At 37.5% G+C, this 72,089-nt stretch overlaps 4 protein-coding genes across 4 annotated transcripts in view; all 4 read left to right on the plus strand.

The window, feature by feature from the left end:
• The first annotated feature begins 20,268 nt into the window (after positions 1-20,268).
• On the plus strand, positions 20,269-30,582 carry rmi2 (RecQ mediated genome instability 2). Its single transcript, XM_006637231.3, has 3 exons — positions 20,269-20,574; positions 24,890-25,044; positions 30,291-30,582. The coding sequence occupies exons 1-2, from the start codon at positions 20,274-20,276 to the stop codon at positions 25,036-25,038; spliced, it is 450 nt and encodes a 149-aa protein (XP_006637294.1). The 5' UTR covers positions 20,269-20,273; the 3' UTR covers positions 25,039-25,044; positions 30,291-30,582.
• Positions 30,583-38,094: 7,512 nt separating this feature from the next.
• Positions 38,095-52,435, plus strand: litaf (lipopolysaccharide-induced TNF factor). Its single transcript, XM_006637232.3, has 4 exons — positions 38,095-38,357; positions 43,732-43,939; positions 44,720-44,876; positions 48,561-52,435. Exons 2-4 carry the CDS (start codon positions 43,744-43,746, stop codon positions 48,667-48,669), a joined length of 462 nt encoding a protein of 153 aa, XP_006637295.1. The 5' UTR covers positions 38,095-38,357; positions 43,732-43,743; the 3' UTR covers positions 48,670-52,435.
• A 4,419-nt stretch (positions 52,436-56,854) lies between these two features.
• Positions 56,855-66,799, plus strand: grifin (galectin-related inter-fiber protein). Its single transcript, XM_006637105.3, has 5 exons — positions 56,855-57,056; positions 57,869-57,950; positions 63,791-63,870; positions 65,840-66,002; positions 66,331-66,799. The coding sequence occupies exons 2-5, from the start codon at positions 57,939-57,941 to the stop codon at positions 66,493-66,495; spliced, it is 420 nt and encodes a 139-aa protein (XP_006637168.1). The 5' UTR covers positions 56,855-57,056; positions 57,869-57,938; the 3' UTR covers positions 66,496-66,799.
• Positions 66,800-68,465: 1,666 nt separating this feature from the next.
• Positions 68,466-72,089, plus strand: part of LOC102683263 (QRFP-like peptide receptor) — a 6,460-nt gene continuing 2,836 nt past the window's right edge. The window contains 4 exon segments of the mRNA XM_069181054.1: positions 68,466-68,490; positions 71,582-71,767; positions 71,770-71,935; positions 71,937-72,089. The exon segment at positions 71,937-72,089 is cut by the window's right edge and continues 356 nt beyond it. Coding sequence (XP_069037155.1) covers positions 68,466-68,490; positions 71,582-71,767; positions 71,770-71,935; positions 71,937-72,089 — 530 coding nt within the window.

Below are 72,089 nucleotides of genomic sequence, written 5' to 3' on the forward strand. Positions count from 1 at the left end.
CTCTCTGCACCATTCTTCAAAATTAGTCAAAACGTCATTTTCAGCTCAGAGAAATGCGTTTCTGCAATCTTGAGCATCCTACTGTCACTACTCTGTCCAGAAGTGCACTCTGAGCCAACTCTGTACACCAGTCTTAAGATTTCGACAAAACGTCATTTTCAGCTCAGGGAAATGCGTTTCTGGAATCTTGGCCATCCCACTGTAACTGCTCTGTCTAGAAGTGCGCTCTGAGCCAGCTCTCTAAACCACACCTTAGACTTCCTCAAAACGTCATTTTCAGCTCAGAGAAACGCGTTTCTACAATTTTGGGCATCCCCCTGTGAATGCTCTGTCCAGAAGGGCACTCTGAGCCAGGTCTCTTCACCACTCTTCAGACTTTGTCAAAACGTCGTTTTCAGCTCTGAGAAACGCTTTTCTGCAGTTTTTAGCATCCCACTGTGACTGCTCTGGCCAGAAGTCCGTTCTGATGCAGCTTTTACACCAGTCTTCAGACTTTGTCAAAACTTCATTTTTAGCTCAGAGAAACGCATTTCTGCGACCTTGGACATCCCACTTTGACTGCTCTGTCCAGAAGTGCCGCACTGAGCCAGCTCTTCACACCATTCTTCGGACTTTGTCAAAACGTCATTTTCAGCTCAGAGAAACACGTTCCTGATACCTTGGACATCCCACTGTGACGGCTTTGGCCAGAAGTGCTCTTTGAGCCAGCTCTCTGCACCAGTCTTAAGACTTAGTCAAAAAGTCGTTTTCAGCTAAGAGAAATGCATTTCTGCAATCTTGAGCATCCCTTTGTCACTGCTCTGGCCAGAAGTGCACTCTGAGCCAGCTCTCTACACCAGTCTTCAGACATTGTCAAAAAGTTGTTTTCAGCTCAGATGAATGCGTTTCTGCAATCTTGAGCATCCCACCGTGACTGTACTGTCCATAAGTGCACTCTGAGCAAACTCTCTACAACAGACCTTAGACTTTGTCAAAATGTCATTTTCAGCTCAGAGAAACGCGATTCTGCAGTCTTGAGCATCCCACCGTTCCTGCTCTATCCAGAAGTGCGCTCTGAGCCAGATCTCTTGAACAGACCTAAGACATTGTCAAAACATGATTTTCAGGTCAGAGAAAAGCGTTTCTGCAAGCTTGGGCTTCCCACTGTGACTGCTCAGGCCAGAGTGCACTCTGAGCCAGTGCTCTACACCAGTCTTCAGACTTTGTCAAAATGTCGTTTTCAGCTAAGAGAAATGTGTTTCTGCCATCTTGAGCATCCCACTGACTCTGCTCTGTCTACAAGTGCCTTAGACTTTATCATTACGTCGTTTTCAGGTCACAGAAACGCGTTTCTGCGAATTGGATATCACACTGTGACTGCCCTGTCCAAAAGTGCGTTCTGAACCAGCTCTGCTCCAGTCTTCAGACTTTTTCTAAACGTCATTTTCAGCTCAGAGAAACGCGTTCCTGCAACCTTGGACATCCCACTGTGACTGCTCTATCCAGAACTGCGCTCTGACCCAACTCTTTACACCAGTCTTCAGACTTTGTCAAAACGTCATTTTCAGCTCAGAGAAACGAGTTCCTGAAATCTTGTACATCCCACTGTGACTGCTCTGGCCAGAAGTGCACTCTGATGAAACACTCTACACCAGACCTTAGACTTTGTCAAAACGTCATTTTCAACACAGAGAAACATGTTTCTGCGACTTTGGACATCCTACTGTCACTGCTTGTCCAGAAGTTCACTCTGATCCAGCTCTCCACACCAGACCTTAGACTTTGTCAAAACTTCGTTTTCAGCACAGAGAAACACATTCTGCAATTTTGAGTATCCCACTGTGACTTCTCTGGCCAGAGGTGCGCACTGAGCCAGCTCTTCACACCAGTCTTCAGACTTTGTCAAAACATCATTTTCAGCTCAGAGAAATGCGTTCCTGAAACCTTGGACATCCAACTGTGACTGCTCTGTCCAGAAGTGCTTTCTGAGCCAGCTCTCTGCACCAGTCTTCAGACTTTGTCAAAACGTTGTTTTCAGCTCAGAAAAATGCTTTTGTGTAATCTTGGCAGTCCACTGTGACTGCTCTGGCTAGAAGTGCACACTGTGCCAGCTCTCAGCACCAGTCTTCAGACTTTGTCATAACGTTGTTTTCAGCTCAGAGAAACGCGTTCCTGCAACCTTGGACATCCCACTATGACTGCTCTGGCCAGAGTGCACTGTCTGCCAGCTTTCAGCCCCAGTCTTCAGACTTTGACAAAATGTCGTTTTCAGCTAAAAGAAATGCGTTTTAGCAATCTTGTGCATCCCACTCTGACAGCTCCGGCCAGAAGTGCACTCTGAGCCAGCTCTCTGCACCAGTTCTCAGACTTTATCAAAATGTTGTTTTCAGCTAAAAGAAACGCGTTTGAGCAACCTTGGGCATCCCACTGTGACTGCTCTGTCCAGAAGTGCGCTCTGAGCCAGATCTCTAGAACAGACCTTAGACTTTGTCAAGATGTCATTTTCAGGTCAGAGAAAAGCGTTTCTGCAAGCTTGGGCATCCCACTGTCACTGCTCTGTCCAGAGTGAGCTCTGAGCCAGTGCTCTACACCAGTCTTCTGACTTTGTCAAAACGTAGTTTTCAGCTAAGAGAAATGTGTTTCTGCAGCATCCCAATTTGACTGCTCTGTCCAGAAGTGCGCTCTGAGCCAGCTCTATGCACCATTCTTAAAACTTGGTCAAAACTTAGTTTTCAGGTCAGAGAAAAGCGTTTCTGCAATCTTGGACATCCCAATGTGACTGCTCTGTCTAGAAGTGCGCTCTGAGCCAGCTCTTTATTCCAGTCTTCAGACTTTGTCATATCGACGTTTTCAGCTCAGAGAAACGTTTCTGTGACCTTTGACATCCCACTGTGAGTACTCTGTCCAGAAGTGCACTCTGAGCCAGCTCTCTACATTCTTCAGACTTTGTCAAGACGTCATTTTCAGCTCAGAGAAACGCGTTTCTGCTATCTTGGGCATCCCACTGTGACTGCTCTGGCCAGAAGTGCGCTCTGAGCCAGCTCTCTACACCAGTCTTCAGACTTTGTCATAACGTCATTTTCAGTTCAACTAAATGCGTTTTTTCAACCTTTTCCATGGAGCTATAACTTCTGAGGCCAGAACTGCATACTGAGTCAAAAATTATATATCTTATATCTTATTATATAACAAATATATCTTGTTCAGAAGGTGACAATATGTCATTGTCAGCTCAAATAAACGTGTTTGTGCACAGTTCTAAATCCAACTGTAACTAGTGTTAACAGAACTTAAAACTTGTCATCTATTATCAAAGAAGTTCAGAATGCTACAAAACGTCATTTTCAGTTCAAATCAACACGTTTTTGCAACCTGTTCCATAAAACTGTAACTTCTATTGCCAGAACTGCATACTGAGTCACATATTAGCAACAGTGTTCAGAAGGTGACAAAACATCATTTTCAGCTCAAATAAACGAGTTTGTGGAACCCTTTCCATCCAACTGTAACTATTGTGGTCAGAAATTCAAACTGAGTCAGATATTCACAACAATGTTCAGAATGCTCCAAAACGTCATTTTCAGCTCAAATACACGCTTTTGTGCACCGTTTTACATACAAATGTAACTAGTGTTACCAGAATTTCTTACACTGTCATCTATTATCAGAGATATTCAGAATGCTACAACACGTCATTTTCAGCTCAAATAAACGCGTTTGTGCATAGTTCTAAATCCAACTGTAACAGTTGTTACTAGAACTTCATACACTGTCATCTATTATCAAAGATATTCAGAAGGTGACAAAACGTCACTTTCAGCTCAAATACACAAGTAATTGTAACCTTTTTCATCCAGCTGTAACTACTGTGGCCAGAACTGCATACTGAGTCAAATATTAGCAACAATGTTCATAAGTCTACAAAACGTCATTTTCAGATAAAAAAAATGTTCCTGTGCACGCTTATACATCCTACTGTAACTAGCTTTCCAGAACTGCACATAGAGTCAGCTATTATCAATGATGTTCAGAATGCTCCAAAACGTCATTTTCAGCTCAAATACACGTGTTTTTGCAACCTTTTCCACCCAGCTGTAACTACTGTGGCCAGAACTGCATACTGAGTCAAATGTTAGCAACAATGTTTAGAAGGTGACAAAAGTCATTTTCAGCTCAAATAAACGCGTTTGTACACATTTCTAAAGCCAACTGTAACAGTTGTTAACAGAACTTCAGACACTGTCATCTATTATCAAAGATGTTCATAATGCTACAAAACATCATTTTCAGGATGCACCGTTTTCCATCCAATTGTAACTAGTGTTACCAGAACTTCATACAGAGTTAGCTAATATCAACAATGTTCAGAATGTACAACAAAAATACAATTTTCAGCTCAAATAAATGCTCCTGAGCACCATTTTACATCCAACTGTAACTAGTTTTACCAGAATTTCATACAGAGTCAGCTATTCTCAAAGACGCTCCAAAATGTAATTTTCAGCTCAAATAAATGCTCCTCTGCACAGTTCTACATCCAACTGTTACAGTTTTTACCAGAACTTCATACAGTCATCTATTATCAATGATGTTCAAAATTCTACAAAGTGTCATTTTCAGCTAAAAAAAACGCTCCTTTGCATAGTTTTACATCCAATTGTAACTAGTTTTCCAGATCTTCATACAGTGTCATCTATTATCAAAGATGTTCAGAACGCTACAAAATGAAATTTTCAGCTCAAGAATATGCGTTTTTGCAACCTTTTCCACCCAGTTGTAACTAATGAGGCCAGAATTGCATACTGAGTCATATATTAGCAACAATGTTCAGAAGGTGACAGCTAAAAAAAACGCTCTTGTACATGGTTTTACATCCAACTGTAAGTAGTGTTAAGAGAACATACCGAGCCAGCTATTATCACCATTGTTCAGAATGCAACATTGCAATCTTTTCCATCCAGCTGTAACTACTGTGGCCAGAACTGCAGACTGAGTCAAATATAAGCAACAATGCTCAGAAGGTGACAGAACGGCATTTTCAGCTCAAATATATGAGTTTGTGCAACCGTTTCCATCAAACTGTAACTAATGTGGTCAGAAATTCATACTGAGTCAGCTATTATCAATGATAATTCCCCATAATGACGGCCTTACAGCCCTCAAGCACACTCTGGACAAACGCACAGTGCTTGATCCACCCACCCACACCCTGGTACACCTTGCAGAATTTGTCCTCACACTGAGCGCATTCTCTTTCAATAATCTTTTTTACCAACAGGTGAGTGGAGTTGCCATGGGGACCAGAATGGGACCCAGCTATGCCAATATCTTTGTCAGCTGGGCTTCTTCGCTTTGTCGGGACGCTTCTTTGCTTCCTTCACTGGCTATGTCCCTGACCTCTACAAGTGATATATTGATGACTGCGTTGGAGCCGCCACATGCTCCAATGATCAGCTTGAGTGCTTCCTGCACCATTTAACCAACTTCCACCCGTCCCTCAAATATACAGTTAACATATCTTCCACTGCTCTTCCATTTCTAGACATCAAATTCTCCATCAACTACCCCCGACTCTCCACTTCTGTTTACTACAGACCCACAGATTCACACATCTATCTCTTGTATAGCTCATTTAATCCCAAACACACTAAAAAGTCGCTCCCTTTTTCACAGTTCCTTCGGCTACGACGATTATGCAGCGACAACATCAACTTCGAGAACCAAGCCCTCAAAACGTACTCCTTTTTCATCAACAGAGGATACCCCAGCAGTGTTATTGACAGGGCCCTTGCCCAAGCCAAAAACACCCCTTGGAACATCAACCCATTCAGGAACTGTGACAACCGCATTCCTTTGGTGCTTCCCTACCACCCTAACACACTTCCTATCCCCAGGACTATTAATGACAACTTTTCCATCCTACAGGATGATCCCTCCATTAAGGTCCTCTTTTCTGACCATCCCATCAACTCATATTGCCGAGCACCTAATCTGCACGACCTTCTTGTTCACAGCTCCCTTGACCGCCCTTAGCAACCATCCACACCAGGCCCTTTCCCTTGCAACGGAGCTCGCTGTTTCACCTGCAAGTATACATCGAACAACACACTGATTCAAGGCCCCTCAGGACAATTCTGCATCACCCAGAGGTCATCTTGTACCTCCAGCAACCTTATTTACTGTATCTCTTGCAGTAAATGCCCAGTCATCTACATTGGAGAAACAGGAAGGAGACTCGGAGACCACATCAGAGAACATGTCAGGGCTGTGAAGATTAAAGATCTCTCCAAGCCCATTGTTTCTCATTTCACCTCTGATGGCCACGACCACTCTAATCTCTCCGTCTGTGTTCTCAAAGACGGTTTTCCGAACTCATACATCAGAAAGACCACCGAAACTAAAATTATTCTGCAGCTAGTATCATACATTCTCCCTTCCCTTAACGACAGACTACTGTTCTTTTAAATTTTCTTCATTCATTGGAAGTTTCATTTCACACCTCTCTGCACCCATTCTGACTTCACACCTCTTGATTGGCCTCTCTTTCTGTCCCCTGCTCCCGCCTCTCACTCCTTCTCCCTCCCAACCTTTGTTCTCCCGCTACTTTACCTTTGCCTACTGCCCTGTCTCTCTCACACCTGAAGAAGGCTCCACGGCCGAAACGTTGTGTTCTCTTTCTTCTTTTTTTCAGCATGGAATAAACCTATAACTTGTTCCTATTATCAACAATGTTCAGAATGTTACAAAAAGTCATATTCAGCTCAAATACACACTTTTGTGCACCATTTTACATACAAATGTAACAAGTGTCATTTTCAGCTCAAATAAACCTTCCTGTGTACTGTAACGTTACCATAGCCAAAATGTAAATGTAGTGGCTCTCTGAAGGCACCAGTTCTGTAGGGTTTGGGCATTTACTGGAACAATTATTAATTGTAGCAGTAAATCACAAAGTTGATTCTTTTGATGGCTTTAGAATCCAACCATGTGACATAACTCAAACAACGCACACACACGTACTAATACACGAGGATACATTTATTAATACATAGAATATGCATGTAAACCTAACAGATCTTATCGAGAGGGTTATCAGAATACAAAAGGTATATATTCAATCAGTTGCAAAGTGTTACACATATCAAGAGGACATACGTTCAGTATATCATTCATTTAGACCGTTTCATAAATGAACTTGGTTATAACTTCTACATTAGATACTCAAAACAAGTACATAACTCTTAGGAATTAAATTGATATCAACTGGTCTGGATAACAATTGAATTCTCGAGCTGTAATGCATTGAAGTTGAATACTCATCCAATCTCTGGGGATTCAGATCTCCTGCGGACACAAAGAAACAGTTGCAGGCTGTTGTTGTCCAATCCGCGATCTCTGGCTTGGTGCCAGGCTGTGCTGTGCGGTTTGCGACGGTGTGCTGCTGATACTCACTGTTGGCTTTAACTAGCAAAGTTTGTGCACAGGAGAAAAGATGACTGTGGGTCCGAGCAAGTCAGGAAGAGGACCGGTTCGTTCCTGATGAAGAGCTAGTTCTGAATAGTGATTCAGCTGTCCACAGTTCCGACCTGTTCACGAGGCCTGCTGCTGGTGCTAACCTCGGGTGGATCCTCTGGTTACTCTCTGGCAACCTCCGCTCTAGACTCTTAGAACAAAGGAAAGTTCTGGCACTCGGACACACTGGCCGTTCCGTGGTTGTCCGGGCTGAGTCTCAGGATGGTCAGGAGGCGCGCTGCGAGAATGTCCTGCCCTTGGGAGCCTTCTGCTCCTGGGCCGTCCTGCCCTGGAATTCTCCTTTGAATTCCCTTTAGAATAGTTCACAGAATTCTCCACAGAATCCCTTCTGAATCTTACTGAATCTCCCAGGCTCTCTGTGTTGCCTGTTTTTACCTGGAGGAACTTCAGCTCGTTGACTGGCTGAAAGTTCCATGGGCATCAGAGTCCAACGTGGGTTACTCGGCCCTACCAGTTCCTGATTGGTTGATCAAGGTGAGATATGAGTCACTTACTCCTGACACTTAGGAATGCAGTCCAGATGTCCAACTGGCACTCCCTAGACAGATAGGCACCAATGGATGACCATTGATCATGATAGTTAGGCTTAGCTAAGTGCATCCCCCTTTGGGAGCTGTCCTTTATCAAAGGAACCTTAAATCAGCCTGCATGAATAGTTTCTCTGTGGCTGCACCACAGAAATGAACAGAGAGATGAGGCCTAATTTGGGAAATTAATTCTGCCTTATTGCCTTAATTCTGCCTTATTAATAAGCCTCGCCGCTACAGTACCATTCTACATCCAACTGCAACAGTTGTTACCAGAACTTCATACAGAGTCATCTGTTATCAACGATGTTGAGAATACTACAAAACTTCATTTTCAGCTCAAAAAAAGCTCCTGTGCACGCTTTTACATCCAACTGTAACTAGTGTTACAAGAACTTCATACAGAGCCAGCTATTATCAACAATGTTCAGCATGCGACAAATCATAATTTTTGTCTCAAGAAAATGCTCTTGTGCACGGTTTTACATCCAACTTTAACTAGTGTTACCAGAACTTCATAACGAGTCAGCTTTTATCAACAATGTTGAGAATGCTACAAAACATCAATTTCAGCTCAACTAAATGCTCCTGGTCAGTGTTTATTGAGTCAGCTATTATCAACAATGTTCAGTATGACATCAAATAGAGGTCTTCTAACTCCGCTTAAAATTCAGTTAAAACTGGTAAGATTTATTCTTAAATACCAGTAGATATAGAAACCAAAACCCAACAGAAACGTTTAACCATCTTCTAGTCTGTATCTGTTGCCAGTTTTTTTTTTCAGTCTATGCCCAGGTGAGGTAGGTAAGGTGGAGGTACACTATTAATATGTTCAATATTTTCATAATTGCATTTTAAAATTGATTATTTTGATTTAGAGCTTTGGGGAGAAGGAATACAAACATACAGTAAAAGTACAGATTTTGTGTCTACTGTGCTTGCAGCTTGTTGTGTAATGGAAACTGGTAGCAACTGTTAGGAATCCCTGGTGGGAAGATACACGGATCCTGTGCAGACGCAGGCACGGGTGATAGATGAGGCAGGCGAACAAACCAAAACGAGAGGCAAGGTCGTAGTCAAAAGGCGAAAGGCAAGTCGTAATCCAGGAAGTTCTCCGGTACCAGACAGTCCGAGGCGAGAGGCAAGGTGCAAAGTCGAAAAGGCAGAAGGGGAATCCAAAATCCAGAATAAACGAGGTACGGGGAAACACGCCAGGTAGAGCGAGGTACGGGGAAACACGCCAGGTAGAGCTCTCAAAGAGAGCTCAATACCGAGCAGTGGGAAGCAGGTGAAGATGGTTTAAATAGCAGTGCGCACCGCACGTGCGGCGACGTTTGTTAATAATCACCCGCTGCTGGGGCTGATTAGCTCACTTACGATTTGGTCTTGACTGCCTGGTGGTCGTGACAGCAACTTTAAAATACTTGTCATCATTAATTATTCAGACACACACAAATTAGTGTCAGAATTCCAATTAAAAAGCGTTCATCCAAAGTGACAAGGCATGATATGCTGTGATAAATGACATGGTCTTTTTCTTTTCTTTTTAGAAACTATTCATCTTGGAACATAAAAACTCTGGAAAACCTTGGTATACTTTCATTGTACCTATCAAGTGACTTCTGGTGCCCAATTTAAATAGTGAGTTCTCAACAATGTTTAGTAAAATAGTAAATATTTATGAATTCATGTTGGGCACAGGTCTTTATCCAAAGTGACTTTCTGGTAAAATAATTCTGTACAAAGACAGAGATTACTTTCAAAACGTGTGTTAGGCAACCTTTAATAGTGTGGGTTGCAGCTATTTTGATATCAGGAATTGTTTGTCCTAGGCATAGTGGAACATTAGATTCCTTCTCGGGCACATCTGTGTCTAAGCAAAATGTCCTGGAACAAAAAATTACCCATTGGTTTTTCTCTCCTCATAATGCTTCATATCTTATTCACAACCCTAATGAGTACCATGTTTGCTACACACAAAGGCAAGACCCTATGTTCTTGCAAGTCTTGGACAGCTCAACTTGACTGTACTGATTGATGCCTCTTGCCCAAGGGAACAAGGTGTTTACTACTTGGCAGAGAATACAAGCATGTCAGTCAGTCTATAGCCGTATGTTCTGGTATATAATCATACAGTCTACATATTCTCTCAGCCTCTTCGTATGTACAGTACTTATATAGTGCTCCCAGTGTTATAGACTGATAGTTATGTTTCAATTCAGACAACTCTTATCCCAGCAGTTAATAAGAAAATTAAGAACAGGCTTACTTAGGGATGTGCAGCAGCAGGGTACTTCCTAAAGAGTGGTGGACAAGCAAGAACAAACTTGTCAAAAACACAAAACCCGACAAACCTGTGTCACAATCACATATCCTTTCAATAAAAAGCTAAAAGAACTTAATTAACTACAAGAAAATGGGCAGTGGGCAAGGTGGGCAAGGTGCAGTGAAAGAACTCCTCTCATTTATAAGTTGTAATTTTTTATTTTCTTTGTAACAGCCAGATCTACAGAAATTTCTCAAACATTTTATTCCACAGCAGAGAAAGAACAAAACAAACACAAAAACACTGAGTGATTTATTTAAACCAATATAGCTAAAAGAGGGACCAGTAAGTAGTAACAGCAGTGCAAAATAAATTTCTTATGGGGTAATTTCATGACAATTTGTTTCAAGCTAGTATACAATTAAAAAGAAGATTCTTAATAATTCACCAAGTGCATACACTGTTCTGTTCTGTGTTTCCCAAGGAGAAAATGAATAGTATTAATTTCCATGATTCATTTATATTAAAGACATGAAAAAATAGAATCTAGTTTTTCTTTACTAGTTTAATGTAATAGTGTTTACTGGTTGTTTTGTAGTTAAGCAGAATAGTGTGAAAGAGTAAGTGATGTTACTGCATATCACTATGCACTAAGTATGCTGTGAGGTAAGTGGGAAACAAATTTGTAATTGTCACGCCCGACATCCCTCCCTAGAGGGCGCTCCACTGCTCTCATTATTGTTTGTGTCATTTAGCTCTCCAGGTGTACCCTTTTAGTGTTATTATTTAAAGACCAGCTCCTCCAGTCCTCGGGGCTCATCATTAGGGTAAGATGTCGCGAGGCCCGCCTAGCACCAGGAAACCCTACGTCCGTCTCCTGAGGGCATCCCCGACACCTCCCGCTTCCTGAGCCCGGGGTCTGGAGGATCTCGCCCCGTCACCCTTGGACCTCCGTGTTTCGTTAGTCTGTGTGTTCCCCTCTCCCGGGGATTTTAACTTTGTCACGTCCCAGGATGGATTTCCAGTTGATGGACTTTCGGACCATGCTATGACCTGCCCTTGGACCCGTTTGGATTTGGATGCCGTTTTGTCTTCCCCGTACACTGTCTCACGGACTGTCACTATTATTTTGTGCACTATTAAACCCCTGTGTGTTCCTTTTTACCACGCCTCCTGTTTTCTCCAGCTCTTACCGCATCGCATAGGGTCTTCTACAAGATCTGACACGGATTCCAGTCCGTGTTCGTTACAGTAATCACTTTAAGGAGGGCTCTTATCTAAGGCACTCCCAAAGGTACCATACTGCTATTATGTGATCAGTATAAGGTTAATATAATGTAATTAAAACTAAATTAATCTACATGATTAAAAAGAAGGGTTCTAAGGGATAGATTTAATTAAAATATATGCCACGATACAATATACCACAACAAGAAAGTAAATCTGTAACAGTAAAAGTCTTCAATCTGATTTTCTCAATCTCACCATGCAGTTTAGTTTTGAGGCCACTATCACCAGCCAAGTGAACAGGCTTGGCTCAAAAGAAAAAAAACTCCCACAAGCAGTCTTCAAATGCAAACAAAACTGGATGTATTGCCAAAAAATAGGGATAACAAAAAAAAAAAGCCCTCACAGGAGTACTCTCCACACCTTTTCTCCTAGGCACCCTCCTCCATACTGAGCTCTCCCAGTCCCTTTTATAGCCCCTCCTATCCCAGGGCCCTTCTCTCTTAAAGGGACTTGTTCATATCTGGTGGACAATTTTTAAACAAAGTACAAATCAAGAGTAACTTGTAAAGTTTAACAAAGTCATGCAACAGCTTTTATACCTTTAAACCAAACAAATAATCATACATGAGTTATTTATAGATGGCCTACTAGTAACCTTTCCCTTTAAGATCAGCACTGCTTGTACTGCTGATGTGGCAGTGTGGGGAACTACAAACAGAAAGGTGACTGGTGGCCATGTTGTCCAACACAACACAATACTCCAACGGGGAACAACAAAAAGGGTAAGTATCATTCACACTTCATTCGTATCATATACATCATATACACAGTAGAGGGCAGAATTGGAGTATTTCACATTCAGAAAGAAAAAATAACAAGCACTCTGTCACAGCCACATTAGACAACTCTGTTTTCTGTGCTGTTTTAAAGGCTGCACTGCTGACAACATTACTCTGGCCACAATAAATGATGGGGCTTTCCCAGTTGGATATGACTTGACGCAGTTCGACCTCTGTCTTGGTGTCAGTATTGCGAGGGACGACCTTGCAGCCTTGACTGGAAAAGTCGATGATGAAAATGGCCAAATGATCATTATGGCCAAACTAAATGAGGTTCAATCAAGATAATATACATATAAATGTTCCTATAATACTTTTGTTAAAAAACTGAATAGCCCAAAATGTGTGGAGTCATTATATTGAACAACCATCTTTTGATTTTACTGAGAACACTTTCATCAATTAAATTTAGAAGATAATAATTTCTTACGCTTATTTAGCACTTTTTTGGATACTCCACTCGAAGCACTTTAGAGTAATGGGATTCCCCTCCACCACCACCAATGTGCAGCACCCACCTGCATGATGTGACAGCAGCCTTAGTGCACCAGTAAGCTCACCACACATCAGCTATTAGTTGGGAGGAGAACAATGTGATGAAGCCAATTCATAGATGGCGATTATTAGGAGTCCATGATTGGTAAAGGCCAGTGAGAAATTCAGCCAGGAAAAAGAAGCATTTAGCAAGGTCTGTAGATATGTTGTCAGACATATCAAGGTCATCTCTTGTGATGTTTCTGTGAGTTTAATCTCCCCAGAAAATATTTAAGTGGTCTGTCGATATGTTGTTATTCAGGTATACCCCTCTGTGGCTCCTGAGGACCAGGTTCAACTGTTTGGGCCAACTTTCCATCAGGCCTCTTTGAATGAAATCAGCAGATGGACAATCACCAAATTAGACACTCTTGCTGCACTGGTGGATTCTACTAATGGAGCCTGGGATTCCACAAAGGTGGGCCTTCTATTGAAAAAACTCTTACCTCTGTATTTTCTGTGGTAAATATTGTTATTTACAAACCCCAATATACTTAAGACTTCTTAAAATGAATGCTTAGCATATTCATTTCTTCACCAAAACAATTTTATTATGTGGTAGTAATGGAAAAAAAGCAATGGCAAGTTGTGTACCTTTCTTTATGGACACCAGTTTTGAGTGTGGAGCTTCTTTTGAGATTGAAGAATAGACCAAACACGCAAATATTATTCCAGAAAATGTAACACTTTCTTTTCTCATCTCTTCACAGGCTAAGGCCATTATCACAAAATACTTAGCTTCAGGTAATAACAGCCTGGGCAGTGCAGAACTGAATTCCATCGGTGGGACAAATCTGTGCTCACTTGACATTAGTGTGCTTGAAACCATTGCCACAGACAGCCTGAGGTGAGACCATCCTTATTTATGGCGGACGCTGCACAATTAAACATGACTGGGTCATGGCCAAAAGCCTGAGAACATTCTAGTAACTGTTGTTCTTCATTTCCCCAGAAATGCAGATGTTTTGAATACTTCTGTGTTACGTCCATGTTTGTGTCTGTATGTTTTTTTTTCCCACTTCCTGTATTCAGCTCCCCCCCCCCCCCCCCCCCCCGATTGGTTCATTACTACACCATCTTTGCCGTTGTGACGTCATCTTCAAGCAACTCTCCACCAATCAGAACTCAATTTATATCCATATCTAACATGGAGGTTTTCAGAATAAAAGGGTCTTTTGCTTGACTTCAGTTCTGCTCGGCTCAGCTCCGTTTCGCTTTGTGTGTGTTTCCATATAGCTTCAGCTTTGTTGGTTTTTGTTAGTCTCCGTGTACTTTCATTTGTTTGTGTTAACCTGTATTTCGCGATTAGCTTGCCCAAACTTATTATATCAACCTCTGTGCTATTTTGTACCCTATTTCTTGTGTCTACTCTCGTTTTCCCTTATTTGTATTCGTAGTTCACTTGTGTATTTGTTTGAACTTTTGTGTACAGGGTTAGTTTAGGTTGTCGGTGACATTCTACACTTGTACTGTAGTTCATCTTTGTATTAGTAATACTAGTTTAGGACGGGTGAGTGCCTTTTGTCTTGTATGGTTTAGGTAGGGCATTAGAGGATGCCGAAGACCGAGTGTTTGGGGTTTTGTTTAGGTAGATAGGTCAGCTTTCCCTCACTTGATTAGCCAGCTCCATTTTGTTTATTTTTTTTCTTTGGCACCACTCTAGTTCCTTTTCCCAGTGTGTTATTGTGTCATATATTATGTACCAGTCACTTATTCTCTTTAAAATAAATCCCTTTTGCACCAAACCTTGTTGGCATGCTTCCCTCACCAGAAACCCACCTGCATCCAAAACCATCTGAAATGTTACACCCCTTTACCCCTAGACACCTGGGGTTGTAACAGTCTGCGTGCTCTGCTGAACAGAAGAGAAAACTCTGTTACAGCTTAAACCACTTTCAGTACTCAGAAAAGTAACACTTTGATGTACTACATGCTCATCAGTCCTTATCTGGCTGAGTCCACATTGGCATAACCTCATTGTTGTGGTTATTTGGATAGACTGAATTTTTTGGGGCACAGTCTTTGCCCAAGTCCTAATTGATCAACTTCATTATAAATGTTAGGGCCAAAATTGCATTTAAACACTTAAAACCTATAAGTAGAACTATTCTACCATTTGCCCCACAGTTTTTCAGTAAGATGTTACAGTTTTATTTAAAAAAAACGATATTGTAAAGGTGTGTAACATGCTTCAGATGCAGTTAATAAATAACTTTTCATACAGCTTGAAGAATAGCAGAGTAGAAGTGTAAACTACCATTTTTTATGTTCATAAACTATGTTATGAACTTTCTGTAGAATTAATTCACTTTATTAATTTTATATATATGCAATGCTTCAAATAATTTGTTTTCTTTTATAGGAGGTGCCCCTCTAGACCAGTGGTTCTCAAACTTTTTGGACCAAGTACCACCCCTGATTAAACCAAAGCATCCAAGTACCACCTACAAGTCATCTTCTCATAGGTACCCCAGAAAATCTCAATGACCAACATGAGTGCATGTGGGCGCACACACTCACATACACATATAATAAATATTATAATAAACTTAATTTGATATAGCGCCTTTAAAGGTGGCTTCTCAAAGCGCTTTACAGAAAAAAAACAGGAACAATAACAAATAAAAATAAACAATAAAAAAGCACCATTTCAGTGACAGGAGTGAGCCTGTTTAGTCGAGCAAAGCAGATGTGAATTAATTTTTCGAGCCTTGATACAATTCACAACAGAGTCTAACAGATTTTAAATCGTCAGGCATTTTCTTGACGGCCAAGGCCTCGCGGTGGATGTTGCAATGCGTCCATTCATTTCTGAAGCAACCTCTCTAATTCGTGCAACTACACCGCTGTGTCGGCTTGTCATTGCTCTAGCACCATCTGTACAAACTCCGACGCATTTTATCTAGTCGATGCCATTCTCTTCGATAAATCATTCAGAAGCTGAAATATGTGCTCTCCTGTAGTTCCTGTTGGTAGCGGCTTACAGAACAGAAAGTCCTCATGGGACGTACCCTCAAACTCATATCTAACGTAAACAATCAAATTGGCCAAATCGACTACAGATTCATCTAATTGCAGTGAAAAGCATCTGCTCATCTTAACACGCTCTATCGGCGTACTTTTGATATCATCCGTCATTTCAATAATTCTATGAGTAACTGTCTTTCGGAGGGGGCAGCAGGTCCCCTGTTTAGCAGCTGCTTTATCAGCTTTTACTCCACACATAATACGTGTCAGCTCTTTTGTCAATGGTAAATAAGGTTCTTCAAAAATAGTGTTGGGCTTACCTGCTTTAGCAATCCGCAAGCTTGCATTTTTCCCCGTTTCAGGAGTCTGTCTCAGAAGTTAAAAGACGTTTTTATTTCATGCGCGTGGGATCGAAACACAGAGCCGCTCAGTGTATTTTTCTCAAATTAACCTAGAACAGTTCTTAAATATTTTTTGTTATCTATCACGCTTTCCTGTGCTCACAAGATAACCAGCGTTCGTAGCACGCATTTCTATGCATTCCTGTGTTTACAACATTGGTATTGTTCCAAAATCACGCACATTCTCCTACCTCCCTATTTGCTGGAGATAGCTTTTTTTTAATACAATTGGTCACTCACGTTCCTAGCAGGAACTCCTATAGAGTGGTATAGAATTACACTGTAGCTCTGTGGCCACTCAAGTATTAGCGCGCGCTGTATCGTAGTACGTAGGCTGCGTATTCGACAAGTACTAAAATAGAAAATATGAAAACCTGTCCCGATTTTTCAGCGCACACAACAAAGTTCCAGGGTCATATGGAGTACCAGCTGGCGGTGCTCCGCGTACCACTCCTGGTACACGTACCACAGTTTGAGAACCACTGCTCTAGACGATATAAGGATAATGTCTGAATAGAACCTCAACATGGACATTCACACTTTTAATAGACTTGATAAAAACGGTATTTTGGTTAACAGAGATATGAGATTTATATGATCATTTTTTATATGTATTTGTATATTCAATGTATATTAAATATTAAGATTATTAAGATTTTAAACCATCATTATTTATTCTATCTGGAATACCACATTTAATTCCCCTTTAACAAAAATCAAGTAATACATAGCTATTTAACATCATTAGGAGAAGCAAACAGGTGTCTTTTGTAAACACTGTAGAATTGATGAGAAAGTCCCAAACTTTAAATATAACTGATGCTTTTTCTTCCCTTTTTTGTGCGCTGACTGAAAAACTTATATTATACCCTTTTTATAATCATTGCAGTGAATGCTTATTAGGCAAAATCAGCCTTTTGTACTTATTTGTAGTTATTTTCTCAAAGGATCTACTTCAGGGTCATAGCATTGTGATTCATTTATGAGATTTTTTGCAGAGTATTTTATCCAATGTGTCAGAGTAAACATTTTGAAATCACGCATTATTAATGGTTTTATCTAGCTTTAAAAATTTGATTAAAAAAACTTTTAAAAAACAATACAAATGGAAGTACCACTCAATTCTGGTATTGGCAGCAATGTCAGGACTTAAGTAGAACTTAAGGAGAAGACTAATTTAAATAATTAAGGGTCTAAATGGGAGACTTATTGAAGGATTAAAGATGCAGTAGAAGATCTTCGACTGTGGTAGTTGGGCTCAGGGACATTCACAAATGAAATACTCCAAACTCCTGGTGGTAATTCAAGGTCTACGATGGGCTCCCACTCCAGCTCCCAGAGATCCCCACACCTGTAATAACCAAACCTTTACTGGGCCTAATAATTCTACTCCAATCTTTGGTGTTTTCTTTTAAAGGAGAAAAAAAAATGAAGCAGCTTTATTTTTATAATCCTATATTATATAGTTATGTTATATTTTATATATATAGTAGTTGACTAATTAGCACTTTTAATCAACTATGGGAGAAATTACATTGTTTTCCTTCTCTGTATTTAGCTGCAGGGGCACCAGTCCAGAACTCTCGTCAACTATTTCAGATTCTGCTCTTCGGGGTAACAGCCATAACCTCGCACATTCTTTTGTGATTTAAGGCCTAATGTATTAAGGAAATATACTCAGTAATAGATTAATAAATAATTTGAGAATAATGTGTATATAATTCAGGTGGCTATATAGTTCAGGTGCCATCACCCAGACAGCATCTTGTACCTCCAGCAACCTTATTTACTGTATCTCTTGCAGTAAATGCCCAGCCATCTACATTGGAGAAACAGGAAGGAGACTCAGAGACCGCTTCAGAGAACATGTCTTTAGGTTTTTGGGAATTCACATCTCTAAAGATCTAACCTGGACTGTGAACACTGACTCTATCATGAAGAAGGCTCAGCAGCGCCTTTATTTCTTGAGGTGCCTCAAGCGATGGGGGATGCCAATACATGTGTTGGTGAACTTCTACCGCTGCACTATCGAGAGCGTCCTCACCAACGGTATGGCAACACCTCTTCGCGAGAAAGAAAGGCACTGCAGAGAATGGTCAATATGGCCCAGAAGATCATTGGCTGCGGTCTCACCGAGATTAAACAGCTCTATGAAGACCGCTGCCGTGGTAGAATTCTGGCCATCACAGAGGACAGTCACCACCCAGGGCATGAGCTCTTCACCCCACTGCCCTCAGGCAAGAGATATAAGAGCATACGGACACTTACCACTAGATTCTTCAATAGCTTCTATCCACAAGCAGTGAGACTGGCGAACACATTTAGCCATCCCCCTCGGACCACACCCACACCATCACCATCTACCTCATTGTAATTTATTTATTGTACGTCTCCAGTCATTGTTTACACGTCTGTATTGTTTACATTCAAACTGCCTGCATGTTTACTTGCACGTTGTCTATTGTTTGTTTGTACATTGTCTTGATGCACTGTTTGCACTTTGTTTTGTTTTTTTACACTTGTTTTACAATTGAGAGACTTTCTGTAAGTAAGAATTCCATTGTACCAGTACCGGTTACATATGGCAATAAAGTTCAAGTTCAAGTTCAAGTTCAAGTTCAAGTCAGGGCTGTGAAGATTAAAGATCTCTCCAAGCCCATTGTTTCTTATTTCACCTCTGACGTCCACGACCACTCTAATCTCTCCGTCTGTGTTCTCAAAGATGGTTTTCCGAACTCAAACATCAGAAAGACCACCAAAACCAAACTTATCCTGCAGCTACGATCACACATTCCCCCTTCTCTTAACGACAGACTACTCTTCTTTTAAATTTTCTCCATTCATTGGAGGTTTCATTTCACACCTCTCTACACCTATTCTGACTTCACACCTCTTGACTGGCCTCTCTTCCTGTCCCCTGCTCCCGCCTCTCACTCCTCCTACCTCCCAGCCTTTGTTCTCCCTCTACATTACCTTTGCCTACTGCCTTGTCTCTCTCACACCTGAAGAAGGCTCCACGTCCAAAACGTTGTGTTTTCTCTTTTCTTTTTTTCAGCATGGAATAAACCTATTACTTGTTCTAATGTATATATATACTTCTTATTTTCCATGTGTTGTTTGGAACTGACTGGTTAAATATAAATTTAAAGGGCTAAATTTTTTTTGATCAAATGCAGTGCTCTTTTTAGGGTATTTTAATTTTTTTCCAAGTTTGATCTCATTTTAGTTTAATTGTTATGTGGAATTATTTCATTCCCAAATAATTTACATATGTGCATTAATATTTCCTCTTTCTGTTAATATATGTTTTAAAAATCTAGTAATACATTTATTAATATGATATTGAAAATAAATATTTTCAATACTAAATATTACTGTGGAACTAATACTGTTCAGCTTTTATCGCCAAAAACTACAATGAAGTGATTGAACTATAACTGTTTGTGTTGTTAATAATAACAAAAATCTTTTGATTTATTTGATGTATACTGTATGTCATATTGATTTTGATTAATTGTTTGTAATTGAATACATTGAGAACAATCCACAAATTGAAGTTTGAGAACACCAATCTTGGGTCAGTGATGCTAATTTTGTAACTACTAATTTCCTTGTTAAAAGCTGAAATTAAAAATATATTTTGAAACAAATGTCTCAGATGAAGGTGTGATTTGTTTGAATAATTCTGAGCACTAGTGTAATGCCAATACAACAACCATATTACTACTTCCTCCCGTGTTAACTTTGTGAAGGGACTTGATTTTAAGTTTAATTATTATTTATTGCTTTAGTTTGAAGGAAAGTAAATGACTATCACACAGTTGTATGACGTTACTGCTCTTAAATTGAAAACCTTAAAACAGTTGTCCTTGGAATTGAGATTGCCCGACTCAGATTGCCAGGGTGAAGATGTCCTCCAGGCCAGTAGGGGTCAGCAATAAATTCGATTAAGACGTTGTAGTCTATCATAGTTTAACTATATCGGTGTGATAACAGCATGGACCAATGTCGGAGGATAGACGCTGGAGCAGTTCAGAGTTCTCCGGTTAAAGTTCTATCCAGCCAACTTAGGGAAGCGCGCATGATCCCGGGTCGAAGCGGCAGGACTGTGTTTGCCGTGAAGAGACAAGGGGTTGGGACTGCTACTCCACTGCTTATCTCCGTGGTGTGGATGCAAGGAACAGTGCTGGCGGTGCAGCAGACTGGGTGTATTTCTGTAACGCTGCTGGACGAGACGGGGACCTTCACTGTCACTGGAGTGGACAGCGTTCCCAAAGGAAGACCTTGTCCTGTCCAAGGTACGGCACTAAGTAAAGTAAACACAGTACTTCACATTGCACATTGAAATATAATTGCTTTGAACTATCATATAAAAAGTTTCTGATCATGATTTGTTTAAGAAAAAAAAACGTTCTTTAGCAGATCCTCTGAAAAGCACAACCGAAGGCATTGTACTCGGACCTTAAATCTATCGTATTTACCTTTGTTCTTGACGGTAAATACAAAAAATACTAACTCAAAAAATGAACAAGTCTTGAGTCCATTATCTTTCTCACTGGGATTGGTGGATTTTGACAATAATGTATCATAAGCATAGAATTTAAATAAAGAATAATTGTGATCACCATGTAAAAAAGGTACAGCTTCTCTGAATTTAGTCCAAAGAGGAAAAACAAGATGCATGCCCTGTCTTAAAGATGCATTTTGACAAGTTATAACCTTTTTAGTTTCAACAGGGAAGACAACTACAAGGGATCTGATCCAGTTAATGATCCTCATTTGGTTCAGCTAATGGAATTTTTCTGTATCAACTGTGACACGAGAATCGGAGATTAGACGTGGGAACTCCTTTGATGTGTATTTAAATCTCAAAATGAGAAAGACATTTTTACACAAAGGCTGGTGGAATAGGAGTAGAAAAAGAACTATTAGTTATGCAGTGAAAATAATTACAACAGAGGTTTGTGAAGTATGGTATTTAATAAATGTTTTCCCATTAAACAACCATCTTGAAATGTGTTAGCTAAAATCTTTAGTTCTAAATCCCATCTTTACAGAAAATTCACAATATTTTTTAACATTTAATAGTTCTCATTTAATGTTGATTATAAGAAGAAATGCAGCATTTTAGGTTCAGAACTGCATAATCTTGAATATTTTGAAATTCCAATTCTTAATGGGTTGATAATAATAATAACAAACTTTATTTTATATAGTGCCTTTAAAGGTGGCTTCTCAAAGTGCTTTACAGGATGACAATAACCATAAATAAGAAGACTACAACAATAAATAAGAAAATTTCACAAGATAGGACACAATTATAATTACAACAATAACAATAGAGGAGACCGTGGAAGATGGTATTAAGAAGAGCAGAGGGGTGAAGAATGGAACCAGTTAAGTAAAGGCTTTTCTGAAGAAGAAGGTTTTGAGTCTGGATTTGAAGGAGTTTAGAGAAGGTGACTCTCTAATATCCTTGGGCAAAGAGTTCCAGAGCTTGGGGGCATAGCAGGAGAAGGCCCTGTCGCCCATACAATGTAGACGGGCTTGGGGGACAGTAAGGAGGGCAGAATTTAAAGAGCGGAGGTTGCGAGGTGGGGAGTAGGGAGATAAAAGTTCAGACAGGTATTGAGGTGCCAAGCCATGTAAAGCCTTGTAGGTGAGCATGAGGATTTTAAAGTCTACGTGGAATTTGACCGGAAGCCAGTGCAAGGACTCCAGGATAGGAGTAATATGAACACTTGCACTAGACCTGGTCAGGATTCTAGCTGCTGAATTTTGGACATACTTCAGCTTGTTCAGAGTGGATTTAGATACCCCAGGGAGTAGAGCATTGCAGTAGTCAATTCGAGAGAATACAAATATGTTGATCAGCTTTTCAGCCACAGTTAATGATAGCATAGGGCGTAGTCTTGCGATATTTCTAAGGTGAAAAAAGATGTTTTGACAGTATGCTGTACATGTGGGTCAAATGTTAAGCCAGAATCGAATATAACCCCAAGGTTTTTCAATTTTGATTGAAGCTCAAGTACAGAGCCATCTACAGACAGGGTTATAGGACTGGCTTTACGAAGTTGATGGGGGGTACCAATAAGCATGACTTCAGGCTTGTCACAGTTAAGATGAAGGAAGTTTTGAGTCATCCAAATTTTTATGTCAGAGATGCAATTAGATAGAATAGAGACAGCCACATCAGTGTCGGGTTTGGTATGGATGTATATTTGAGTATCGTCAGCGTAAAAATGAAAGCTGAGGCCATGTGATCTTAAAAGCTGACCAAGTGGGAACATGTAAATGCTGAAGAGCAAGGGGCCCAGTATTGAGCCCTGGGGGACACCAGACTTGACAAGACCAATTTCAGACCTGTACCCATTGAGAGAGACAAAGTGACAGCGATCAGTGAGGTAAGACTTAAACCATTTGAGGGCAGTGTCAAAGACTCCAAACATAGTCTCGAGACGAGAAAGTAAGATGTTATGGTCAACAGTGTCAAAGGCAGCACTGAGATCAAGAAGGATGAGTATGGAAAGAGAACCAGAATCAGAAGCTATTAGGAGATCGTTGGTGACTTTGACTAGGGCGGTTTCTGTGCTGTGAAGTTGACGGAAGCCAGATTGGAGAGGTTCGAAAAGGTTGTTTGTCATGAGGTGGTTATGTAACTGAAGTGTGACAGCATGTTCTAGAATTTTAGAGAGAAAGGGTAAGTTGGAGATGGGGCGAAAGTTGTTAAGATTGTCGAGAGCCATGTTAGGCTTCTTTGGCACTGGGGTAATAGCAGCAGTTTTGATGACCGTTGGTACAATGCCGGTGCTCAAGGATTCATGTATTATATTGAGGACAATGGGAATTGATAGATTTGTAATAACAGTTTTGTCCCAGCCTTTAAGAAACAATGATAGGCTGATGTTTCAACACGAGATACAAGTACAGTAGGCTCTATGAATTGAAAATTATGGGAAAACCCCAAAATACAGATTGCAGTTAATTTAAAAGGGCTACAATGCTGCAAGATACTTCTCACTAGGAGTGTTTGAGTGACATGGTTTTATTGTGTAACCTGGTAGGCAGACTGCACTCCATCAGTTTTCTCAAGGGCTATGATAATGCAAGTCATTAATTCGTCTAGCTACATCATAGTAGTCAGAACAAACATTCAGGACAGAGAAGCGAAAAACAGTATGGTCTGCTTTCCTTCCAGCAAGTCCATGAGATACCGTGATGGTTGGAAAGGAGATCTTCTGCAGACATTTTTAAAGGGCTTATATGCAGGTGACCAAGCAGTAAAGGATGCAGGTTTTCACAGGACAAAGTGGAAGGAGCATCTCCACTTGAGTATCTGAGGTTCATGTTCTGTGGTGAACATGTCTTGGGTTCATTACCCTAGGCCAGGGGTGGGGAATGTCCAGCCCGCAGGCCGTATCATTTGGTCTGGCCCTACCAAGGCAACCGCAGGCGTAGAGCCTTGTGATAATTCGATAACGATAATTATCGCGATATAATTTTAACAAAAGTTCGATAAATGTTCATGCCTTACGCATGATACGCGCAGTATTTAGTGCGCATGCATGTTGCAGACCGGGCAGCTAACAGATTTGTTTAACGTTTCTGCTGTTTGGCAAGTGATGCGTTCTTAAAATAAATAGTTTAATTCACCAATTAACTGTCTGGTTTCTTCAACTTTCACTCAGGAGAAAAAAAATCTGCCTTTAAACTTGAAAGAAATAATGATTTGACATTTATCGTGATAATTATCGATATCAACTGATATTAATTTTTTTCTCGTGATAATGTTTTTGGCCATATCACCCAGCCCTACGCAGGCGGGACTTGAAATTCAATAAATCTAGGAGCTCTTTTCATAGCAACATAAATTTATATAAAGTGAATCATAATAATAACGTTAATTTTGAGTGACAAGCAAGGAACGTCCATTACGGGATAGACAGGACACATACGAGTACATGACGGGACAGACACGCATGCTTCTCGCCGGCTGCCCGCAGCCCGTCTGCCTGTATTGCGGTGACTCAGAGGGCAGTCAGTGCCAGGCAGGCTGGGAGTGTACACGTTGCGAAAGTGTTAACACACTGTGTTTTACTAAGACTGGGCTCCAGACTGACCGATGCAAACCTGGAAAAGCAGTTGCGAGTAGCAACATCATCAATAGCAGCTAACATCACACGCCTCAACAAAGAGAGGCAGTTCCAGCCATCACATTAGGGGTGAGTTAATTAAATGTTTGACCAAATATAGCAGGCTAATTTTTAAATTGATAATTTTGTATGGCCCGCGAATGATGTTATAAATATCCAAATGGCCCTTGGCAGAAAAAAGGTTCCCCACCCCTGCCCTAGGCCTAGCTTAACATGGCAGTTTGGAAGGCTTTTTTAGTGACAGACAGACAGGAAATATGGCAGGTTTATATATTAGGTGACAACTTCGTATAACACCCCAAAATGAATACTACACTTCCTTTATATCACTTTTTTTTTTTCAAGAACCGTCTGAGGGGATAGCCGCACAGAAACCTGGAACTTTGATCATATCTCTTGCAGCTTGAACCACTTTATCTTTAAAGCCAATGTGTCCTCACCTCCTTGGTCTTCTTTCCAGGTAAGTATGTGATGGTGATGGGAACTATACAGTCCTGCAGCCCAGAGCCTGTCCTTCATGCTGTGAAGATGGCAGATTTGTCTGAGAACCCTGTGCATGGGAAAATGTGGAGAGCTGAAGTGGAGGACCTGCAGCAGAATCTTCCATAAACACAGGTCTGTTACCTGCTTCAAATGACACTCTGATCTGAAGAAACTATGAATTTCACCAATACACAAGTGGAGCTAGTGCCTTTTTGTTTAAATGGGATGTTCTTAATCCCATTAAATGTCTACAGATGAGAGTACTGTACTTGATCATTCAGATGAGTGAAAAAAATACTTTTCAGGACCACTTGACCTTAAATGTTTTTGTTACTTTTTGTTACTGAAAACTAAGGCTTTTTACCTTAAGTTATCAACTAAACCATTTTGGTCTTCAGCATTGCTGGGCAGATTCTTAAATGTTTTTAATTTTCTTTCAGTAATGTACTGTTTATGTTTATTGACCATAAATGAAGAACACAGCACTAATCTAAATGAAAAATTAAAATGGTACAGTATATACATTTTCCTGCAATAAATAAGTACTTTTTACTGCAATAAATAAGTATGTATTCAATTTCCTGTAAATTGAATACATGAAAGTTAAAAAGAAATGTATATGTTGTGCCATAAGCTATGTTTTATAGTCATTTATACTAATGGAAATACACATCAAAACAAGTTTCTTAACAATTCAGTTTTAAATGTATTCAAATTTTAGACATTACGTTAAATTACACTTTTTGAATTCTAAAGAGCGGAGCACAAAGCTATCGCTGCTATTGTCACTCTGGTATATGCAACCATCTGAAGAGCGATAATCTCTGTAATATCCCTTGTATTCTGCCATTTTACTTTAGTGTTCTCTATTTTCTACTGAGGGCTCTGGAACTCTACAAGGATCCCTCAGATTTGTGACCACTGACAGATGAGATTTCTCTTGTTTGCAATACACCATTAGGTTCCATATCAAGGTAGCTTGGATGCTCCAATTAGTGTAGATTTGTGATGTGATCCATACATGTAATTTTGTAACCACTCTTAAGTTGACAAAAAAGTTTAAATGTGGTGTTTTCAATATCATGTTCTGTGACAGCAGGTATTTTGTTTGTATATATCATTGCTGGAGCTGCTTGATGAGTGGAATTCCTGGACCTACAGTATGTTCTGTGCAATCATCTTCCTTAACCAGTTGTTCTAAAACACCTGAACTTTCAGTCTATTCAGTGCAGAATTTGGTAAAATCAGCTTTTAAATAGATTGGGTTAGCGAACAATTTTTAAGAAAGGTTGAGTTGAGGTAGATGCTTGCAGTAACATTGAATTTAAAGCCCTGGTATTTGTGTAACGGGACTCGAGATCTGTGACTCCAAGCCAAGTTCTGAGGGACAAAAAAACATAGGCTTCAAACACAATGACTGTAGCCTGTCCATATGACTGTGCCAGGACATTAGGGGGTGGCACCCAGACACAGTCCACTATTGTACAGAATGGTTTAATAATCAAGACACTGGATTTATTTCAGAAAGTCTAAATGAACCATAGTCTGTCATTGTACATGTGAACAAAGAGGAAATGAATTGAACTGGATACTGTTAATATTACAGATCACTGAAGTCCCTTTTATTTACACTACAGAGCAGCACACTGAGCTGTACTGTCTGCACATAAAGTAGATGTGTGCTGGTAATAATCTACGGAAGTACTGTGTAGAATATCTGTATATGAAAGAGAAGACTGAAGGTACAGCCTACACACGGTAAAGCGCAAAAATGAGCTGGACCACATCTAGCATAAAATAGCAACAGCAAAGAGAGAAAATGGGCATGCTTGTGTCACAGCAGTTTGTCATTTTGAGTACTTTTTCAGGTAAGAGCAGCGTCTGTTTACAGCACAAACAGCAGCAGCTGGGAGCCTCTAGTACTGTACATTTGAAAGAATACAGTCCAGTAGTTTAAGTAATAATAGCAGCACACACTGAAAAGAGACCTACTTCCTTCCTTTTATTTTCCCAGATGGGAAATTTGATTTGCAAACAAATAAAAGGTATAACACAATAGACTTAAGTCCACATAAATCTTTTATCTAATAAAATATATTCCTGTATAAATGAGAGAGAACATGTATGAAAAAAATAAAATGGAAAATTGTAAAATATTCAATTTATTTTTAAATGGCACCTTTCGCAACAAGGTTGCCCCGGGGTGCTTAGCAATACAATTGACAATTGACAACATTTTGTCAATACAGAACAGAAGACAACAGAGGAGAGGAACCAAAAACTCCTTAGTAAGGACAGAAACCTTTATAGGGGTCCAAGGTCAACTGGTTGCCCAACCCCTTTGGGCATGCAAACATTATATAATTTGAAAAAGGAAACGATGAGGGTGTTAATCCATCCAGCCATCATGTCTTCTGTGTGCAGATCTCTGTAGACCAGTAAATTCCTCCTAATCAATAGCTATATCCACGATGTCCTTCTTGGATCCATGGCAGTGATGCAGCATCCAACTCAGATGGTACCCAGCCCGGGCACCATCTAGACATGTGAGGAGGAGAATAGGATAGTTTTGTCAGAACAGATGTATCTACCTGGTGGGGCAACATAGAGGTACACAATGGCATGTACAGCAGCACCAGCAGCCATGGTTGCAGCAGGCTGTAATGTAAGGTGTGAGTAGGCTAGGCTGAAGTAATAGGTCTTCAGTCTGGATTTGAATACTGAGATTGACCCGGCATCCTGAATATGGGGTGGGAGACTGTTCCATAAGCTAGGGGCCCTGTAACTAAAGGCTTTACCACCAACTGTTATTTTGTTAATTTGTGGAATATGAAGAAGACCTGCATTTTGTGATCTAAGCAGGCGACTTGGATTGTAAACATTAATAAGTTCCATTAGATAAACATGTGCCTAACCTCTGAGAGCCTTGTAAGTAGAAGGATTTTAAAGTCTGCCCTGTACCTGTCAGGAAGCCAATGAAGAGAGCTAAGTATGGGGGTTATATGGTCATACTTTCTGCTCCTAGTAACAATTCTAGCTGCTGCATTGTGAATTTGCTGTAAGGTGTTGAAAGAGTGATAGGTGCATCCAGATAGTAGGGCATTGCAGTAGTCCAACCTGCTTTATACAAGAGCATGTTTTAATTTCTCTGTGTCTTGAGTTGAGAGAAACTGCTTTAGTTTTGCATTATTTCTTAGCTGTAGGAAGCATGTTTTCGATACTGTTTTAACATGAGAGTTAAATGAGTGCCTTATGTCTAATATGACACCTAGGTTACGTGATGAGTCTTTGAGGCAAATTTTTAAATCCTCTGAGTTAAGTGCTGAAGTTATAGTAGTCCTATCAGTATTATTGCCTCCAAACAACAGAACCAAATGCAATTAACTAAACTGATAATAGAAGAGTTGTCATTTGGTGTAAATGAAATATATATTTGAGTGTCATCAGCATATGAATGAAAGTTAATATTATGTTTTTGTATTATCCTACCTAGTGGCAGCATGTAGAGGAGAGAACAATATTGGATCCAGCACTGATCCCTGTGGTACCCCAAATTGAACTTGTGACATTGATGAAGCAGTACAAATATTAGATATTTGAACATAATGAAAATATGAAGTAAACCACTTAAGGATGGTTCCAGATAAGCCAACCTCAAACTCAACCCTGTGTAACAAAACAGAGTGCTCAACCATGTCAAAGGCAGCGCTAAGATCTAGAAGCACAAGCACTGTTGCATTCCCCGCGTCAGTAGCTAACAGAATATCATTTACAACTCTTGTTAATGCGGTTTCAGTGCTGTGGCCTGGGCTGAAACCAAACTGGAATTTCTCAAGTATATTATTTGAGTCCAGATACGATTGAAGTTAGGCCACAACTATTTTCTCAAGAATTTTAGAAAGAAATGGGACGTTTGAGACAGGCCTGTAGATCCAAATTTGGCTTCTTAAGAAGCGCTACCTTAAATTGATCAGGTACAACGCCTGATGCAAGGGACATGTTCGTCATACTAATTATAGGTCCTGCCAGTATTTCAAGGGAATATTTGACTAGTTGAGTGGGGATGGGACAGGTGGCTGACTTTGTCTTAATAATTATTTGTTTGAGTTTTTGTTCATTAACTAATTGAAAAACACTAAAGAGGTGTGCTTATTTGATTGTGTTTGAAGCCTGCTGGTGTTAATTTTATTGTTAAAGAAGTTCGTGAAATCATCACTACTAAAATTAGATGGTACTATAGAATCAGCCCTATTTGTAAGATTAGCTATTTTCTTAAATAGGTTGCGAGGGTTATCTTTATTGGTATACATTGTTCAAAGTAAGTTGCTTAATAGCCATGAAAATAAAAGATAAATTAATTCTATTGCATTCTGTTACACTTGAATTTGGGTAGTCTAAATCAATGCCCTGATGGAAGGAGTTCCAATTCACTTTGGAAGGGGTGGTCATGACAGTCAGTGATTATATTGGCCTTCAAACTGTGTTTGACTGACTGACAATGCTGTTCTTTAAACTTAAAAGTACACCAGGACCCTTTATACTGGGGAGACTTCAATTTCTCAGTTTCAAACTGTGATGATCTCCAAATTTCTGTAGGAGAAACATTTCAAGTAATCAAATGAGAAATGTTTGAGTTACTTAATGACTAATATGTAAATATGTTTCTTCTTTGAAATATATTACATATATTTGTGATTTCAGATACTGCCATACTGATATCAAGAGAATATTTTAAATGATAACACTGATGATCTGAGATTGAGAGTGATTAATTTAAAAGTAAATTTCACATACTATTGAAGGAAGATATAAGATGTGAAGAAAGGGGTTAACTGATTCCTTTCTGCACAAGGACTGGACTTCTTGTGACACAAGACATTCCAGGCTTAGAGTTATGGCAGGAGAGGGGGATAACTGATAAGGATCCCAGATGCCAGCTAGAAACCCCCCTTCCCAAGGAAGGAAAATTAACACTGACCATTTGGCCAAAGTCTGTGAACTGTCCATACACCATGACCTCTCCCCATTACCATGGTAACAAGCTACGTCAGAAGCGGCAGAATAGGGCTATATAAGCTAGAAGTTTTGTACCAGTACTTCGAACACTACTTCAGTTTTGTTGTTCCTTGCATGCAATAAAACTACAACAACTGCTTTATTAATTTTGGCAGCTGAGACAAGATTTGTTTCTAATATTCAATACGTCCAGCAAGTGTCTTCAATGCAAATTATATATTTTTAACTTTAAAGATCGTTGATGTAATTATAGAGAATTTAGCTATGTTCCACAGTCTTTGCAAAGGCTGAGATTCAGATTTGTTTCTTTCCTTGTTAAGTATTTCAGTGTGGAATTAACTTTAATACTTGTTCCTATGCAGACAGTTCAAGGTGATGCCGCACCCTCAATTGAACCTGTTGATGAGATGCTGCACTCGACATCACACGATCAGCAGCTTCGCACTGTGAGAATGCAACAAAATGGACAGAATCTATACTGACTGAAGGGAGTCTGTATGACATCACCTAGCTGGCTGAGGTTCTCTCTGTAACTGTGGAGCGTGAGTTTTTATGTATGAAAAGGCTGGTTTTCTGACTGTCAAAGCTCACATGCTACATTTTCTGTACATGGACGTATTAAGCAGAATAAAGCTAAGTGGCACCTTTCTCGCACATTTGCGTCCGTCTGCCAATATTTCGGATCCTGTCAAGACTTTTCAAACCCAATTTGCCACTGTTATGGAGATTCTTCAAATTTTCAAATATTGTCAAGGGCTGCTTTGCAGATTTCCAGATCAAAATTGCTGAAAGCCAGAAAGAAAACAAGGTCCTGAAGAAGCAATTACAGTTCTGTGAGAAATCGCGGGAGGCGAAACGGAGGCTGTTAAGTTATAATTGAAGTTGAGTTTGTGCCATTTTAGGTAACTACCAAAATAATATGTGGTATTTTCATCTTGACTACCACGATATATCAATCTGTATTATACTATTGTAATTCCAAGAAAGGGCTGTAAGTAGGCTCCTGAACAAAGGCAGATCTGTTGCTTGACTGTACTGTATATTAAAAGGTTTGTTAAAGTACTTATACTAAATCCATATCTTTACAAAGAACCGTGTGTGAGCCAGGTTTGTGTGCTGTCTATCCATTCGACAATTTAGTAAATGCTGGGTAATTTTCAGCACACACTAATCAAGGTAATCTGTAGTATTGTGAACAGCATTCATTTCCAAAGTCTAGACTTGTGCTTCATGAATTGGAGACCCACAAATGAGACCAGAATAAGGATAGAAAATAGATACATCTATCCTGGTACCATGGCACTGACTATGTTATTCCCTAAAAAAGCGTAAAGTAGAAAAGCAGGTAATAGTGAATAGCACTCCAGTGACAAAAAGTAAAAAAAAAAATCAAAGATAAAAGTTTACAGTCAAGCATATAATTAGGTGTAGAGCTAAAATAAAATTTTTACATTATTTCTCTTGCCCGGTCTTTCTTCTAGGAGATTTTCTCTAGGACACTAAGCCACAATTAATTCACATTTCAAAGCAGTGCACTGTATAAGAAGCTGTTCAAATTAAAGAGGAGGATGTTGGGTTTAATAAACTTTAATTTGTTTAAAATGTAGGAAGAATGTGATTTTACTGTGTTAATCACCTTTTTTCCTAAAAAAAGGGCAATAAATATTTATGCTTACCCAAAATGGGGAAATTGTTAACTTGTGTTCAACTTACCTGGTCTGTACTCTAGATTTAATTCACATTTCTGTTACTTAACAATCTCTGAATTCTTAAGCGTGGCTTAACATGTAAAATAAAACCCCAAAACAAAAGCTGACAATATATACTTTCATCAGACACTGGGCACTGTTTCCTGATCAAATTAACATGTATAATTTCATCCTGTTCTATGTTTTCTGTTTGTACTGTCTTGTCAAATGCTCTCGATAATGTGTTTGCTACTGTCAATTCCTTACCTGGATTTAATTCATATTTCTGTTACTTAACAATCTCTGAATTCTTTAGCATGGCTAAGCATGTAAAATAAAACCCCAAACCAAAAGCTGACAACTATACTTTTTGCTTCATTTTAACCTTTTGATCTAAAATAAAAATGTAATACATTTCAAAAATTACAAATTTCACTTTACTGTCCCAATACTTAGCTTTCATGGTGGAAACAAATCCTGCAAGAATTAAATTGTAATGAGGGGTGTGGTCAATGAAAATGTGTGATTAAATTAATAAGGGCTCTGTTGAATTATTAATTATTAATGTATCTATTTTCTAGCCAATGACTTTACATTAGCCAAGCAAAGTGTTTGATTTGTCAGCTTTTAAGAGCCCCACCTATGTGTTACACTGGTGAAAAGTGTAGATATTATATTCTGATTGGTTGAAATACATGTACACGCCTCCCAAACATGACAATGTTTTGACACGAGGGGGGGTGTCTTTATGATTGAGATTAATTTTAGTCCAATCAGAAATGGCAATCTCCAAACTCTTCTGTGGGTGAGATGGTTAATCATAAGGAACTTTAATGATATTTATACATAAACGTTTTACTCATTAGAATTCATTAGCATAACTTTCAATTTGAATAACTAATTAAAATGTAAATACTACCCTTCTTCTGTTTCCTTGAAAATCAAAAATTGTTGTTTGAAACAAAAGATTTAATACATTTGTACTGCAATTTATTTTTATTCAGTACAGAGTAAACATTACATTTGTTTAAAAGAAAATGAAAAATACACTTCTAGTGAAAACAATGTTACAAATAATGTTTTGCAACATAGTGTCTCAGTCACAGCCTTTGAAGAGGTGGATGATGTTATAATGACTTCTATGATGATGTTATAATGCCATCCACTACGACCAACACCATCTGTCCTATCACCACTGGTCCAGGGGCAGCCATGACCACAGTTTTGCTGGCATCTCTCAGGGGTACATGCCTTGCACCACCCTGTGGCATTTTGTACACACCTTTACCACCTGCACTACTTGATTGTTCAGACTAGGACACCTCATATAACTTCATGCCAGTTTCCATGTGTATCATACCTAGATGATAACATTTTCACTACTTTTGCCTGAATGTCCAAGTTATGGCCATCATGCACTTGAACAGAATCATCAAGTTTGAGCTCTGTAAAAGAGCTTGCTCCTCTGTCATAGTAGCATTTTTGTTTCCCTTTTCCCTTTCTTTAAGTTTGTACATTTCTTTATATCCTTCAGTTCCACCATCAAGTAGTTCTAGTAATCTGGTTCTTAGTTTTCTGTTAAACAGCATTTCTGCTGGTGACCAACCGTGTTCGAGTGGTGCTGCTCTGTAATTTAGAAATGCAATTGATAGGTCAGTTTTGGAATCCTTTGCCTTTTTTATCAGTAGCTTCACAATCTTGACACTGTTCTCTACAAGACCATTGGACTGAGGATAACATGGACTGGGGGTTACATGTCTGAATTCATATCTGAACTGTGACCCATTGTCGGTCATTACTACATCAGGAATGCTGTGTCATGCAATAAAAGATTTGATCTGTGTTATCACCTAATCTGCTGTAGTGTCTTAGCAATGCTGTCTTAGCAATCTCGGTAGTGAGAGAAGTAGTCTAGTGCTAACATGGAGTTCTTGCCCTCTGTTGCATAGAGATCTAAACCTATTTTACTCTAAAGACCCACTGGAGTGCACTCTTCCACCCACATTAGCTGTTTTCTTTGCCTACACCTGTACTTCTGACAACCCGATTGCTTTCTCTATGTCTGCTTCATATTGGGCCAGAATAACACAGCTTTTGCCTGTCTTTTTTCCATCCCTAAGTGGACCTCATGTACTTTTAACAGCATATATTTTTTTCTAATACCTTTGGAATCACAATTCTTGACCCTTTGAAGAGTATCCCATCCAGAACAGATAATTCATCTCTGTACTGTACAAATGGTGAAGTGACAGCATGAGCAGACCAGCCTTGTGTAATGGCGTGTAAAAACCTTTTAAAACAGTACCTCCCGAAAGGCATGTTGAATGTGCACAGCCGTGCATGGACCTTATCAAGAGCGACCTGCCAGAATCCTGCAGATGCGTCTGTTTTAGAAAAATACTTAGCGCTTGCTGTATCCCCTAAGATTTCTCCCCTTGTGGGCAACTGAATATGTTCCCTTTTAACATATTTGTTCTCTAGCTCTTTAGGATCTATACACAACCTTAACGAGCCGTCTTTTTTCTTTACTATCACTTGCGAGTGCACTCATTCAGTTGGCTCTTCTACCTTGTCAATTATATCTAAGGTTTCTAACCTTTTAAGCTCATCTTAAACATAGCCTGTCTCTCAATGCAAGCAGTACTTTTCTTGGTGCATGTATTACCGGCTTGTTTGGCTTTTCTAACTAAATTCTGTGCTGTAGCCTTAGCTTTCTGATGCCATTAAATGCATGAATGTATGTATCCTCAACATTCACTATATTTGTGTCAGTTACATCATCCACCATATGCACACGTTTTACCAAACGTATTACATGTTTTCAAGATTTGTTACCTTTTACAATCACAAATGGCACCATGTGTGTTTCTCCCTCAATGTTTAGCCTTAACATACAAGTACCAACAGTGGGAATCGCTTCACCGCTATAAGCCCCAAGCTTCACCTTTTTTTTTGACCTTGTAAATAGCAGTCCAATCTTCCTCTTTCCCTGCAGCGTGAACTGTTCCTACGAACAAGTCCCCTGCCATGTTGCTGGAGTTGCTTTCTGCGTCGACACTGCATATCTTCCTAGGACTCCAGCAGACTCTTGTGAAGTGATTTTTTCCCCCCGCAGTTCCTGTAGTCCTTCATGAAGGCTGGACACTGGCATTTCTGTCCTTTCTGCTCTCCTTTTCTGTTTTATTTCTCTTTTTGTAGATCTTGTATACCATTTCATGGGGCTGGTTCCCATCCATGGAGTTCATTCTGGTCAGGGTCACTTCTCTGGCCTTGCACACCTGAATTGCCTTGTTAAGGGTCAGCTCTGTCTCGCCGAGCAGCTTCTCTCTCAGCCCCATTTCTCTCACTCCTATAATGATTCTGTCGTGTATCAATGAGTCAGCTAGAGTCCTAAAGTTACAGGTCTGGCTTTTTAGTTTTGAGTCCATGATAAACTCCTCTGTTGCCTCAGTTTCGCTTTGTACTCTGCTGTTGAAAACATCTCTCGAATGTCTCATTCTTTTTGGGAGTACAAAAGGACTGAAACTAAACAGTTAAAAAGAGTGCAACTTTCTGTTCCTCGTCTTTTTCATCTGCTCCAACATCCATTAAGCAGGGGGTAAAGCGCTGTTTGAAATGCTTCTATTGCTCCTCTACGTTAACTTTAATCCAGTCGTTGGTTTTAGCTGCTCCATTTTGTCTGTATCACGTTTCTTTCTTTTTTTTCCCAGTATCACAGTATGGTGTATTACCATACAAGTTTCACTCCTGGTACCATGTGTTATCGTCCGTCGTGATAAATATACTGTAAGTCCAACACAACCAAGTTTTTGAAAACTTACTTCTTTTATTGTGTGTTCCACCAGACATACTGTACATTATCTGTCTCCTACCAGTTGTTTTCCCGCACTCTCTCTCTTACACGTGATACAATTCAAGCACTGGGTGCTATTGCACTTTTACAATATACCACAAATCCCCAGACATTTCTCGATAAGAGTAGGGAATTATCTCGGTGTCTGGCCACATTTTCCCCCCTCGGCCTTACGTGGCCTCCAAATTGTCCCCATGTATTGCACTTGACCTGTGATTGGACTGGTGCCCCATCCAGGGTTTACCCTGCCTTGCACTCATTTTTAGCTGGATAGGCGCCGGCTTCCCGCAACACTGTATGCACTGTATGGTAAAAAGCGGTTTGGCAAATGGCATGACATTTTATTTATTTTGGAATAATTAACTCTTTCATTTATATAGTGCTTTTCATCCCAAAGGGCATTAACATAGTCATCTCCAATAAACACCTACATATTGTGATTATCGATTATGATGTCAAAAAAACATCAGTGAATGTGTGCGTGTAATTTATTTTTACATTCGGTGTTGCATTATGTTGTCAGACCTTTGGCTTGTGAGGCATGAGATTTAAAACTTTAGAGATTTAGTAAGCATTTATATCTTGACATAATTGACTTTCCTGAATTAATTTAACGTGAAAGATCATGTTTTAAGTAGAAGATGTGTATTTAAACTTATCCAAAGATGCTGGTGTAGGTTTTCTTCAGGAAATTTTACTGTACCATTTTTTAAATATGACCCTCTGAACATGGCATGAAAGAATGCATTGGGAAAAGCTGATTGCACTTTCTGCTGTATTGCAATGGCCCTCCTTCCTGATTACAAAATGGTCTCACAATTCTGACACTGAGGTGTGAGAGACAATGTGAAAGACTGTCAAAATCCTGAAGTACAAGAAATGTTAAATACGACCACCTGAACACAGCATGTGAGAAGACACTGGCAAAAGGTGATTGCACTTTTTGCTGTATAGCTATTGCCCTCCCTCCTGATTATAAAAATGTCTTAAAATTCTGACACAGGTGTGACACACAATGTGACAGGCTATGAAAATCATGAAGTAAAAGAAAATTTACCATTTTTCAAATATGACCCTGTGAATATGGCATGTGAGGATTTATAGTCAACAGAATAACGCACCTTCTGCTGATTTGCTTTGTCCCTCCTTCCTCATTACCAAAACATATTAATATTCCACAACAAAGGTACAAATACATTTTTCATTCAGAAAGTAAGACAATGACAAATCACAATGAATTGCAGTTAGCCTGTCCTGATCTTGGTTTCCTATATACTTTAGCATGCCATGTTCAGAATGTCACAATGCATGATGTACATGATGAGTGATTCTGTGTCTCTTACCTTAGTGTCCGTATTTATAATCAGGAGGGAGGGCCATAGCAATACAGCAGAAAGTGCGATCACCGTTTGCCAATGTCTTCTCACATGATGTGTTCAGGGAGTTGTATTAAAAAAACGGTACAGTAAAATGTATTGTACTTCAGGATTTTGACAGTCTGTCACATTGTCTCTCACACCTTAGTGTCAGAATTGTGAGACAATTTTGTAATCATGAGGGAGGGCCACAGCAATACAGCAGAAAGTGCAATCACTATTTGCCAATGCATTCTCTCATGCCATGTTCAGAGGATCATATTTTAAAAATGGTACAGTAAAATTTCCAGAAGTTCAAGATTTTGACAGTTTGTCACATTGTCTCTCACATGTCAGTGAATCTCAGAATTGTGAGTTGATCTTATAATCAGGAGGGAGGGCCATACCAATAAGCAGAAAGTGTGATCACCCTTTGCTCATCCTCAGTTAACCATATACAGTATTCTCATATGCCATGTTCTAAATGTCCCATTTAATACTGCTATATTAAAATGTCTTGTAAACTGCAAGAGTTTGAGACTTAATAATCAGAAGGCATGGTCGTGGTAAATATGCAGAAAGTGCAGAAAGGGCGGTGACGTCACCGCTCTGGTAAGCCGGCTCTTACACAGTGCCTGTCGGCCGTATGCGTTACAGTACATTTAAAAAAGACTGTAGAGAGCCATCTACAGGCGAAAGGCGGCATAACATCACAGCAGTAGCATTTAAGGTGGAACGAAAAACGCGAAGAAGCTGGCGAATTATAATAATAATAATAATAATTGCTTACACCTATATAGCGCTTTTTCTGGACACTCCACTCAAAGCGTTTTACAGGTAATGGGGACTCCCCTCCACCACAATCAGAAGCCAGCTTCAGCCTCGTGATAGTAAAACCTTTTTAAAAAAAAAAACGGGTTACACTAAATTTAATCAATAGGTTTTCCCATTTAACTCTACTGTATTGATTTCAAATATAGAAATAGTGTGATGAAACCTGATGTGTTATGTGGCTAGAACAAGAATGGAAACTCACTGTTCTTAAAAAACTACAGTATGAATGCTGTTTAATAAGTACGTACTGACATGCTCCACCACACAAGCAACGGATTTTACTAATTTATATTTCAATATATTTTACTCACGAGATAAAAACTAACATTTTGGAAGATACTGATTAAATTTATTAGTTACGGTAGCAATAATAATTACTCAAGCCACATCTTAGCGAGGGGGTTTAGAAAGCGGATGGTGTAAGTAAACAGAATGTATTTCTATCACGTGACATACTGCAATAGTTAAGTGGGACACAGGAAGTATTCTATCCTCTTTAGAAATTGTTTATATCATTAAGGCTATCTGAAGGCACTGTTTGTGAACTTTTCCCCAGCTTTGATTAGTGTTGTAATTCGACAAAAGAAACAAACGTTCGAGGTTAAAAACAAAACTGTGTAGCTTTTCTTTGGGTATTTTTCTTCCTGAAGTTCCTGTTACCGTGTCATTTTCTGGATAACGTCGAGTTTACACAAGAGGGTTTGTACCGTTTTTTACTCTAATATTAGTTATTCGTTTTCTTAGAAAAATAAGGTTAACACCATAAAGGCTTCATTATAAAGGAAGTGTTGTGTAACGCGGATCTTTACGGAAATGAAGTTAAATTGACGCATTATCTTTTTAAAATAAGTTTCTTACTGTTACTGTATATAATAAAATTGTTATATTTTCATTATTAAATACATGCGATGTGACTAAAATGTTTTCTTAATTTGTATAACTTACATTTTTGTTATTCTTTTTCTTTTAAGATGAGGACCGGGGAAGTTTTTTGCGTTGTTCTTTGTCAAGCCTGTTGATTACATTTATACGAAAATATTGTAGAAGGTCAAACATTTTTATTGTTTTTCAGATTGAGATACTTAATTGTGTTTATTTTAAAATTCTCAAGGTTACATAACTGTGATGATGCTCTAAACTAGGGCCTAGGTGAAGTTGGCGGTATTGGTAAAAACGTTAGTTTGTACACAAAGGTGACAAGACAGGTTGCAACCACAAGACAGGACGCCATTTGGCCCATCTTGCTCATATTAGTTTAGAATAAGCTAATTTAAAATGTAGTCAAGAACTTTCTTAGAAGAGCCAGATACAGAGTTTGGACCTGAAACATCTGGTGGGAAGTTTGTTACAGACACACACAACTCTTTGTGTAAAGATGCATTTCCTCTTCACCATTCTAAATGAGTCCTTTTTAATTTCCACTCTGTTTCCTTGTTTCAGTACGGAGTGTGAAATAGTTCTCTGGATTAACCCTGTCTGTAAATCATTGGATGTATTATATGTTATACTTCGCATATTATTATTTTTCTCAGTCTTCTTTGCTCTAAACTGAAGATAATCAGTTCTCTTAACCTGTATCATATATGACTGTTCCCAGAAACTGAGAACAATTGTTGTTGGTCTTCTTAGTTCAGTTTGTTCTTGTTCAGACTTAATCTTATTGTGGTATAGTGACCAAAGCTAAACACAATATTTGAATTTAGGGCTTTCTGGTGCTTTGTAAAGCTTTCGGTGATTTCCCCTGGATTTAAATTCCAAACCTATTGCTACAGTATGTACTCAAGCATTCTTTTGGCTATTTTTGTTTCCCTGCATTATCTAGTCTAAAAAAATCTACAGAAACAGTGTGTTGGATGTTAGAGTTAGATTTAATAAATTTCAGCCCTTAAGAAAGGATCTTGAAATCTTTGTGGAATATTGGGTCACATGCTGTAGTGTTATCTGCAGACATTGTTAATTGATCAACAAATTCTAAAAAGATAAAAACTTTCCAAACCATTGCTGTCAGTCTTTTAAAATTGCTTTGGAAATATTCTTCTAATTTGGCATTATTGTTTCCATAACTTTACCATTAACATTAGAGACTTGATTGGTTTATGGCAAAAGTGCACAACTCCAAGTCTCCCGGACCAGAGTCCAGCAGGATTTCTTATAGAATCAATACCTTGAGACATCTAAAAAAAAGTATTGAATTTGTTCTTTTTAGTTAATAATTAGGTCAAATAGGTTATTAAGTGCAGACGTAAAATGAAAACACACAGACACTATGGCCATTCAGGACTGCAGCTGTGCACAACTGGTCTTCAGTTTTTTGTCTTTTCTGCACCAATCTATTGCCTGTGGGTTAAATCTTAATATTTCCTCTTTTATCCCTGGAATTGCATGAGACACTAGTAGAATGTCTGATTATTTTCTGCTCCTTCATTTACAAGCTAAATGCTTAAATATGTCTTGCAGAATTGTCAGCCTGCTCCTTCGTTTTTCATTTTTGCATACATGCACCATGGCATCTGGATCAACCCCAGCTCTGGCCAGGAGCACATTCACTCAAGGAGGTGTAGAACCTGGGTAGCTCATGTGCACACTACACTGTCTGTATGTCCAGTAACTTGAGTTCCTCTCTTTCATTTCCCCCATTCTGGGGGAAGTGGGTTTCTGGATGCTCTACAGCCCATTAGTCATCCCATTTTTCTCTTGGAGGTCAAGACCCAGATTATTTCCAGCAAGGCCTGAAAGGAGTTGAAGAGGGCAAGTCCTAGGAATGCTGCCCAATTCTGTCTTGCTCTCTGGTCTGAAGCCTCCTATCCCACTGCTCATTTCATGCACACAGTCTCCTTGTAAGGTATAACATGTAGTTACTGCAAATGTGCTAATTCTGTGTGGCAGCAGACGTAAAAAAGCTGGGTCTCAAAGCTATGAGTTATGGTGCTCAAATACCTAACAGTCTTCACAGATAAAGTAAGACTATCTCTCTGGACTTCATGTTTTCTGATCTTCAACCAAAAAACCAGTCATTCAGTAAACCACACACTACAATGACTTCATTTTGATGAAGTATAAATTAATATAAACTAGATATTAGAAATTTAACCAAAAGGTTAAACACTAATAAATAAACTCTCTTAACGTCAGCCAGTTACTTTTCACTTTATTGACTTGTTTCCTTAAGTTTCTCTTTACTGTAAACACTCTATAGTGGATTGTTGTTTTGAAAGAATAATACATATACTTAAGTACCTATCTTTATTTTTCATGCACTTTTATATATTTTAATAGCATGTCTTAGTTGTGAAGTTTCTATCATGACTTTCAACATGCAGAGACCTGTTCCTGCTGTTCATAAAAGTCTTTTTGAAGATCATGTCGGGAAACACTTGATTTTCAGCCGATAGAAAACAGTTATTGCCACTAGTGGCCAATATAGGCTTCTATTGCTTGTAAATAAACACTACCTAGTTGACCACTAATTTAATAGTTGGTGAATGTTGTATTCTCTCATGGGAGTCATTAAGTATGTTTATGATGTAAAGGGCTTGATAGTGCTAGTAAGAGCTTTTGGAAAATGGTTTAACTCCTCTGTATTCTCTGTGCCATCATGAGTTTTCATGTTTTCAGGACCAATAATAATAATTTGTTACACTTTAGTGCTTTTCTGGACACTCTACTCACCACCAATGTGCAGCATCCACCTGGATGATGTGACGGCAGTATGTTTACCACACGCCAGCTATCAGTGGGGAGGAGAACAGAGTGCTGAAGCCAATTCATAGATGGGGATTATTAGGAGATCATGATTGAAAAAGGCCAATGGGAAATTTGTCCAGCATGACAGGATAACACTCCTACTCTATTTGAGAAACACCTAGGATTTTTAATGCCAAAACACAGAAAGTCAGGACCTCGGTCTTACGTCTGTTTTAAGTCAGTGCTTGCTATGGATGTTTTTGCTTGGTTGTCATTCTCTTCTGTTTCCATGCCTAAAATACTGTTTTATTTTGCAAGTGTTTAAGGTGGTCTTTTTCTACATTTACAGTATGTGCTGTCCATTGTATAGTATATTCTGTATAAACTATAGAGTAGCTATAAATCTGAAATTTACCTTGTACCTTGGCAATTTTTGAAAAATAATATGAAACGAATGGAAGAGTGTTTGATGAGGTGTTATAATTACCAAAACAAAAGTGTTTGTGGAACAAAAATCCTTAAATTACCAGATTGAGTATGGTGAATTGGTTTTGGTTTGAACTTGATAAGAGACTAGACAGAGATCTCCATTTGTACATTCAGCTCTTTAAAATCTGCTACCTGAATTTAAGCTCAAAACAGAAACCATTTATTGTTTATAGTAAAGGTTCATTAGGTACTATACACAAGAAATTGTAAATTGCAATAAAAACGTGAGTTTTTATATTTTTTGGATATACTTTTTGAGAAAAGGCTCAGAGAGAGACTTGAGTTTAAGAATTGTTCATTTTTTTAAGCCAGTAAGTGGCTTAGTTATGCAGCAGCAATAGTTAGGGACTTAGAAGAAGTCTAGATAATGTCTCAAAAAGCAGCTAGGCTTTTGTTTTGGTGATTGTTTTGTTTTCTGTCGCAGTGTAAATAAACAGTTGTTTTGTACCTTTTGGCAGTGTTTGTGTGTCTGTGTTCCTGGCTATTTTAAAGATTGGCAAATCCATCTGGGACATCACAATATATAAACTTGCTCAATAATTGCTTTCTCTTTTTATACTTTGCAAATTATTAATAAATAATTAAAACCTAGGTAATATTATTTGCAGGGTTTTGTGTCTGTATTTTGAGCAAATCTTAAATTACAAATAAAAGCTGCTTGTGTTGACTTTGAAGTTACATCTGTTCTTAGTCATCTGTTTTAAAAACAGGAAATCCTTTGACTTAAAATTCACTTTCATGTGCAGTATATCACAGACCCATTTAAAACAAAGCTGCATAATAAAAGAATGCTTAAAACCAGAAGTACTGAGTTTAAAAATGTCACTACCTCCAGTAATTACAGTACTTCAGAAAACGACAGAAAAGATTTTCTTATGATAATCTAAAACAACCATATTAGAATTATTAAATCATGATTTCAGAATTTTTGGATGGATTAGAAGAATGGATGTTGGCTGTTAGAACATTTTAAAATAAACAATTCCTGTTTTGCAATTCTGCTTTTTTTTAAAGGCAGTTGATGCCTCTCATCCTACCAGGGATGGTGGAAGTGAAAGGGGTGTAGATACCAGAAATACAAAAATGAAAAATTGTCTGAATCAAAGCCTGTGATGTCACAGCTCAGGCTGTCTCTGTTGGTATTACTTGATTTAGACTTTACTTTTTCTTCTTTCAGGTAAACACCTTGGGTATGAAAACCATGCCTTTCTCTATGATTTGCATCAGGTCAATGACAATAGCTGAAATGTATTTCTTGAGCTCAAATATTTACTTCTTTATTACAGCTGATGATACAGCTGCTTCTTCACATGGGAAACCTACAGTATATGGTTATGTGATGATGTTTAATCAGTCAGAAGTTATTTTTACATTGAAGGACATTTTTAGTCAGTCATATTTCTGGCTCTAATGGCGAATCTATGCTGGGCTAACAGCAGGAGTGAGAACTGTAATATATTTCAGACTATTACCGCACCTTACTTATTTAGTCAAAAATAATTGTTTCAACATACAGTATTCTCATAAAAATCTCATGTGCATGTAATTCAAAAAGTGAATGTGCCTATTCAGAGTGTAAATTGAGCCCTATGAGTTCAGACACTGCAAGATCAACCCTGAACTATCATTGGCACTACAGAATCCAGAGCAAAATACTGTTAATTGGCAACTTATGTTGTGGATGTTGAGGGCTCAAACCACAAGTTCTGAAGTTCTGTGATAATCTGCATATAACATAATTCTGTATGTCAGTGTTAATATCCTTAATTATCACTTTTAATGGCTTACATTTTAATGGATCAAATTTGATCATTTAAAGCTTTTATTGTAAACTGTTTTTCATGGTACATTCATTGTCCTCTCATGAATTTTATTTATGAAAGTATTATTTTTTTACCAGATAAAGACCAAAATGGCCAGTGCTCCTCCAATTGAAGTAGTCATGCCACTGACAGCTCCTCTTCCTCCATCATATGAAGAAGCCATGAATCATCCATACCCTCACTGTTCACAGAATCCTACATACCCTCCCCCAGGGTATGGGCCAAAGAATACTCCAGTGTATCCTGTCCAGCCTCAAAGTCCACCTGTAACATGTCATCCAGTTGGTAAAGCACTCCTTATTCATCTATTATCTTAATAAATAATTGCACTGACCTTCTATAACTAGTGTGTTGTACAGAGTAACACCCAGCTGTGCCTTTGAATCCCTGTAACACACTGTGTATCTAGTAAAGCATGTCACCAGTTACTGCATGCTTAGATTTTTCTTGACTTTGGTTAAAATCAACAAAAATCAAGATATGGTTGAACAAAAATTTTGTGAACATACAATAAAGAAAAGGCAATATTGTGCATACCAAAAACATTCTGTTTTAGTCACTCTTCATGAATTAAAACCAGCCAAGTTCTTTGGCTTACCATTCTCCACAAACATTTGGTAAATCACAGATCACAACATTGAAACAAAGCTATATTATTTAATAATCTTACAAGGGCTTTAACCCTTGTAAACAACATATGGTGTGATAGTGATGGGAGGGATATGCAAATTCTAGTAGCTAGCCATACATTTCTCATACTATTCATTGGGATATATTTTTCAGTCGTAGTTTCAACTGTATGTGGGACTAAGGAAATGTTTGTTAAAAAGGTAAAATAAAACAGATATTTGGGTTTCACTGGCTGTATAATCTGTTTTTTTTTTGCTATTCCCAGAGATTTTTAAAGAACTCAGAGTTTTGCACTGACTAAATAAATCATAAAGTACTTCATAGTGAAGTCACAGTCATTTCAGTTGGTTAGTTGGATTACTGATTATGAATGACATCATAAAGAAACAAGCAAAAGAAATACATCAGAATACGTTCTGTGTTCTTGTTCCACAGTGTCTGTCCAGTCTGTCTATGTGCAGCCAGGACTGGTGTTCTCAGATCATCCAGTGGTGATGAACTGCCCTGCCTGCCGTCAGATGATTACGACCCAGCTGGAGTACAATTCAGGGGCGTTGGCTTGGCTGTCATGTGCAGGTCTTGCTATCTTTGGGTATGATTAAGAAATCGCCACATAAATTGATTTAAAAAATGAGATACTGTATTAGACTTCCACAGATATAAAATACCAATGAAGCTTGTATGAGTTGGGACTATAACAGTTAATACAATTTAGGCACAATCAGGGATGTAAAAAGTACTCGGATGTGTTACTTGAGTAAAAGTGGCATTGTGTTACGAAAAATACATAATTTGGTAAACGTTTCCATTCATGAAAGCTACTCAAGTACAGAAGTGTCATCAGAAATATAATCTCTTATACTCAAGTTTTTAGTAAAAAGTAGCTGTCCTTTCTGATGTTACCATGACTTTTACCTACTTTCACTAATTTTCCCTAACCTTTTATAATTTACAAAACTGATGTTGCCAAACCAACAAGTGAGACAGTATGTTAAGACAATTTCAATACATAACCTATAGAAAAGTGAGAAAATCATTCCATCCACCTTGAAATAGATCTCATAGCATTTGTCACATCTTAGGTTTGTGCCTATGAGTCCATTCCCAATTAATTGTTGACAGTTTCTACAGTCTGTTCAGTAGGTTCGAGGAGTGTTGCATTTTTCCTAAAATGTTCCTTTCTTTTCAAGACACTTAACATCAAAAAGTACTCATTACACCATTTATTAAAATGATTTAGAATGGGCCCATGGTTTTCTGGGTATTTGAACAAGCTGACCAGGGCTGTGTTATCAACAATCTTACTGACATGTCTGTGTGTTTGCTCTTACACTTATTAGTATACAAAATGTACTGTATTTATAAAATGTATTTTATAATTGTATGTGTTTTGATGTGCATGGTTTTTGCATTTTTCTATGCTCCTCTAAACGCAAAGTGCCCAAACAAATTTCACAGAAATGTCCAGAAGCGTTGTTAGATAAGCTAAAAATTTTATTCTATACTGTATAGGATTTCCCTGTAAATCATATGTAGAGTATTTAACTTTATATAGTACGTTTGTACTATATAGTAATAATTAATAATAATTAATAATTGCTAACACTTATGTAGTGCTTTTCTGGATACTCCACTCAAAGCGCTTTACAGGTAATGGGGACTCCACCACCACTGTGCAGCATCCTCCTGGATGATGCAGCGGCAGCCATAATGCGCCAGAACACTCACCACAAATCAGCTATCAGCTATCATGAGAGCAATGTAATGAAGCCAATTCATAGATGGGGATTATTAGGAGGCCATGATTGGTAAGGGTCAATGGGAAATTTGGCCAGGACGCCAGGGTTATACCCCTACTCTTTTCGAGAAACGCCCCTGGGATTTTTAATGACCACAGAGAGTCAGGACCTTGGTTTTACATCTCATCCGAAGAGCGGCGCCTGTTTACAGTATAGTGTCCCCCTCACTATACTGGGGCATTAGGACCCACATGGGCCGCAGGGTGAGCACCCCCTACTGGCCCCACTAACACCTCTTCCAGCAGCAACCTTAGTTTTTCCTAGGAGGTCTCCACACATGCTTAGCTTCAGTGGGCTGCCAGTTGTGAGTTGCAGAGTGATATGGCTACTGGCGCAATATACAATACACTATATAGTATATATAGTAATGTCAGTACAAGCTCAACTATTTTAAAGTTGCTTTCTTCTTCGCGTGCACTATACGTTATACACCACGTTAAAATCATTTCAAGTTAAATGTTTGAATGTAATGTTTAAAATGTTGTCCATCGCTCAAAACACACACAATTGTTAATGATCAAATTCTGAGTTTTATAAAATGTTTCAAATATAGGTTAAAGGTTTATTTAAGTTCTCAACTGGTCATTACAGCGTTCTGTTTATACTGGAAACAGATGTTTATACTGGAAACAGTTCTGGTCTCCATTACTGTTGAAATACTTTGATTCTTATGGAGAAATGTGTCACACATGAGTCTCAGATGAATATTTACTGTATGTCCTCCTGATTCCCATTAATCCTGTTTCCTGTATTTTGGACATAATAACATCCATGATTTAGGGTACACAGTAAGGACAATATACTGTACGTTGCCCCCTGTATTACTTTTTTCAGTATTTTTTGTTATAAACATCGCATTTACATACAGAACCAAATGTAGTAATACTAGCATTTTTTCATTTGTTGTTTTATATTATTTTCAGCACAGTAAGAGGATCTCACATTTATTTGTGGATTTGTAGAGGTCATCAAATAAAAACGCACTCATTGTGGTTTGTGGTATTGGAGCAGTTATTTTTTAAAACACCACGGTCAGTGGTTGGGCTTCAGAATAGTACGTCATAGAAGTACGCAGGTGCATTGCGTGTGTGTAAGGTTCTGCTTTAACCAATTAGAATCCTAGCGAGTATGAGGAAAGAAGATGCTTTTGGGAAATGTAGTGGAGTAAAAGTAAACCACTTAAGTAAAAGTCCAGAGTAGTTCTACTTCGTTAGTTCACACTATATGTGTTCCATGTGGGTCTACATGAACTATATACTGTAAAAGTATGCAACACAGGTACAGGCAAACACGTTTTAGAGTTCAAGTATTTAAATAGAAAAATTATTAACTTAAAGGCTCTTAGAGGTGCCTGACCATTTTCTAGATTTACCCTGTCTGAACTGGATGCGGAAGTAATCCAAACAGGTGAAAAATGACTTTGATCACAAGACTTACATATTGTAAGAGATTTTTAAGGGATAGTAGTAGTATTTTTCTGGTTTCTGTTAAACTTTAATAACAAAAATACTTTCAGCTTCATGCATTTTGTTAAATCAGACTAGTGCAAAAGTAATTAGGGTTTTGTCAGAATTATTCAGAATTATGAATTGGGTCCTTATGTGACTTGAGACAAGATAGCAAGTTTGTCTCTACTGCATGTGTTTAAAGCATACATATTTGCACAACTTTATACAGAGGTTAACTAACCAGCATTAAATAATACATGATTACACGAAAACAATATATCCTTTTTGGTATGAAATCTTAACAGGTTTCATTTTGAATTGTCAGTTCTCTGAATATATTTAATTTTTGCTCTTTAGTTTTTGCTAACATTTATTGTAACTTATCTAACCCTTAGAGGTAATCATCTTGAGCTGCCAAATTTTAAATGATTTTTTTTAAATTGTGTAACCATCATTTTCTGACTTCAGAAAATGAGACACTGTAGAGGATCTGAATACGTTTGCAAAGCACTGTATGTTTTAGGTGTAAAATACAAGAAAACAAAGAAGTTCTCAGTTTTAAGAGCAGTATAAAACACATTTCAGCTGAGCAATACAGTTTAAGGTTTTTGTGTTGTTGTTGTATGGTATTGAAAATGCTTTGGAATTACAAAACTTCCACTCAGTCACAAACCTGGTATTCCATTTCCTGATTTCCTCTGTTTAACAAGTCTTTAAAAATATATAAATAATTGAATCAAGTATTTTTAATGACAACATGGAAAATATATTAAAATATTATATAAATAAATGGGTAGAAAAGCCAATAAATACATTTTACCTAATGTTAATTTCTACAGCACACAGACCATGTTTGAACAGTTTCAACTATTTTAAAGTTTTAAAGTGGATGACTGGGCATGTAGACAGAGGAATAACATTGCACTAACCTGCTCTTTGATTTTTGTTCCAAAAGAAGTTTGTTATTAAGACACATGTCTCTTTTTAAATAAAAATAACAAACATTTAATGTTACTCTCTTTCTCGTAGTTGCATTTATGGATGCTGCTTGATCCCTTTCTGTGTGGACAGCTTGAAAGATGTGACCCATTATTGCCCCAACTGCAAGAATGTTCTTGGAGTCTACAAACGCTTATAATACTCTCCAGGACTCTTTTATAGAATGATGAAACAGCTCATTAAAAAGAAGAACATTGTGTGTATAATTTCCTCACATTCTCATTTTTACAATCCATGTTTCTGTACCTTCTGTGCATATTGTAACCACATACATATTTATTTTGGTGGATATCTCTTTCTTTTTTCTTTTTTAAAGTAAATCCACATCTGAATTGCAACAGGTGGAGAAGTATACAAGTTAATTCTAGATGGTGGGCATATAAAAGGCATCTTTATATGTAAGGTACCTTTATATGTAAAACAATGCCAATGTGTCAGCCAATTTTGGTGAATTAAGGAGCAACCTTTTTTCTTTGTAAATACTTTTGTATTGCTTACATGCATGCAGATATATTGATAAAACCAGATTGAAGCTTAAAATGTGAAGTAGTCAGACTAGTATCAACAAATGGTGATAATAAAGAAGAAATATGCTACAACATTGAGTAACACTGCACAGCTACCTATGGTTTTCTTGTTGATAATTTATCCTCTAAGAATCAAATGTAATGTAATTTTAATTTGGTTTAAATTTAATTTAAATGTAATTTATGTTAAGATTCTGTGTTTTCAATTATTTTTGTCACATTTGCCACAGCGATCGTTTTTTTAATTGTGCTGCTTTGCAATTCTTTTCATTGTAATTCAATTTGAAGTCGAGGGTGTGGTGCAAAATTATAAAATTATGTTTAAAACAAAAAAAGAGGGACTGCATCCCTTTACATTTTTTCTTCAGTCTTATCTTTCAGAGATTTTATGTGGCAAAATCTCTCTTAGCAGTGATTAACTTTAACTTTAATGGTTTGTAAGGTATAGACTCTGAATTCCTGTCTATAGAGTCATGGGATCAAATCTCTGGTGAGAGGTAACTTATTGCTCTTGAGCAAGATGCTTTATTTTGATTGTTTCAGTAAATAATATATGATGTATAATGAGGTTTCCAGATGGACACAAGCATCCAAGCCTATCCAGCACTTCTGATACCCCTCCATGTTGTCTAAACTGTACTTTCTCGAGTATCTGTTACTTTCTTGAGTCCCAAAACCATGTAAGCCAGCTCAACCCATTACAATTGAGAGCTCCCTTAGGCTCCCATACTGGAGCCTAGACAATGCTTGAAAGCATTTTCCTCCTAGCTTTCCCAGTAGATCAGGGGAGACGCCAATACTACACCAATCCTGTCTGCTGTTTCCCTCATGAGGAATCTCATCCCCTCTAGATAGAAGTTATTCAGTTAGAACAGATAATTTAATCTGGTCTCAGTTTAATCTGGTTTTATCTTATTAACAGGTGGCTTTCTTTCAAACCCACTTCTCACTACCTCACAGTGATACACTTCATCTATCACTGATGCATTTGGGCCCATTAACAGCAGAGATCACATAGAAAAGTGAGAAACTGCTTCACCATTTAAGAACACATCCAAAATATAGGACATGGTGTGTTTATTTTTATTATGCAAAACATTAGTGATGAATAATAATGAGTGCCTCAATACGCGTGTACCTTTGGGAAAAAGTAAAAGTGCTCTCAAAAATGTTTTGTAGAAATGGCTGTGTGATCTTCAGAACACGTTGTATAATGCTTCTAGTCAGTAATTATAACTCTCAAGGATTAAAGTAAAAAAAGGCCTGGAAAATGTCTCCTAATAATTTTTTGCTTTTCTTGTGAAAATACACAAAATGACCAGTAATGTTGAAAGATAGCCACAAGGTGGAGCGATTGCCAAAACTACACTATATGCTGTAAGACTGTCAACTGTATGTAGCATTCACCAATGTGTTTTTTACTCACAGCTTGACTGATTTTTCATTTTTGGGGTTTTAAATGTAAAAAAAATACTGATACATGTAATGTTATGTCCTAAACAAAAACATCTTTCAGTTAGATTGGTTCCTATGTAATCAAATATACGTAAATACATTTTCAGACTCTCTGTGTAGTAAAGGAACAAGTAAAGGTTTATTCCATGCTGAAAAGACAAGAAAGGAAGCACAACATTTTGGTTGTGGAGCCTTCTCTGGGTGTCGTTATGCATGGTATAAACCTTTACTTGTTCCTTTGCAGTCTACACATGCTGATGCAGCTACCTACTTGAACAAACTCTGTGTAGTATTACATTTTTAAATTGTTTAAATGCATTTATGTCCTTTATGCAATTTTTTACATTGCCCAATGTTTTATTTCTAAAATAAATGTTAAGTATGCAAAGCAGAAAACTAATATTATTTCTAACCGAGGCTCTTATGTTCTTTATGTACAGTGGTGTGAAAAAGTGTTTGCCCCCTTCATTATTTCTTATTTTTTTGCATGTTTGTCACACTGAAATGTTTCAGATCATCAAACAAATTGAAATATTAGACATAGATAACACAAGTAAACACAAAATGCAGTTTTTAAATGAAGGTTTTTATTATTAAGGGAAAAAAAATCCAAACCTACATGGCCCTGTGTGAAAAAGTGATTGTCCCCCTGTTAAGACAAAATTAAATGTGGTTTATCACATCTTTGAAAAGCTGAGTTCAATTTCTCTAGCCACACCCAGGCCCGATTACTGCCACAACTGTTCTCAATCAAGAAATCACTTAAATAGGACCTGCCTGACAAAGTGAAGTAGACCAAAAGAACCTCAAAAGCTAGACATCATGCTGCGATCCAAAGAAATTCAGGAACAAATGAGAAACAGAGTAATTGAGATTTATCAGTCTGGAAAAGGTTATAAAGCCATTTCTAAAGCTTTGGGACTCCAGCGAACCACAGTGAGAGCCATTATCCACAAATGGCGAAAACATGGAACAGTGGTGAACCTTCTCAGGAGTGGCCGGCCAACCAAAATTACCCCAAGAGCGCAGCGACGACTCATCCAAGTGGTCAGAAAAAAACCCACAACAACATCCAAAGAACTGCAGGCTTCACCTGCCTCAGTTCATGTCTCCACTATAAGAAAGAGACTGGGCAAAGATGGTCTGCATGGCAGAGTTCCAAGACGAAACCCACTGCTGAGCAAAAAGAACATAAAGGCTCGTCTCAGTTTTGCCAGAAAACATCTTGATGATCCCCAAGACTTTTGGGAAAATACTCTGTGGACTGACGAGACAAAAGTTGAACTTTTTGGCAGGTGTGTGTCCCATTACATCTGGCATAAAAGTAACACAGCATTTCAGAAAAGGAACATCATACCAACAGTAAAATATGGTGGTGGTAGTGTGATGGTCTGGGGCTGTTTTGCTGCTTCAGGACCTGGAAGACTTGCTGTGGTAAATGGAACCATGAATTCTGCTGTCTACCAAAAAATCCTGAAGGAGAATGTCCGACCATCTGTTCGTGACCTCAAGCTGAAGCGCACTTGGGTTCTGCAGCAGGACAATGATCCAAAACACACCAGCAAGTCCACCTCTGAATGGCTTAAGAAAAACAAAATGAAGACTTTGGAGTGGCCCAGTCAAAGTCCTGACCTGAATCCGATTGAGATGTTGTGGCATGACCTTAAAAAAGCAGTTAAGGCTCGAAAACCCTCCAATGTGGCTGAATTACAACAATTCTGCAAAGATGAGTGGGCCAAAATTCCTCCACAGCGCTGTAAAAGACTCATTGCCAGTTATCGCAAAAGCTTGATTGCAGTTGTTGCTGCTAAGGGTGGCCCAACCAGTTATTAGGTTTAGGGGGCAATCACTTTTTCACATAGGGCCATGTAGGTTTGGATTTTTGTTTTTCCCTTATTAATAAAAACCTTCATTTAAAAACTGCATTTTGTGTTTACTTGTGTTATCTTTGTCTAATATTTCAATTTGTTTGATGATCTGAAACATTTCAGTGTGACAAACATGCAAAAAAATAAGAAATTAGGAAGGGGGCAAACACTTTTTCACACTACTGTATCTTCACAGAACACATTTATTTTCCCCTGGTTAAGTTATATTTGAGAACAAACATGGTTGTGTACAGTACATATGTAGTAGAGTGCGGTGCTGCCTCACAGGTCTTGGGTGTTGGGATTGATTTTTGACTGGAGCACCTTCTGTGTAAAATGTTCTTTGTGTAAAAAGGATTTTCTCGAGGTGCTCCAGTTTCCTCACATCTTCTCAAGAGACAGTAGTTAGGCTAAACAGTGTCTCTAAATTGTCCATAGTCTGTGCTTTGTAATGAACTAGTATTCCACCCAGAGTAAAGTCTCACCTGGCAGCCCATTATACTTTCAGTGTAGACTCCAGTCTACCACAACTGTTATTAGGAATACTGAATGTGGTTTTCTGATAATGAATGGATGGACAAACAAATTAAAGCATTTTATAAATAAAGCAACCCTGCTATTTGCATTCCAAGGAACTTTGTACATCTAAATCAAAAGTTCACTTAAAATATCATGCTATTGAATGGCTATTTTTTTATTTTTATGTTTTATGGAATTTGTAAGATAGCACAAGGAAATGGTGACCAGACAAAAATTGTGTACATCACCACCTAACTAAAAAGCATCCGTTAGACTGGACACAGTCCGAAAAGGAAATGTTGCATTTTAAAAACCTAACAAAGAAAACGAACATGCCAAAAGGCCCTAAAACAGAATTTGCCTGTGGAGGCTAAGGTTCCAGATCCTGTGTTTCATTAAGTCTCCAAACAAAATAAAGTCAGGGAAGAGGTGAGGAGAAGTTATTGTTGCATAGGCTCAAACTAGTGACTGTTTGAAGAACATGGACAATCATTTTGATAGGATTTTACATTTTTTTCACAGTTCAATATCCAAAACTCACAACAATTAAAAGACATGTCATTTAAATGTATAATTCAGTAAGTATGAAAACAGATATTACCATGTTACAGTGTTATGCTCATCATTTTCCTCCTTTGGCAATATTCACACTTTCAATGGCAGAATAGAAAGTGTGCTTCATTACGTGATGCTTTGTCATTTTCTCCTGTTATAGCCTCAGGCAGGAAAGTGCAGTTTCCCAGACACAATGTAATCAGACAGGATATGACCATCGGCTTTTACAGCACTTCTGACAAAAGGAGCTACATAGGAAATAATTTTCTGCTCTTTCCTTTCGTTTTCTTTGTGAGACACCTGGCAAAGGTCTTACCTAAAAGAACACGATGGACATTTAAACCTGATATAGTTGCTGTGTGTTTTTATCGAACATACCATTTTTGAGTTTTTGATGACAGTTTTAAAGTTCATCAAAATGTAATTAAATTCCAGATTTTTTATATATACTCCTTTCACATTTAGGGACAGAAAATTATTCAGGTAAAAAGGATGTTTTGAAATCAAGGGATTTAACTGTTAAAAGTTCTTCAATTTGATTTCACCTGCAGAACATTATTGAGGTAAAAAACAGTTAACAACCTGCAAAAGCAAACTGAAACATTTAGTATTCAGTTTTAGATAGAATGTTCAGGGTAACCTTGAAAATGTGAAACATATTGATCATTTATTTATTTATTTTAGCTGTTTTTCTGTTTTTCTCTTGTATCTCGGAAGTTTAAAGGTTTAAGAAATTAAAAAAATCTCTATTCCCTACCTAAGTTTTTGAGCATTAAATCAATATGATAATCGATTGATAACAAAACAGAACACTTTTAAGTAACTTTGAACCTTTGAACATTTAGAACATTTTTATCTTTTACAGGGTATGACTCTCGATCAGATCATACACACACGTGGCTTTCAGTTTCATTGTTATATAGATGACAGGTGTACATTAAAGCCTCTTTTCCTTTTAATCTCGAACCTCCTTCACTTATCATGTCTCTGCGTGGCATTAAGCTCTGTCTGACATCTAATTCTTTAAAGCTTAATAGTGCCAAAACAGAAATTTTACTGGTGGGCAGTAGATGTCTTCTGGAGAGTTTCACAGTAATTCCCCATGCAGGTGTCACCTATCCTTTAGATTTTGGAAGTTTTTTATCCTCTCCTGTCATTTGAGTCCCATGTAAAAAATCTGATTATGACCTATTTTTTTTCCATCTTAGAAATTTTGCCTGCAATTTCTATCTGAATGTTTGATTCATGTATTAATAACATTAAGGCTTGAATTCTGTAATTCGTTGTTCTATGGGCACACTAACACTTTCCACAGCAGTATGTCCAAAACGCTGCAGCTAGGTTCTAAACTCACACTTCAGACCCTGGCAGTATATTACTCCTACTCTTAAATTTCTCTATTGGTAGCCTGTAAAGTCACATATTCAAAACAAGTTCTTATTGACTCAAAAGGCTCTAAATAATTTAACTCCATCATAAATCTCTGAACTCCTTCATGTTCACACTCCTTCAAACAAGGTTGGTCCATTGTTTATTGTACCTGGGACTCACTTACTCACTCACTTGTAAACATTGTAGTCATACAAATTACTATTTTTGATCATTTCCACAGATTCTCCTCGGGTGAAAGGCTGTGATTACAAGATATTGGCAGCTCAAGACTCAAGACTCAAGACTCTCGGCAAGTTTCAAGTTTTCAAAATCTGTTTATCGTTTCTCTTTTTTCCATTAAATTAGATTTTTCTTCTATTTTGGTACGAAACATCTATACTTATCATTATTTAGCAGCTTCACTGTTGATTTGAGCTATTTCTTGTGATCTGCTGTTATACCTGCAGCAAAGCAACCTTACCATGAAGCTACTTAAGAAATATTTACTGTGGGCAGCAAGTTGGTGCGGGGTTAGCATTGCTGCCTCACACCAGTGGGGCTCTGGGTTCAGTTCCTGGAGTACTGTCTGTATGGGGTTCGTATGTTCTCCATGTTTTGGTGTGGGTTTTCTCCAAGTGCTCCTGGTTCCTCCCACTGTCCAAATACATCCTACAAGTACAGTATATTCCCTATTCCAATGCACTGGTGTCCCTTTCAGGTTCTAAATTGTCTAGTGTTGGTTGCCAGGATAGACTCCGGCTTCCCAGCAACTGTGCATTAGATAAAGTGGTAAGAAAATGAATGGAAGGACATTACAATGGTTTCATAAAATCCTCCTATTAGTATTTAATCAATGTTATGCAACATTTGAACCACTTAATTTCTTTAATAATAATAATAAACTTTATTTTATATAGCGCCTTTAAAGGTGGCTTCTCAAAGCGCTTTACAGAATGACAACATCAATAAATAAGAAGAATACACAAGATAAAACACAATTACAATATATAGAGGAGACCGTGGATGGTGGTACTAAGAAGAGCAGAGGGGTGAAGAATGGAACCAGTTAAGTAAAGGCTTTTCTAAAGAAGAGGGTTTTGAATCTGGATTTGAAGAAGTTTAGAGAAGGTGACTCTCTGATATCCTTGGGGAGAGAGTTCCACAGCTGGGGGCATAACAGGGGCAGGTCCTGTCACCCATACAATGTAGATGGGCTTGGGGGACAGTAAGGAGAGCAGAATTAGAAGAGCAAAGGTTGCAAGGTGGGGAGTAGGGCGATAATAGGTCAGACAGGTACTGAGGTGAGCACTTGCACTAGAGCTGGTCTGGATTCTGGCTGCTGAATTTTGGACATACTGCAGTTTGTTCAGAGTAGATTTAGATACCCCGGCAAGTAGAGCATTACAGTAGTCAATTTGAGAGAATACAGATGCGTTGATCAGCTTTTCAGCCACAGTTAATGATGGCATAGGGCATAGTCTTGCGATATTTCTAAGGTAAAAAAAAGATGTTTTGACAGTATGCTGCACATGTGGGTTAAGACAGAATCGAATATAACCCCAAGGTTTTTCAATTTTGATTGAAGCTGAGTACAGAGCCATCTACAGATAGGGTTACAGGACTGGCTTTATGAAGTTGATGGGGGGTGCCAATAAGCATAATATACTACTAACACTTTCATAGATTAAAATAATTATTTATAAATGATGACTCTGAACATATTACAGAATTTTTTTTTTGCCAGATAAGATTGCCAATGACAACCTGGAGATGGGCAGGGCATGTACTGGAAAAATTAGAATTGAGTACATTGCTCAGTGATAAAAGAGAAGAACCTACAGTACCAGACTTTCACTGTCAGACCTCCAGTTTGGTGATCCAGAACCTTAACCACTATTTCAAATTGCTGTCTGAAAGTGGACTTCGTCATTTGCAGTCTGTTTCTCAACCTTGTTTATATAAAGTAATTATAAAACTAATAAAAATCAAATATTAGCATCATTTTACACAGTTAAAAGTTTATATATGTGAAAAAATAGCAGCTGTGGAAGGTTATAAAAATGCAGAGAATTTGCAATGCCCTGCAGATAAATATTTGAGAGATTAATGCACTTTGATCTGTGTTATTTTTACATTTAAACAGGAAATTCCAAAACAAAGACATATTCAGCAAGGTGGAAAATCCAAACAGACAGCACCACAACATCATTAATCCAGGGGATTAAAATTAGGTAATTCTTCAAAACAATGTGATGTGCACTAAACAAAAAAACTTACTTGTCAACATGTTTTTGATTCGGCCTTTTGTGTAAGCATTTTTTTACCTTTCAAATATAAGATTTTTGTCTTATTTATTAAGTTTCCTCATCAGCAAACTCAAAGGGCTAAGGTCTTCTAATACAGTGGGTTGTACTCTATGATACCTTTACACTTAAAAGCATAGGACTGAAAAATATAAATATTATATATATATATGTATTTATATATATTATCATAAAATTATTTTATGTGGTGTTTAACATTCCATACAGACAACACAGCCTAGCAAGCACTTTTTTCCTATTACAAAGAGGGTTAAAATGAAAAGGTTTTAGTGGGTGACTTTAGATCTGCTGTTGTACTGGCAGTTAGTTTAAGAACAAGGGTTTCATAAGATCCTCCTATTAGTATTTAGTCAGTGTTTTGCATCATTTGAACCACTTAATGTCTTTGTTAGTAGTATCGTATAACAAGGAATGTTGTTAATTTTGTGCAATGTAACATCTAATGTCTATACTATATTATATTATATTATATATCTATAGCTCGCTAGTCACATATGTAACTATGAGCTCTTTACCTTTTTGAAAGAAACATAAGAGTCTTGTTTCTGCCTAATCAGAGTCTTCCAAAAAAAACGTAATAACAAAGCCCCGCGGCCAACTTTCAGGCTTTCACATACACTATGCGGTAATGAACTGGCCTAATGTGAAGTCAGAAAATGTTGACAATCCTTATTTCCGACCACAGGTCACGTGGTTATTGTCTGCTCTTTAAATTTCAGATAGAGCTGAAAACAATACTGACTGGATTCTACAACCAAATCAGGGAGCCCTTGCTGACTGCAGACAAAAATGACTTTACGGGTAAGAAATTCACATTAATTCCATAATAACTATTGTTTTTCCCATCAACAGTTCCTTAAAAACCAGTGCCTGTGAGACTTCAATACAATATTGTATTGTATTCAGAGGCACACCTCTTTGGCAGTATTTTTTTATGTTAAAAGAGTATTTTTTCCTAATAATGATCTCCAGAGAGTCACATTTGAGCTCAAATTATTTCAATCATTGCTGCTATTGTTACTTACAATACAGCATTCTTTAGGTAGATTCTCCAGCCAACTCACTTTGTATCATTATTAAAAGATAAACATAAAAAGCAGTTACTGAAAGCATATTAAGCAATTCCTAGCTGTTTTGTTTTGTCCCTTCCAAGTTTTCCCTTTTTTTTCCCGACAAAAAAAAGACTGTTATATGATTTTCTACAATAGTGAAAGACTTTTTTAACAGTGCATGACAAAGTTCTGTCCTGAAAAGATTCCAGTCATTTCTAGTTATTGATAACAAGATATTTAATGTTAATTTATGTAAGCTTATCTAGTTACAACATTTTGCATCTGAAAATCACTGATTATAAATTAAAGTAGATGAATAAGTCTGTTAAGCCTGTTAAGTCTGTTAAGCCAGGAGGCTAGCAAAGGTGTAGTGCTTATTATGAAAGTAGCAAGTGTCAAAGTAGTGGAAGTGGAAAGTAGTTACATAAGAATTTCATTGTATTGCGTTTAAGTGCCACATGTGAATTCTGTCAGGCTGATTGATGTTTTTTCATAATTTTATAAGTGAACAGGCAATGACACTTGGTGTATTTTCAATTCACTACATTGTGAAAGCTTTCTCCTTGCTGACCAGCCATGGTTTTAAATGATTAACAGCAGCTTTTAAATGACTGGAAAGTTAAGCTCTTTGTTTCAACGTTACACGGTGGCGCAGAAGTGCAAACAAAATAAACAAAAATGAGCACACAAACAAAAACTGACAACACATAAAAGAGTGCACAAACAGAAAAGAGTACACAAACAAAAAATACAACACAAACAAAAAAGTTCACAAACAAAAGTGACACATCCCAAACAAAACTGGGTGCCCCTTCTAGGTTTTCAAGAAGAAGAAATCTACTTATTTCCTGTAATGTGGGCAAAATTAATGGTTTTTATCAAGCTGCTCTCCACAAAACGACCAGAACATCCTACTGTTGTGGTGTTTTTTAAGATTTTAGAAAATTCACAAAAACATCTAATCAATTACTCAATACATGCACTCCACTCAGCTGCCCTCTCACCTAACAACAGATGTCATGTCTGTTGTGAGAACTTATTTTCATTTTGAACACATTTTTATGTGTGCATTCTTTTTAGTTTTTTCCCCCATTATTATTTGCATTGTGTCATTTTTCGTTTGTGCATTCATTTTTGTTTTCGCGTTTTGCACCATAATATTAACATTATTTCACACTTTTATTTAATCAACAGACCATGTCCATCCTTTCTATTTATTAAGAAGATTAATCTCACATTTTAGAGCTGTGACAGCTTTTCAAGTAGGATATAAGTTTGTTTTACACCCAACAACATTCAGGCAGGAAGAAAGAGAATTAAAACATTCTAACAGAAATATTAATTTGATAAATGACAAAACTTAAAATAAAACATAAGAATGACTCCTGCAGATGGCACCTTATTACCATACTGTCAGGGTCAATGCGTGAAGTGTGGGCCAAACTTGGTACAAAGGAACAAAAAGAAAACAAAATCAAAAGGAAACAAAGGACACAGGTACATGTAAATCAGAGGTATTGTTTTATTTGTCTTGTAGTGTCATTCTATGGCATGCATTTTGAAAAGTTTTCATCTTAAGATTGTACTGATCTTCTAGACAAAATAAATTAATACTGTAGATGTGTTCAGCATTACTTATTATCACAGACAATCAGAGTCAATTTCTGCCTGAATTGATGTCCCTCAAGCATTTTGTAATATCGCAGCAATGTAAAGGCCTAATTTATGGCTTAAATTCAGACGAACCCCTTGGGTACTGAGTGTAAACAATCAGATTTTTGTATGCTACTCACCAGACGGAAATATCCAGGAAAAAAAAACAAGAAACATATATGTTTTAAGTTGTGTTTAGTCCTTGCCCTTTGTATCTGCTACAGTAGCTTGGATAAAAATTAAAGCTAAATTTTGTGAAGACAGGACCTGCAATGATATAGCTTGCAGGCCCTGAAAATGTATTAAAAATATATATTAAAAAGTTATATTAGCTATTGCAATTATAAAATAAATAATGATTGCATATTTTTCCATATATCTTTCAGATTTTTCTTTTTTTCTACAGTGCCTTGAGTTTCTAGCTTAGCTCCAGGTGTGAAATATTGACCATTAATAAGAACACCAGGGCATTCCGTTGTGTTTCTAAAAAAATACCTTCCTCTGAGCAAATTAGATTATTGCAATGTGAGGATGAGGGCTAATTTCTATTAGGTTATTAAGGTTATATTGTGATGTATGGACTTTACTTTTATGACTTCAATTAACCCAACTAATATTTTAATTATTTACACCCCAAATTCAATTTTCTCATTTAATTCTGTGGAGGGAAAGGTAAATTGTGCAGTCATACGTCATCAGTTTCAAACATGTTCTTAAAATTCATTATTTGTCATTTTCTATCCATCATATTCTGATACAATTAAGAAAAAAATAAAAAAGAACAGGCTACTTTTTCATGCACAAAATATTTGAATAAAACAAAAAAAACAGTTTTTCAGTGAAAATTAAGTAGTTATAACAAAGTGTATACATTCGAAATGGGCCTGGATTTCTCTCACTCACTATCAGGTGAACCTCTTCTGGATCCCAGATGCAAACAATAACACTGGGAGCATTATTTGAATCTGATGACATTATCAGCAGCTTGAAAGGTTATCTAGTAAAGAAATGTCACACCCAAAGAAGGCTCCACAGCTGAGATGTTGTGTTTCTTTTCTTCTCTTTACTTGCTCCTTTTTGGAGCCAATGCATGCTGACACAGCAACCTACTTGAACTACCATAAAAACATGTACTTTTTCATGGATTTCTTTTATCATGAGCTGAATTTTTTTCTCATTTATTATGCACTAATAAATGTAACTCTTTTGGACAAGAAGAACTAACTTTATAAATATATATGATAAAACGTTGTCTGCAGCCCTGAGTCTGTAGAGACACTTGATAAAAGCTATACTGGCTTTTATCCTTGCTGTCTGCTGAATAACACAATTGGACTAATCAATAACTAAAAAGCATGAGTTTCCACATGCTTTCCATATCTTTGCTCACTGACTCACTGACCGTTTAAGAGCACCTCCAACTGAAAGACTGTGGCTCTCCAGGATCAAGTGTTGTAGAACCCAGTTCTAAAGGTTCACGTTTGTGATAATAAAATGTCATCAACTAAAATACAAGACAGTAAGGTTTTTGCAGGCATTGCATTCAGTTATTTAGGGTGATAGCCAATATCCAGCACAGGTGTGCCACATTTTATCTGTGGATTTTTAAGTTAAAGTATGGGATTTTTAGTGAATTTAAAAGAATTTTGAATATATCATGCCAGAGACAGGCAAATATTATGTTAAATGATTAACTGCATTAAACAGTCATAGTTGGATAATTTAATCTGTTCCTGTACTGTATATGCCTCTCTGAAGGTGTAGAGATGCTTTTGTAAAAAAAAACTATTAAACTGAACAAGCTCTAGTTGGATGCTCCATTCTTCCAACAGCTCAGCAAGTTGTAATTGTTATATGGAAATATACTATCATAGTAAATTATTCTCCTCACACCTCCGTTAATTTGTTTCCCCCAATACAAAAATTCAAAAGCTGTTCATCACAATAATGTACATTGGAACTATGCTGCAATATTATTTCTGTTTTTTCTATACTGCACTTCTATTTTTACTGTATTACTTTTTCTTTTTCTTAATCTGAGCTTTTTCTTTTCATTTCTTTTCAGAAATGACTCAACAGTTAATTAGGAATGTGATTATATATAGGTGGGAGTGTTAGTATCCCTAATCTTTGTGGGTCCTTAAATTATACCCTGAGAATGTATATAAATCTCCTCATAAAGTATCTTCTGCATAAAGTATTTCTTCAGAACATATATCCCCTGCTGACATACAGTATGAGGGTATAGTCAGCATTCAGAAGATCGATTAGAACTGGTGATATTGTAGAGTTATGCTGCTGTGGTTCTTGAGGGAAACCGCAAACATAATAAATGGGAGAAATTGTCATTGTGCATCAGTCTGCTGGTGATTGAGGACTGATGTTAATTCTTATTTTTGTATTATAAAAATGATGTTTACTGCTCCTGACATGTTCCTGGGCTTCAGCCAATGTGCTGAATAAGTATTTAAACTAAAACTAATTACATACAGTATGCTAATGTGATCCAGAACTGATGGAGTCTAAATCACATTTATGGATGTCGATGTTTGTCCATTATGCCTTCCAGCATGTAGGGCAGCAACATCCTGCTGCTGTTTCCATAACATATTTTTTTTTACGGGATAGGGTTGTTAGCCTTGTGCCCAGCCTCTAACATGGAGGACCTGGCGCCTGACATGGGACAAGAATCCATTACCCTGAGATTATGAGTTTCATGCTATACCAACAGAGCTAGTTGGGGCCTAAATCACCTTTCTGTTTGCAATAAATACATTTATTTGGTCTTGTTTGTTAAATTTGTTAAAGCTAACCAAAGTTACATTTCTCTGATGATGTAATTGTCATTTAATGTTAAATTAATGAGACCCAGTGTTCTCCTTAAAGTATTATAGGTACAGTACCATGATACCACCAATGTCTTTGTATCAACCAACCCTGTCCAATTTACTGTCTGCAATCAGACTGTCAAAGTTATCTGTGACTTTGCTACCCAGTTACTGAATCTCTTTTCCCATTTTCAAACCACTTCATCCCATACAGGGTTACGGGGGAGCTGGAAACCAGCACATAACAGGCATTAAGTGCAATACACCCTGGATGGGACCCCAGTTCTTTGCACACAGACACAAACACACGCTCACACCAGGGTCAGTTTTTGCCAAAGCCAAATAGCCTATCAGTATGTTTTTGGAATGTAAGAAGAAACACAAGCACCCAGAGGAAACCCACACATAGGGAGAACATACAAACTCCCAATAGCACCCAGATCCAGAGTTGAACCAAGGGCCCCAGCACTGCCAGGCAGCCATGCTAACCACATTGCATCACACTACATATTTCATCAACATTGGAAATAACATTCTCAATGAAGTTTATTATTTTTGCAGGAGGAGATGACAATTTACAATAAATTGTTTCTGTTTCTGCTCTTGTACTTAAGATAAGACCACTTTATTAACCATATACAATTTCTTGCATTAGGAATTTGTCTTTTTGCACTTGTTTCTAACAACCCTAGTCCATTATTGTCATGTCACTTGAGCCTTTTTTTTCCTGTGCCCAATATAATCTTCAGAACACAATAACAAAGGTCCATTATTTTCAATGATGTATTCAAATGTAGTTGAAAGGCATAACATTTGGCCCTTAAAAGCTTAATAAGCATAATCTAAAATGATTATAAAACACTTTAATGGAAACTGAAAGTCAAGAAATAAATAAGGGAACTTATTCAAAACTTAGCTCTAAGAGTATTTGTCCTAATCTTTACTGCTGTTAATTAATAATATATGTTTCATTTGTAAAGACAAAGATATGGCATTAAGTTCACAAATGTTTTTATGGAGACAGCTTTTTATACATAGATGCAGGTTTGTTCTTAAAGGTCAACTTCCTTCCAAGTCATATAGCTGTTTGTGTCTGTTGCTATTCTAGTTTGAAGCTGCTTGTCCTGAGGGCCTATGTCCAGGATGGAGCTTCATTCTGAAAGGAGATCCTCCTTTTCAGGCAAGCAAGTGAGTAGAATTCAGCTAATATTTAGATGCACAGGGCCAAAAAAGTTTGTGAACTCCCTAGGTAGTTTGGTATTCTCATATATTTTAGACATAAAACATACAGTACTAGATCTTCATGAAAGTCTGTATAAAAGATTAGGAAAAAAAGATTACCTGATTAAAGGTATAAATAAATATCAACATGGTTTAGGTTAAGACTAAATTAAAAAATTAAAAAAGGTGAAATTTATTTTTTAACCATTTTTTGTAGATCTACTTGTACCTGTATGTTTTTAATCATTGTTTTGCTGCATTACCCACTTTCAGCTCAGCTTCAGATGCCAAATGGATGGCCTGATATTCTCATTCTGAGTTTGCCTAACTCATGGTTCTACCAACAATAGCAAGATGTCCAGATCCTGAGACACCAAAGATCCTCCCTACTATTAATAAGATGCTCCCTACTACTATTCTAGATGAAGTTTCTACTTGGCTACCCTCCTGTGAAAACCACTCCTGTTCATCCTTGGTTTTTCTACACTGACAGTAGCCACAGCATGAGAGGCCTGCAAATCCTTAGATGTTACTACTGCGGGTTTAACTTTCTTTTTGATTTTCTGAGCACCTGATCTGTTGGTTGGGTGTCCTGACTTTGCTGGTTAAACCGTGTTCCTCTGCAGTACACTTCAACCTCAATGAATCAATCAAACTAATTGCTATGCATTAGAAATGCTGAATTCAATTCGCTCCTCACCTCACTCTGCCTCCTTCACCTTCAAGTCTGTTGGGATAACCTTATATTGTCTTCTTAACTTTCAGGTCTTTTGGGATAGCCTCACACTGCCTCTTTCACTTTCATTAGTCTTTGCAGTAATTAATTTTTGTTTTCAAAACAAAGTTTAAAAAAGATTGTTGTTGACTTGTTCCTTCAGAACTTTCTCTCTCTAGCTGTCTTTCAGCAGTGTTTTCAGCAGTGTCTCACAGACCTCATGTGCACAGTATCACAAGCCCCCCTGGTAACTCTATACACCTGCCACAAAGAGAGCACACATTTAAATAAGGAAGTAACTCAGCTGTCAATTATTTGGATTGTATCAATGACAGCTGCCTCGCTCAGTGCTTTTCAAAAAGAGCATTGGATTATGCTCATGCAATAAACCTTTAAGATTTATTAACGCTTAAAATTGTTCAGTAATTTACACATGTGCTGGATAATCTTAAAGAACACACTAAAAATGGGAAGCTAGTACAACAGAGGATAGGAGATAGAGGCTAAGTAGTTCTAGTAAGCCCTCAGACTTGTACCTCTGGACTATGTTTATGTACCCCACTAAGTAAGTAGATTCATGGACAGAGCATATGATACCATTGGTATACAAATTTATGACAAGATAAATAAATCTTCCATTTTAATCATTAAAAGTTTAAAATGTGCAATCCAGACTTTTTGTACATGCGTGTATAATTTGGCAAAAGAAATAAATCTCTTACTGTGTATGTAAATGTATATGAACAAAATGTCTGGAAATGTAATAATCTGCTTTGTCTGGCCCATCACCATGGTATCTGTGGATATTATGGACCTCAGTTAAAATCAGGATGACCTTTCTGCAGTTGCATGAAAAGCATGATTAATTCATTTCTACCTTTTAAAGGAAAAAAACACAATAGTGCTAATGGGATTTTCTACATACAATATTCAGCCATCATTCTTTTCAATTTGCATAATTAACATTTAGATACTACAATACATGTTGTGTAAATTAGTTTCAAATTGTCATGAATAAATTTAGCAAACAAACTTGTTCATGGGTCTTTAGGTGCTTTAATTTCTTTAGCAAATTCCATTCTGCCTAAATCAAAATAAATAATAAACACCTAATCCTTAGAAAAGATAAATTATTGTTAAAATTAATGTTTTATTAATATTTCTGCATTAGATACAAAGAAAGAAACTCACTGCTTTGCCTTTTCTCATTTGTTCACTCAGATTTGAGATTAACTTTGTTTGTGAACGAGACGACAAAATAGCATTTCACTTTAACCCTCGGTTTACGGAATCAGACATCGTTTGCAATTCTTTTGTGTCCAATCACTGGGGTCAAGAGGAGCGATGTACTACCTTCCCTTTTGGGGCAGAGGAGCCCTTTCAGGTATTTCAAAGTTCCTATAAGCTCTATAACTTCAGAAACATGTCAATCATATGACAACAGTGATTGAGGTCATAGTTCCTCAAGTAGGCTTTAATGGAATATTTACAGTATATTTAACAAGTACTTTCAATTTATCTTCATATTTTAAAATGTATTTTCATTATTTTTTAAACAATTAATATGCAGTAGTTTTCCAAAACATTCCATGTCTTTGATTTAGATAACAGGAAACATAATTAAATGTATTGTTTGTCATTGGCTGGTTACTCAATATTATGTTTAATTACAGAAGGTGATGCTATATATTATATCTCAATCTTTTTAACAGATTGAAATTTATTCCGATCATGAAAACTTCCATGTCTTCCTTGATGAATCCAAGATAATGCAGTACAAGCATCGAATTGAGGACCTGAAGACAATAACAAAAGTACAAGTGTTAAATGACATAAATATCTCTTCAGTGGAGATCACTAAGAAACCCTTTTATTAGATTAAGAATCTATTAAGGGGCTTGTGTCTACTGACAAAACCTACTTAGAAACATTTGCTCTTTCTATAAGAAATGTAAAGCTAAAAAAAGTTTCTTTACTCATTGTCTGAGAATTTTGTTATGAATCTTTAGTTATTATGACAATCATTTCTGATTAAACTTTTTTAACAAAGAGCTAATGTTAATATCTCTTTTAATCTCATGCATCTGAACCTAAAGACTGTGTGCCTGGACACCATATTTAAGAGAAAATATATGGTCTTTAAATAAACAACACATTAAATTAATTAAATGGTTAAATACATTCTTTGTGTGTAGTCTTGTGTTATTCATGTCATGTCAATACTGTTAAAGAAATTCATCATTATTTCAAGGCCTGACAGAATATATTGTAATGTGTTAAATGACCATGGCTTAATGCCGTCCCATTGTAATAGTAAGTTCCACAATTAGCAAGTTTTAGCACATTCAGAAATAATAAATTACAAATTCAATGAATTTGCATGTTACTGTATGTCAAGATATAAAACAATCAAAACAAAAAAAATCATTTTACTGACTATATGATGGATGTAGATTAATGGTTTCATGAACGTTGAGTGGTGTGAATAAATGCTGAGTTAGCATTTCTGCATTTCTAGCAGTTATGTACTATAGATGGAGAGCAGAACTGATATTCATTATTGGAAAGTGCAGTGTATGAACAATTTAGTTGTGCTCGCAATGTAAAAGTATCTCTGTGGATGTGGCATTTCTAAAAAACTTTTTTTTTTAGAAAAAGTTAAGTAATGGTTGCTTACGACATGGTTCTCTTATCTCTGTGGTATCCCACTAATTACATCACCCTAATTTGAATATACACCACTCTATACCCCTTGTTTTATCAATATTCAATCTAAATGCTCAAAATTCCCTGAATGCCTTGTCTGAGGAATTTTACCAAAGTCTGTGAAAACTTAAATGCACAGTATCAAATACCCTATATATTTGAATTACTGTTGTTATTTGTTTAAAATCATCTAAAATTGGTTATGCAATAGGTGATCCTCAGTTTAGGTCTTGTAATTGTTTATAGCAGTTCTGTCTGTGAGACATACCGATACAAAAGTTACTGCAGTTTTCTCAACCTCTTTATGGATGGGTGCTACAGTAGTCATTCTTTAATCCCTGGGTACTACCTCTGTCTTCAGCAGCTGTTGTAAGTGTTGTGTCAATGGCTTCTGAACAGTATCTCTTATTTCCTTGGGTGTTAGCCTGAACTTGTGTTAGCCACAAGGAAATGTAGAAATACTGTCACACACTCCACCAGTTTTTATTTTGTTTTGCAACTAATTGACAAAGCCTGATTAAGTAAGATATTTTCTCAAACTTATGCAGCAAGACAATGGAATTAAACTTGAAAAAACTTTGGAAAAAGATGTTTCTTTTTTGATTAATTAAAAAAATGAAAAGCTACAGCTCTTCATTTGCTGTATTGTGGTACTGTATAACGGTAAGCTGTAACTAACCATAACGGTTAACTGTATAATGTAACGGTTAAATGTATAAGGAAATCTGTGCAGCACATATCTAACATGATAGCTGCCAGTTTCAGAGAACAAATAACTGCAGTGCAGTTTGCTTAGAGACTCACAATTATTTTGATCTATGTATTTAGGTGTCTAACAGTAAATCACATGGAAACTGGATCTGTATGCTTTCTTCATCAATTTTTCCAGATGAAATTTAGAGAGAAAAATCTTGTCCTGTGTATGTTTTTGAAGTCTTTCCTCCTACAGGTCTTAAATTACTTGAATTTAAGATGATTCTTTTTTCCTTAATAACATGATGATTTGTTTTTATTAAATGGTGAATTTGTATTTCTGATGCATCCATTTGCCTTATTTGGATTTTGTCTATAGCACTGTATGGGAGAACAAGGTTTATTTTAAAAATTCATGCAAGATGGCATCATAATTACTAACAGCACGATGCATGCCATGTGGAGGCCTGGAGGTGTGCTCTAAAGAAAATCTAAAAAAAAGTGGAAGTTAATCACTGTCTGAAAAGAAATGCAGAATTTAAATAAATAGTGTCTGCAGACAAGAGAAATCCAGTCCGAGTGATGACAGATTTATCATTCTTTCAAGATGTGCTTTATATGGTTTCTAACAGAATATAAATGACATAAGGGCCTACTGTACCTGCAAAGTTCCTCTACACTTGCTCTTGTTAGGACAGCCCATGGACCAGGTGGACAGAATAGAATGCATGAACTACTGTTATAATACAGATGGCATTCATTGACTATGCTGAGATTATATAGATTATGCAGAAGATCCATTTGAAGAATAAAGCGGTCATATTATTCATTCATTTATTCATTCATTACTGGATTAAAGTCTGACATCTGTTGCTGCCTGTAATGCTTTGCTTTGCAAATTTCTTCTAGTATGGTTAACATTATTCATTTGTGTCTAAGTAGGGATGTACAGCTCATCTGCCACATCTGTAAGAAGTGCCATTCCCAAAAGAGTACAGTATGTATTTGACAGGAATCACAGTACAATCACAGTACATACTAACTGTCCAAAGGTTGCTTTACAGCATCCCTCAAGATCAAATTACTGTACATGACTGCTTGGTTTTGTTATATGAAATGATGTGGATGGTGAAAAATGTCTGCTACAGTGGTTGAAGATACATCTGGTAGAGAGATTATTTTTCTCATTACAATCTATACACTGTGAATTTTCTCTATAATTTGTAAGTTATGGTTCTCCCTTTTAAATGGGAATACTTTTATTACGATATGTCATTATTTTGGTTTATTATTCTAAAGGTTTTCATGGGAACTTTGTAGGACTGCCTGTCAAAGTTATTTGTTAATCGGGCACTGTTTTAACTGGTAATAAATGAGTTAAAAATCAATTTGCTGTAACTTCTGCTATAGATTAAAAATAGTTGTGTTCATTAAAATCTGGGGTGAGTTTCCCGAAAACGATTAATCTTAGAGACTAACAAGCAACTTTACGATGTACGTACGTAACGTACGAGCTATTTTTTTGTGCGTTTCCCAAAACCCCTCTTAATCGGTCATTTAACGAGCGAGTATAAAGTACTTCTTTGTTAACCCCTCCCCTGAAGTCGCTTAGCAAAAAGCATCACAAGTCGATTGAAAAACAATCGATTGACAATACTTTCATTATATGGTGTCGGTTTTGGTTCTTCAGTGGGATGAAATTAAGTTGTGTGGGAATATGAAGCAAACATGACGTCATAATTTAACAACCATTTAATCGAAAGTGTATAGACGGGTACAAAATGGGACCCTTATTGTTTCTAAGAGAAAAGAAAATAAATGACTGACATGCCGTAAAAGAAAACCAAGTTTAACTGTGTGGACAGTGTATGCGTCCTGCACGACGTCTTTGATTTAAAGCAATATTTTTGGCGCGCTGCCATTGTTAAGAATCACAGTGTTCCATGAGAAAAAAAACTGTTGTTATTTATAGTTATTGGGTGTATTGGAACTCAATGGAAAAATTAACAACTAAGCTTGGCACATGTCACTCAACAAATACAGGACCTATAAAAACAAGTAAGTGTAAGCTTTACCGTCAACAATCATGACAGAACATAAAACGGCATTCGAACTTTAAATATTGTATCAACCGCAGGTTTCCATACGGAATGGAGCAGGCGTGGGACTCAGGGAGTGGGGTTGAACAACACATTTATTCACTCAAATTGGGAAAGGTACACACAAAGGGACCGGGGTTACAGCGCTGCACCTACACTAACACACACACGAAGGGAAGAGACTGTATCAGCCTCCGTCCCACTATGTACAGTCCGGTAGTCCCCAGGTGCTGTTCTCAGCCCGCCCTGCGTGGCGCTACATTGTAATACATGTACATGTTACATGTTTCACGTTCTTTATGGAATTTAAATACAATTAAAACCCCACCCCAAAAGTACTAAAAGAGGGAGTATTATTAAAACATTTGACTTATGAATATGAAATTTACCCAAGATGACTAATAAATTAATTACTGTAGAAATAAATGTTCTTTTTTCGAATTTCCTCTTACATAGTACAACAAAATACCAAAATCCTTAATATAAAATCTTAGTATTCTATATTTCCAGAAAATTCCCATGACGTGAATTTGAATATGCTCTGTCTGGCGATCTCTGTCGCTAAGGTTGGCGCAAGAGGAAGCCAGTTTAAGAAACACTTAGTGATTAACGAGTGGGTTGGGGAGCACGTAGATTATGAAGGATTTAACGTTCTACTTTAGTTACGATAGGTTTTGGGAAACACTTGTAAATTAACAATCGATCTTAAGAGCGAGTTCACGATGTTCTTAGCGCTACGATGCTTTCGGGAAACTCACCCCAGGTAGATTTGAACATCTTTCTATTAAGTTATTTCAGTAAATATGATTTGAGTAAATATCAAAATCTTTAATAAACTAAATTGTCAAGGTCTGTCTTAGTTATTAATTACATTAAGGCTAAAGCTTATGCTGTTAACATTTTACTGTGATAAAATGACCAAAGCAGACATTTAGTATTTTTTAAGAATTTCTTATTAATAGCTTTAAAAAACATTTAATTTTTAAAAACTACAGTGAATTGCATTACAATATATATATATGATAGGTTGGAAGCTTAATAATAGACTGGAAATGATATATTTACAAAACATAAAAAGATACCTTAGTCACATGAAAGTTTCTGTTCAAAGAAGCAAATCTGTTTTATTTGTTATATTTTTAATATACAAATTAGTACTGTATATTCATTATCAGAAATAGTGAATGAGGGATTGTACTCATAAGGACAGCAAGAAATACAATTAGGCATCTGTTACCATTTCCACATCAAACATTGAAAATGCACTGCTTTAATGATGCAGATGCAGATGACTGAATTAACCATGCCTGCTGTTTTACTTTAGCTATAAAAAAACGCTTTAAAAAGAGTTGGACATTCTTATATCGTTGCTGTAGAAGAAAAATGAATTACTCTTTACATCTCTATGACTCACAACTAAATCCTTTTTATTTATTACTGGCTAACAACCAATCGGCATGATCAGGTAATTTGAGCAGTGATTTCTTCCTGTACGCAAATACTGAGCTTAAAAATACTCTGCTCCTGACAATCAAAGAGCCCAACACTATTGCTCTTATTGTGATGTACATCATGTCATTTGTGATTGGATTCACAGGGAATATCATGTCCATTAAAGTGCTGACTGGCAAAAGAAGCAAAAGGCTGTCTGGTGTTTACTGATAAACCTGGCTGCCTGTGACTTAATGGTAGTCTGCATTTGCATGCCCATAACCCTAGGTAACAAGATCTACACAGCATGGGTGTATGGTGACTTTCTTTGCAGGGCTGTGCCTTTCACTCAGGCTGTCTCTGTTTCAGCCAGTGTGCTCAGTCTGACTAATCAGTGTAAACAGGTACTACAGTGTCTACAATCCTTTGAATGCCAGGTCATTTTTTACCTGGAGAAAAATCTTCTGGACAATTGTTATTGTATGGGTCCTGTCCTCTGGGATTTGTATGCCTCTGATGAATCACCGAGACGAGATACAGCT

This window comes from Lepisosteus oculatus, chromosome 19 (genome assembly GCF_040954835.1).
Source record: "Lepisosteus oculatus isolate fLepOcu1 chromosome 19, fLepOcu1.hap2, whole genome shotgun sequence".
Taxonomy (NCBI): Eukaryota; Metazoa; Chordata; class Actinopteri; order Semionotiformes; family Lepisosteidae; genus Lepisosteus; species Lepisosteus oculatus.

Coding starts and splice junctions, on each gene's coding strand:
- litaf (XM_006637232.3), top strand. CDS start 43,744: ATGGCCAGTGCTCCTCCAATTGAAGTAGTCATGCCACTGACAGCTCCT. Junction 43,940..44,719: donor TGTAACATGTCATCCAGTTG/GTAAAGCACTCC, acceptor CTTGTTCCACAG/TGTCTGTCCAGTCTGTCTAT. Junction 44,877..48,560: donor GCAGGTCTTGCTATCTTTGG/GTATGATTAAGA, acceptor TCTTTCTCGTAG/TTGCATTTATGGATGCTGCT.
- grifin (XM_006637105.3), top strand. Junction 63,871..65,839: donor CCTCCTTTTCAGGCAAGCAA/GTGAGTAGAATT, acceptor TTGTTCACTCAG/ATTTGAGATTAACTTTGTTT. Junction 66,003..66,330: donor GGGCAGAGGAGCCCTTTCAG/GTATTTCAAAGT, acceptor TCTTTTTAACAG/ATTGAAATTTATTCCGATCA.
- rmi2 (XM_006637231.3), top strand. CDS start 20,274: ATGGACCAATGTCGGAGGATAGACGCTGGAGCAGTTCAGAGTTCTCCG. Junction 20,575..24,889: donor AAGACCTTGTCCTGTCCAAG/GTACGGCACTAA, acceptor TCTTCTTTCCAG/GTAAGTATGTGATGGTGATG.